Source organism: Gossypium raimondii, chromosome 2 (genome assembly GCF_025698545.1).
Source record: "Gossypium raimondii isolate GPD5lz chromosome 2, ASM2569854v1, whole genome shotgun sequence".
Taxonomy (NCBI): Eukaryota; Viridiplantae; Streptophyta; class Magnoliopsida; order Malvales; family Malvaceae; genus Gossypium; species Gossypium raimondii.
In genome coordinates this window covers 28,315,074-28,386,611 of record NC_068566.1, presented here as the reverse complement: position 1 = coordinate 28,386,611, position 71,538 = coordinate 28,315,074, and the positions used below count along the sequence as shown (strand labels likewise).

Here is a 71,538-nt window from a genome sequence, read left to right as displayed (position 1 = left end):
TATATTGACTTGAATCATGGAAGTACCACTGAGCGTTATCGCTCAGCGTACGGTTTGTCTATTCCGTGCACAAGTATAGGTGAACTTGAAGTTTTGAGAGGTTATTTCAGCATCCAATCCATGGTCCTTGACTTAGCAAGGCTTGTGTAGTCTATTTTTATTTAATATATGACATGTACTTAGTTTTGAGTCAGTTTAGCATAGTATGAGATTTTGTGATATGTAAAGCTAGAAATGGTAAATTTGATATGGCTAAATGGTTAGTTTTCATGTTCGGGAATGGTATATAACATAAATTGGATGAATAGATGTGACAATCATGGCATGTAGGTGAATTACTACCAAGTGACTAAATGGTTAGTATCATGAAATTTGTTTATGTGTTTGAATTGAAATGATGCAATTGATGTAATGCACATGTACATAACGTTTCAAGGTTTAGAAGTGAACCTATTAAAGATGTATCTTTGGCTGGAAAGGTGAATGGAAACATTGAATTGTTTTGAATGTAACTTTTAGACCATTAGGAATTATGGGTCACGTCGCGATGTCAGACCTTTAATGTCTTGAAGAGATGAAATAGTGAGTTGTAACGTGACACGGAACACCTAAAGTCGCGTCATCAACCCTGTATTTTGTAACTTTTACAATTTTATCCTAATTCAACCTCGAATTAACATAAAAGCTTTTGTGAGTATGAAACTTGGAAATGATTATGTAACATATTTTGAATATGTAATATATTTATCTGCATATGTAAATAGTTTGATTACATATAATTTATCGTAGTTGCTCCGACAATAGATGTGACATCACGTAGCTTGGACTCGGCGACAAGGTCGAGTATGGGCTGTTACAAATAATATTAGCAATTAGCATTCATCAAATTAACTCCAAAACATGAATTACATTACATCTTCATACTATATTTGAAAAAGTAGAAACAAAGTTAAACAAATTCATAATTAATACTAGATTTATTCTATTAAAATATAATGAAAAATTCAAACCTAATAATGTTAGCAATTAAATTTCATCAAATCAACCCTAAGACCTGAATTAAATACTAAAAAGTTAACATCATTACTTTTGAGTACTAAAATATATAATTTTGTCAAATATAGATACCAAATTAGACCAAAAAATAACATAAGTACTAGATTTGTCATAATTTGATACATCAAATTAGGCTCTGTAATACACTTGAAGAGTTTATTCTCAAGCAAATTAAGTGTATTTTCTATGAATTTTCTAAATTTTAGCTTTCACCATTAATAAATGTTTTTAGCTGAGTTTTTGTCCCTAATAAGACCCAAATTGGCAACATGGTGCCATGGGGGACCTAACAAGGTGTTTGGGTTGGTGTAGGAAGACAAAAATGGCCCAACCTCGAGGAAAACATCATTCAGAGTGGGTAACATGACATTAATGATATTGATGTCACGACATCGAACCCTTTTCACCTTGAGAATGCAAAACTTCAACACGAAATCAACATGGAGCCTACTATCGATTGGTGTCGTGACACCAAGGGTAGGATGTTGTGACACTGAGCCAACATCGCGATACTGAGCCTCCAAAGACGTGATATCCCTAGAGGTATTGAAGTGAATAAATTGGAGCCAACACCAGTGATGTTGTGACACCGATACCCCCACAACCACGAGTATGCTAATGTCTAAAGTGTCACGACACCTAGACCTAAGTGTTGTGACACTGCTACCTAACGAGGAAAAACTTGTTGCAAGGGTAGCCTTTTGTCCAACACCACCTCCAATCAAAACATAGGTTCTAGGGAAACTTTTGTCCAAAATTTGGGATTGTAATCAGCTGATAAAAACACCCTTTGGCTGAACACGAAAAATAACCAACTTTATTTTATTTCCTATCATCTTTTTAGCTAAGTAGTTAGTTTTTTTCATCTTTTAGGGTTTAGTTCTTATTTTTTTCTAGTTTTTAGTTGGTTTAGTTGGTAGTTTAGTTATTTTTACTGTAGCTCTTGTATTAATTGCACTTTAGTACTCAAAACTCTCTTTGTATTTTCATTCTTACCCCAAGCTTTTAATATATCTAAGTTCCATTTCCTTTTCAAAGAATAAAAATCTAAACTTTATTGGTATTTTTATCTCCATTGGTACTGTCATCATCTTTCTCAAGCAACCATCAAAGAAATTCATAAATATTTTCTTACCCTCACTCTTGTGCTTATTCTAATGAATGATTTGAATATGTGTTGGGTTGTGGCTTGTGTGAAAAAGATGTTTGGTAACTAAATCTATAGCAGTTGGTTGATGGAAATGTTTTTTCGCTGGTTTTTGGTATAGAGACTAAATCGTAAAAACTATACTAAATCGAATAAACCTTGAAAATTAGAATTAACGCCTCTAGGTGAACATTTAGATAGGTGAGACGGAGAGGAGATCCTATTGAACACCAAATTGATTGTCCCGAGTTAATTTGGTTAGGTCGAGAGATAAACAGGACTAAATTATCTAATTTGGTAAAGTGGTGATCAAGAGATAAAATTAAGCCAATTAGAAGTTTAAGCCTTTTAGATACCTAATCAAAACACTAATCAACAACATGGAAGTCAACTAGCCACTTGTGTGTGTATTGAATTCTTAATTGCATAATTTTGATTATTTTACAATTTGATCCTTTTTAATGTTAGGTAACCGATTAGTGTAATTTACCCTTTACTATGAATTGTTGTAATATGGTACTTAGCGAGTGGTTAGTTAAACCTCCTATTTACATGTTTTTCGCTTAGGAATCACTTTGTCCTTGAACTCTCTTGGGTTCGATCCTTAGAAAACTCAGGTGCTCTATTGTAACATTATAAATATTACAACTCAACTTGTCACACTTGTAGTATAATGCTAAATATTTATAGATAATTGTGTTAACTCATAGCCCGATGCACACACGCCAGGGCACAATTAATATCACACTAGAAAAAAAGATTAAACTCAGATACTAAAGGATATATTAAGCCTAATTCATATTATTAGTGTAACACCCTATACCCGACACGATTGTCGAGTCCGAGCTACAGTATGCCACATTCATTGTTGAAGCAACTACGATCAAAGTTAATACAAATTCACATCATCAAACATATAACCATAAGAATTATAAGCAAACAATACAATATATAATCATTCTTGGGTCTTATATGAGCTTACAAAAGCTTTAAAGTTAACCCCAGATTGAATTAGGACTAAATTGTAAAAAATTTAAAAATACAAGGTTGATGTCATGATGTCGTTGCTTTAATGTTGTGACGTCGCTAAACAATTTGTCACGTCATGTCATGATGTTAAACCAGTTGATGTCGCGACGTCACTTACTATATTGACCTCGTCTAGACGACGGAGTTCCTGTCTCGTTGTAACATTATGGGTCAATTCTTATCGCGACATAGTGCGTTTGACGTCGCAACATCGCGATGTCACATACTTTTTTTGGAATTCCTCATTGTTAATCAACCACCAACTTTGCAATTCAACTACCAATACAAACAATTCATTTTCAACCAACACATATAACATTTCCTAGCAATAGTACATACACCTCACTACCTTATACAACATTATACTATAACTTCATCAACAACAAGCTAACCAATTTGTGCCATTAATTTAAAACTCACACATTTCTACGTAGAACCACAACTCCCTAACATTACAACCATTTCCAACATTTAACCATATATGCAAAGGTTTCATAAACACATTATAACCATTTGGCCAAATATACACCATAAAGTACCAACTCCAAAAGATACATGAACTTAAAGGCAATCAAAATTTGACTCAACTAGGCACATGTCATGTAACACCCTTAACCCATCTCTGTCGCCGAATTAGGGTTATAGAGTATTATTATAAAATTTGAAACAATAAACATCATATAGAAACAATTATTGAATTTAAAATATTAACATTCAATTTCAATATTCATTCATAGCATAATTACCTTTATCGGCCTTAAACCGAGCCTACGAGCCTTAAAAATAGTTTGGGAACAATCAAGTACAAATTTGAGGCAAAACAAGAAATTTTAGAAAAAATTGAAAATTTTGAAAACAGGGGTCACACAGTCTTGTAGCCAGGCCGTGTGGCTCAGAAACATGGTCGTGTAGCTAACCGTGTACAATTTGAAGTATGGGTCAGACAGTCGTGTCCCAGCCCACCTACCTGCCCATGTGGGTATTCGAAATAGGGTTATACAACCGTGTCGCAGGCCGTGTACCAGACTGTGTGTGTATTCGAAGTAAGGTCACACGGTCGTGTCGCCAAGCCGTGTAACTCACTGTGACCTTGTGGACCAACCTGCACCAAAAATTAAAATAACACATAGTTGTGTCTTGTGACCGTGTGTGGCATATGACCATGTGGCATCCAATGTCCTAGGCTGTGTGCATCTAAAATGCCTTCTAAAACAAGCTAAAACAAAGCCCTTTTCGTAGATGCCAAACCAAATCAAATTCACTCAATATCAAACCTTCAAAAGACATTCAAACAAGTTATAAACGTGCCAAAATATTCAACCAAAGTGTCTAACCAATGTGCCCTCATTGACACCACAATTCATTTACCAAATTAAGCCAAATCAAACACCTATCACACACCAAGCTAACTTGTATTTAAATTCACACTGTACAAATATGGTCACATACTTAACTTATCATTAATTCATAGCATTCATGCCTACTTCCAACAATCACACAATTTCATCTCAAAACAACACCTTAAATATGTACTTAACACTACACAAATATTCCCTTTCATTCCATCTATTAAACAACATTTATATTTATCATCATAAAGCATCAACCAAAAGCATTTACGATCACACCATTAAACCAATGTACCAAAAATATATACATGACTACAAAGTATCACCAAGTCAAGTTCCAAACATAAATAACATGAACAAATTAACCAAAAAATCCTAGTACATGTCATTCATAACCAACATCAAAAAGACCCAAAACATTTACCAAGATGAGAGATGGATAGTGTGTATGCTCCGACTTGAACTCCCAATCAACTGGGATTTTCGTGATCTATAAGGAAAAACACAAATAACATAAGCACATAGTGCTTAGTAAGTCCGAACAAATGTAAGCATTACTTACCGAATAAAATTACTTTATATAAGGCATACATTATTTCAAATATCATTTACATATTCATTTATTCCTATTCACATGACAAACCTTGGATCAATAATATAATAACCATTCAATTTTGTGATCCTTTTCGATTATTTCATTGTTTAGAGGATGTTGTGGTATCTTTTAACCATGGTCTTACACAATCCCAAAGTAGTGCCATAGTATCTTTTAACTATGGTCTTTCTCATTTCGGATATAATGCCATGATATCTTTTAACCATGGTCTTTCTCATTTTCTCAAGTCAACCAAATTTATGGGTGTATATCAAATTATACCTAGCAACCAAATAAATTACTTTAATTAAATTACGAACTTACCTCAACAAAACCAGTTGCGATGACAAAGCCGACGATTAGTCCGATATTTTAGCTTTTCCACAATTTAAGTTCGGTTGGCCCATTTCTTGATCTAAACAATAATTTTCATTCAATTAAACCATTCAAATAGTTTACAAAATTAATTCAAACCTATAACCCTTACCATTATGAAATTTACAAATTTACCCTTACATTTTAACTTTTATGTAATTTAGTCCCTAAACCTGAAACTTACAAATTAACCACAATTAACTAAAATTCATGCTAGAAAAATTCCATAGGGTTCATAATCAGCCCATATTTATCATCATCTTAACCTATTTACATGAAGTTTTACTATTTTCACAAATAAATCCCTAACATTAAAATTACCAAAGATTACTTAACAAAATACTTTTATTTAACTATTAAACTCGAGTATTTAACAACTAAGTTCACAAAGACACCTAACTCATTCATGGTAGATCCCTAAACTTTTAACAGTTTCACAATTTAATCCTCAAGCTAGCTAGATTAAGCTAAATCGATCTCAAAAACATAAATATCATTAAAAACGGGATTAAAATCACTTACATGCAAGAAAGGTCATGAGCCGAATCTCCCAAGCTTATCTCTATGGTGCTTTTCTGTTGTAAAAGGGTGAATTGATCACTACTTTCATTTTTGTTTATGCTATTTTATTTACTTATTTACTATTCTACCCTTAAAATAAACCTTAAAAATTAGCCAAACAATAGCCATAATCGTCCATTAACTTTATATATGGTCTAATTATCATATAAACCTATCAAGTCAAGAATCTATAATCATTTAATACCTTTTAGCTAATAGAATTTAACTTTTATATTTTTTACGATTTAGTCATTTTTCCTAAATTAACTATTTAAACGTTAAAATTTCTTAACCAAATTTTAATATGAATTTAATAAATACTCGTAAATATAAATAAACAATATTTACCGACTCATTTGTCAGAATTGTGGTCCCAAAATCACTATTTTTGACACCACTGAAAATGGGTTGTTACATGCCAACTTAAAACAAAATAGAATATATAAACATTGTTGAGTCAGGAATCATCCTCTAGATGCTAGAAATCTACTTGCTGCTCACTAGAGAATCTACTAAACCTACAGATGGAAAACAAAACCGTACGCTGAGCAAATACACTTAGTAGTAAATCTATTATGTAAAAATAAAATAAAATAAATAACTTATGCAACATATATACATTCAATTCTTACCCTAATTCCATACAATTCTATATAAGACACTTCCATTTTCACAATGGCAATTGTACAACCAATTTCACTTACTAACTCTTTAAATTTGCCTACAAGTTTAACAATTTCTCAACAATTCCATAAATTATTTGATTCATTTCAATCATTATGTCTAGTTAAAATTATATTCATCATTTTTCATCCTTAACATATATATATTCATACTTCTCATTTTATACTATGTTTTATACCAATTTTAATCCTCTTCGCTCATTAATACACAATAGCCCACATGGCTCAGTTTTAATTCATTTTGTATATTATACTTCCATTTCATATCATTCTACATATTAACTAAGCAATTCAATTGTTTATAACTCATTAACCAACCTGCATCCCAATCCGGCACCGCAGTGCATCATCGGATAAGCTGAAGCAATTATATTGGCACACATAGTGCATCATTGGACAAGCCGAAACAATTATTGTAACATCCCTTACTAAGTCCAATTCTGAACCCGAGCTACAGGATGCTACAACAGTAAACAGAACCAAACACATACGACCTGGGTACACGACTGTATGACTCCAGCTTACATAGTCTAAGCACACAACCGCGTGACACTTTTTTTGTGATTTTTTCCTAATTGTTTAAAATTTTATAATTTATCCCTTATTTGTACTTGAGTCAACTTAAGAGATTTCGTAAGCTCGAGTAAGACTCAAATTTGTTTGAAATCCATGTTAAACATAAGACTTGACTTGTATTTATTGATTTGTTAAATGTTATTGATGAAAATGTATGTGTTTGGTTTTGTTTAACTGTTTTAGCATCCTGTAGCTCGGGTCTATTGGGTTGGGTAAGAGGTGTTACAATTATACTAGCACACGCAGTGCTTCATCAGATAAACCAAAGTATAACATGTACATTTAATTGAAATCCAATTTCAAATTTTATTATATGTTCAAATCACATCCTGTCAATCTCAATTCATAATCATTTCACTATTCTAGTACCGTCTATAACATATCTCAACCCAATTTCATATCAATTTCATATATCAGATAAGCCATGCAACTTCTTATTCTATTCAATTTAGTCTTCTATCTTGATATAGCATATCAAACATCTCATTTTAACTCGTATAGGCATTATATACTTACCTCACAACTAAATTATGTAATTAAACATGAACAAGCAATAATTAAATTGAATCGGATTATAGAAATACAAACCAAAAGCTCGTGTCACTCATCGTCGACTCTTGCCTTTCCTTTCCCTCTCTACGGTCCTGTGTCATCCTTAGCTATGAATAATAATTCAATCATGATTTAGTATCAAATTCCATATCAAAACACATTCAATTTCAAAATTATACATATTTTGTAATTTATTCAATTTAGTCCCTAAAAGTGGAACTAACCTAACTTTCAACTTAGAGCTCCAAATTGAAATCTGATTTCACTATTATTCATTAGGGACCTCTTATTTTCTTTTCCTATTTTAAAATTTAAAATTTATTCAATTTAGTCCTTATGAACAAAACTAACAATTAAACTTTATAATATAGTCCTTTTCTCACATCTAAGCTTAAAATCTATCAATTTAACACCTAAAACTTCCAATTCTCAACTATGGAAACTTTCAAAACCTTAATAGTTTCACAAATTGGTACATTGGCTAGCTAAATCAAGCTCTCATGACCTCAAAAACATAAAAATTACAAGAAAATGACTAGATTGCGCATACCAAATTAAGGTCAAAAGCTTTAAAAGTTTCTTAGGTTATTCTTTCTTTTGTTTCGGGTTGAAGATAAGGAAGATGATGAATAGCTTCTTAGTCATCCACTATCTCTAATATATATAATTAGTGGAGTTAATTAGGTAATTAGCCCTAAATTAACATATAATATTTAGTTTAATTAAATTAATGGTCACATGCTTAAACCGTCCACTAAGTATCATTATAATAGGGTTTAATGGCTATTTTGAATCTTTGGTTAATTTCAATTTTAGTCATTAATTCATTTTAATTAAAATCTATAGCGATTAGACTTTACAATTTAGTCCCTAAGCCCTAATTAAACTCAATTTCGGTTAAATTACTTATCTAAAATTCAATTTAGTTATATAGAAACTTCATAAATATCTAATAATAATATTTGCAAACTCGATTTACGGAATCAAGGTTCCAAAACCGTATTTTTCAACACCACTAACTTTCGAATCGTTACAATTAGGCTTGATTATGAATGGTGCTAGCCAAATAATCAACAATAGTTTCGGGTATAAATATATTGTTGTATGATCTAGTTACAACTATGCAAAATTAGAAATTAGCTTCATGGGTGGTGAAGCTGTGAGAGATATTATTGCTTTGAGATATTTGGGTTAGTGGGTTGTGGTGGTTGACAGTGTAGTGGTTAAAATAATTTAACATTTATTACTCGCAAATAAATCTCATCAAATGGCTCGGCCCAAAGGCTTCTCGAAAAGTAGGAGGGCTTGGGAAAAATTATAGACTCGAAAAATAAGTTTGGACAAAAAATAAGTCTCGTTTTCTAAACGAGTTAAGCCTCGAGTAGGATTTTTTTACTCGACCCCAGGCCGACCCAAATTAGTTGCTTTGTTGTTATTTCGTTATTGTTTTGTTGTCATTTCTCTATTAATTTATTGTTATTTCGCTGTTATATTGTTATTATTTGGATATTGTATAACTCTTGTTTTATTGTTAATTTTGCTATTATTTTAGAGGCTTTGTTTGATAAGTTGCAACTATATTAGTGTTATTTAAGTATAAAAACTTTTTTAATATATTTTCAATTTGTTGGGAAACATTTCTTTTAATGTTTTTAGTGTATTTGATGTATTATATTTTTTAAAATTTATTTTTATATAAAAAATAATCTAAAAAATTAATACAGGCGAGTCGGGTCAAGTTTAGCATTTTAAATCTGGACCGAACTTGGGAGGAATTTAGGCCCATTTCGGGTCGGGGTCGGGCCTAGACAATGGGCCTAAAATTTTACATCAGTCCAACCCATGATCAAGTCTACTCGCAAAACAAATACTACAAAATAACAACAATAAAATATCTAATACTTATATAGTTAAACACTTTATTGAATTAGTGTCATTCTCATTGAATCACCAGTTTAATTATGAAATTACAGAAATATTATTATTTTTAATTATTATTAAAATTATTATAATAGCGTTTTTTTATACTTTTGTTTATAATTAAGCATATGTTCAAATAATATTAAAATATAAATTTATTACTGATCCATTTAGATTAATTATAGAATGAATTTAAAAATAATAATAAAATGTTTAATTTTAACATAAAATATAAATATCTATTTTTCTTCTCTCTAATATAAGCTGCGGTTTTTTTTTTAAAGCTAAATTTATTCTTTATTTTCACACACACACGCACTTCTCTTACACATCTATTACCACCTAGTATCTTGCCACCTTGCAGCCAATTTGTGATCTTATCTCCATGCTTAGCCGACTTCAATGTCCTCAAGCTTTTCTGCAGTAAAATAGTTCTATATGTTTTTCTATTTTTCATTTGCTATCAAGTAAATATGCCTGCTTCAACTATGAAACATTACACTTTTTTTTTTTTGCAAAAGGTATAATAGTAATATAAACTGTAATTGGATCTTCTTGTCTATGAGATAATTTGTCTAAAATATTCTTCAATCAAATTGCTCAACTATGTATTCTACTTCACATGTTAAAAGAGTTACTATTTGTTATTTATTTGATAATCATGAAAATGTTGCAGAGTCGATATAAAATATATATTTAGACGTGCTTTTGTGATTATCCAGGTCTCAACCATAATCACTGTCTGGATTAAACCAATTTTATATTTTGAGAATATGTACAGAATAAACTACGATCCATCGACTTATCTCAAATTTTTTTTGTCATTTGCTATATCCAGATAATTGCTCGATGTAAACCTCTTTTAAGTAGCCTTTAAGGAATGTCGACTTCACGTCCATATAATAAATTTTTCATTTGTTTTATCCAACATATTTCTCCAAAATTTTTCTATTCAAATTTTTTTTAAAAATCACTTTGAACATAACTAATTTATTCTCTATTTATATTATATTCAATAATATTATCTAAAGAATAAATTTTAATATATTATAAACTGGAGTTGTAATTGATTAAGTGTTCAACTTTTCTAAAAGTAACTCAGATTCAAATTATTGTTGTAACAGAAAGATTGAATATAATATAAAATTATTATTACATTTTCAAGAATTATTTATCAATATTTGTTATATAATACTTAAAATTTTAAAACTATTAATTTAAATAATTAGATTTTAAGACTTAAAATCAAACTGCATTATATCTCTTTTATTATATGATAATTAAATAATTAAAATATATTAGATTTTATTTAAAAATAAATTATCCAAATTATAAATAACTTTGATGTTTCGATAAACTAGAGAATTAAAGTAATTAAAAATAAGTTTTGAATTTTTGTTAGTCAGAAAATTATTTGGTAAATTAGTAAAATTTAAGTATTAAATATAATTATTTTATTCGATAAAAATAAATCTTGATCTTTTAAAATTATTTATTTTTAAGTCCAGTCTTATTTATAAAATATTTATATTATTTTAATTAAAAGTTAAATATGGTAACCGGAATATCTCACATCTACATTTGTATAAAAAGAGATAACTGATTTCAAATATATACATGTTTTTTTAAAACTGAAATATGATAGTTGCTCATCTCATCCCTTATTTATATGGTTGAGAGTTGGATTACTTTGATATTTTAAATTATTATCCCATTATTTTATTTTATTCCTTTTTTTTATCTCAATTTCTCTTTTATTTTTTCCTCATGTTTCTTTTTTAATCTAAAAATCATCCAAATTTTAAATATCTTGAAACTGTACTAAATTTCAAGCTAGTCCTATTTATACAATAAAAAAATTCGGAATAGCAAAACTCGAAGCATGTCATGATTCTAGTTCTACTTTGAAACTGTGTGTACATCCCCCATAAAGCAGACAAATGGGTCGTTGTTGATAAGATGACAAAGATTGCCATTAGTTAGGTGTGTTGAAGGGGGTTAGGATCCTATTGTCCGCCATGGTTATTGTGAAGCTTGTTTGTTGTTGCGAGAAGCAATATAACATCCATTGGTTCTGTTACCTACGGTAACGATTATGGGCGAGGAAGTATGTTTTCCTTCAAGTCGAAGGACTAGTTCATGGTCCATGAGTTTTTCAAGCATCTCTTCGTCTTGAATTGGTGTGCTGCGAGTACGGATAGAGGCTGAAAGTTGTCGAAATTCAGGGCCAAAACCGTTGAGAATTTTGTCTGAATTCTTCCGAGGATATTGGTGAACCAGCAGTAGCAAGTTCATCGGAAATTGTTTTGATTTGATGAAGATAGTCAGCTGCACTTCTAAGAATAAATTAATAGGGAAGTGAAAACCAAAATACAAGTTTTAGATTATTGAATAAATAGTATTTTTATGCAGCAAATTGTCAACCAATTTTATGAATTTCCAACTATTTGTCAACCAGGCACTGCAACATCAAAATAGCACTGCCTTTGTCTCTTTTTGTCTTTCGTTGCCAAGTTTTGTTCTTATAAGTACCAAATTGAAAAATGTGATAAATTTCAGGGGTAAATTACACATTGATCATCTAAATTATGGTAACTCATTTATGGGGACAAGTTACACTTGGTTACAACAAAGGAAACAATGCTTCTTGCCTTTAAGAAGCAGAATTTCCTGAGCTTTTAAGCGATATGATCACTGGTTAGTCAACCACATCACTGCTAAAAAGCTTGAACTTGTTGGCATCAAGAACCAATTTCCTAATAGATGAAAATGAACCCATGATTCCCACACCTGTGAAGACAATAATGATGGACAAATTGATCCAGTAGGTGAGGGTTGACCTTGAAGGCTTATAAGTCATGTTATAAAGAAGCATAGGGAGGATGAAATCTAACGGGATGAAGCCGATGGCACCAACGACCCCACTAATGTCACCAAAGAAAGGGAGCATTGCTGCCATAAACCCGCAGAATATCACATACAGTGACCGAAGTATTAGCCTAGGGATAAGGTTCCTTTTGGAAAACATCCCTTGTTTCACATCAGCTGATTGTTTTTCCATGATCTCATACGCAACTTGTGAATAAACCTGTTTTGTAATCGGAGAAAGAAAGCTACCTCAACGCCATGGAAATGAAAAAAGAGAGCATATGAATGGCTTACCAAGCCAATAGCTAAGAGTTGGAGGAGAACGAAGACAACGGCGAGGCCGAGAACTATGGTTGGAGCCAAAGAAGGTCCTTCATCAGGCATCAAGCTTTTAAGAATGTTTGAGTTAGAGTTGTTGCCAAAAACCCAATATCCGGAGACTGCAGCTGAGTAGAATGTAAGGAAGGCCACGGTGTAACACATTAGCAGTCCTTTTACCATCTTTCCTGTAGCAGGTGGAGCCAAAGTAGCCTATAACAATGAGAATGTGTTTTCAGAATGTTTCCACTACTCATAACGTTCAAATCAAATTATTAGAGTTGAAATTACTTGTATTTCAGGAAGTATGCCATTCCCAAAAATTGCAGCTATTATGGAGATAGAAGTGAAAGCACTAAACACCCTTGATGAACCTGAAGGTTCCAAGGAATAGTCCCTAGGAGGAGCATTTTTGGAGAGACCTGCAGTAAAAAATTATTGAAGATTATTCAAATCCACCATGAAGCTGCATGGATGTGCGTGTCAACACTGATAATAAATGAAGAGAATTCTGCGCATAAACAATGGTGGAAACTATTACAGTCTTTAACACAAAAGACAGAAATTTAACCACTATAGTATTGAATAAATTTACATTGAATACTTTGTAAGTAACAGGCCATTAAAAGTGTGTTTATCCTCTGTTTAACATTGGTAGGGCCTGAATTAAGCTTGATGTTAAAAATGTGTCGGATTCGGAGACACCTTCAGCACAACATTGAATACTTCACATTCATGTCAGTATGAAATCAAAACTAGTCAAATTATCTGCTTTTCTGCTTCAAACAAGAAAAAGAGATGGCAGTCTGGACCAAGTATTGAATCCTGTTTATGTGTTGTTGTTTTTTCCCTACCAGGCTAACATAAGAACCTATAAACCAAGATTTGGAAGCAAGTCAATGGAGTCTATACCTGCATTAATACAAGCACCAACCATAAGGAAAGTGTACCCCAAGCAAAGAAGAAGGGAAGCAAAATTGATATGTCTGAGGGAATGGAAGGAAGGCAGTTGAGAGAGAACTATCATCACCACTGTCACCATTTCTATAAACTCATACAGCTTCAATGATCCATTTGGAGAAAGGTTTTCATACATGATCTTTCCAAAAACCAAAAACAGGCAAAATTAGAAAAACATAAAAGAAGAGCAATAAATGACCAAATTTTACCCCATATACAAGTCCCATCTTCAAACTAGAGCTAGCCATTGGACCATGCTAGAAGATGGAAATTTAATTTTCAAATGTATTTGATGAGATCGAAGTTGCTATTATATGCCATATTCATAGCTCATATAACTTCCGAATGGAATTAATAGATGGATTGGAGGACCATACCTTGAGGCATTCCCCTGCAAGCAAAATTGCGCCTATTCCAACCCCTGTATTGATAGCGGTTTGGATGAATATAACAAAATAAAACATCCAACCAGACCCTGCATGAAACATTGGCATCTCCTTTTAACATCTTTAACCACGGAACAAAACACTGGGTTCAGTTCTGTCCTAATTGCAGGAACTCTTTCAGAATCACCTACCCTAACCTATTAGCTAAAGACACGTATACAACTTGTATAATGTGAATTGCCAAAATCGAAATGGCAAAAAGTCAACCTTGTTTTTATTCTAGGAATGATATCATCGAACTTGGAATGTCACTATAAAACGGTAATCATTTTCCATTAGTTTATATGTGATCCAACTTTTACGCTTTCCAAAATCTAATAATTACTGAAAATGAATACTGAACCGCAAGCGAAAATGCAACCGGCCAACACGGAACGAATATTGCATGATCCGAAAAAAGGAAAACTTATTGTAGGTCGCTACCTAGAACGTCGGCGGCGAGTTCACGGAAGCGGATATGGCGGCGGCCGGCTTTTTCACAATGCTCAAGCACCTTGGACATGAGATAGTAAGAGTAGAAGGTGACGCATCCTAAAACCGTTAAACATAAGAAACCCAGGCCCCAACCTAGTCCCCTGAACGCGTATGGCAGTGTCAGAATTGTCGGCCCCACTATCGCCGTCGTCAGATGAAACCCCGCATGCCACCACTTCCCTATAAAGAAAAAAAAACGATTTGGTTATATCATGGCTTTATAATGTTGCTCTGATTCTGATTCTGATTCTGATTCTGATTCTGATTCTGATTCTGATTCTGATTCTTCACCTTTTGATTCAAGAACAAAGGTAGCTCCGGCATCGGAATCCAGGCGGAACTCCGGGAACGGGTCTCGTTCTGGAGGTTCCGCCATTAATGGTGCCTCTGAAAGATGAAGAAGAAGAAGAAGGGTTAAATTATTATGGGAAGTAACGTACGGTAGCAAGCACCACGTGGGGGAGGAGGAACCGATGAAGGAAGAGCTTAGCTTAGCCGCCCGAGGACGTAAAAGAATCCACTAAATTAGTGAACAAACATCATCATTCATTGTTGCTTGTGGTTCTGTATTTAATGGGATAAGAAAATTACCTGACTGCCTAGACAAGTGTGAATTAAAGATGGTGATAGGTAAGGGTTATTTGGTCTTTTTCTTTTCTTCTTTTTTCTCTAGTTTCCTACAGCCTACCGGGAGTTAGCCATACTAGTTGCATTTCATTGGAACTTGGATCCTAAAATTTAGCCCTTATAATTTAAATAAATCTCAACATCATTGGCAATGCGATTTAAATTAAATTAAAAGAAATCTCAAATTTTTTTATTTGGGAATCTTAAATTGTAGTTAGAAGTCGTATTGCAAGTGAAAGTTTCTTCAAACCAATTGAGTTTTTAGTTGTTTATTATTAACACCACGTTTGGTTCGCTGTAATGGAATAGATGTGTAATAGAATAGAGACGTAATAGCAATTCAATTGTTTGGTTGAATGTATTAGAATAGAGGCGTAATAGTATTCTTGTGTTTGGTTGAATGGAATAGAGGCGTAATAGCATAAGGAAAAAAACTAAAATGACTAAAATACCATTAACAGAATTTGTTTTAGGTAGATGATTTATTGTTATTATTATTAAATTTTAATAAGATTATTAATATAAATAATAAATAATTTAATAATAATTTAAAATAATTATTATTAAATATAATTTAATAAAAATATATAATTTAATAAAATTCTTAATATAATTATTCTTATATTAATTTACTAAAATCATAATATGTAATAATGTAAAAATATTTAATCTCATTTATTATTTTTAAACCGAAATACAAATTTAATGTGCTAAAATATCATTAGTGAATCAAATAATTTAATTATTCTACAAAAAAATTAAAAGTAATAAATAACTTGAAAATTATATTTTACATAAATATAATATTCAAATATTAACAAACATACCCTAAATTAAATTTCATGTATAATTTTAAAATTTACCCCAAAGATTTAGTATACTTCTTGACCTGAACTTGACAATTAAGTTTATTTTAGTACTTGTATATTTTTGTCCACTTTAATAATTGAACTTGACAATTAGATATATTTTAATCTTTGAACTTGAAATATATAAAATTTTATTGGCATAACACTTTAATAATTGAACTTGACAATTAGATATATTTTAATCTTTGAACTTGAAATATATAAAATTTTATTGACATAACACTTCAAGATTGTCTCACATCATTAAATTTGGACGGAATATAAATTCATAGTCAAAATAGACCTACTTGTAAAGTTAGATACTAAAGTAGACCCCAACAACATATAAGTATCAAAACGAAACTAGCTCACAAAGCGAAACTTCTTATGAAAGAAGATAAAAAAATTGTGCTACTTGAAGGGAACAACACTGGCACTGGAAAAACAGTCCGTGGTTGAGGACATAAAATCTCTTAAGCACTGCGTCCAGGTTATGAGCTACTCACAGCAACACAGATCACTGGGAAATAGTGTGCCAAATTACATTTTGTATCTCTTCTTGGAACCACATGGACAAGGAGCATTACGGCTCATTTCTCCACTCTTTACCATATTAAACTTGGCAAGATCCAATGGTGTTGAACCCATTAGCTTTTGCACCTGCAAAAGATAAAAAAATAAAACGAATGACATTTCCAATGGAGAAAGAGAGAGATGCATAAACTAATACTTGTCATTGATGTTTTAAACTGTGGGAGAAACATTCATCCGAACTCAAATGCGAATTTCAGCAACTGAAGATGAATGAAGGCAGACATCTCAGTCTTTTAAGCAATCTGGCATTGAACCAAAAAAGCATAACGCAGATCAGCGGACCAAACATCTGTAACTCTATGTTAGTTCGACTCTTTCTTTTCCTTTATGCATCCATGTTTGATGCAAGTCTGGGACCAGAATGAATATAAGAAGATAATCCTCTAAAAATCCTCCAAATACATTAAAAAACTTGGACAAAAAATAACATAACACACCCGTGTCAAACATATATATCAGACACTCAAACTAACTACCCTACATTAACTTAGAGAATTTAAGATCAGACAAATTGAGTAATAAGCATAAATACACTAGCTCATACATTTTAATCATTCAACATATGATCAGCAAAAACATAACTGAAAAAAACCAGTGGTGAACCTACCTCAGCAAAGTTCTTTGGCATCGGTTTGCCTTCCTCTTTCAGCTTAACCATCTTCTTATGAACTTCTTTAGCCCATGTGAACTTCGCAAGCGCATTCTCAACATCTAATAAGGTACATCTAATAAGTTAGATGTTATCCCTTTCTCACTCTTAAAGTCACACTATATGACAGCATGCTCATTTCTTGGGCATGGATATGACATTAATATATTCCAAAGATTCTCAAATACATAAAAGAACACACTTATGAAGCATACATACACATATCTTACAAAAACACCCGAGTCCAATTAACATTACCTCCAAATTTATGTAAAACTTAAATGAGAAAACTCGAACCCATATCCAACATTCATCAGCAGCAACATAGCCGAGGAAAACAAAAATAATTATTTATAGAGCTACTATCCAACGAGCTAAAACAGACAAACAGAGGTATATTTTAACAATGAAAATAATCGATTGCCTTAAACACCATATAGTGTTCCAATCAATCAAATTACAGCAGGCATTAAAACCTTTCCCTTTCTTTAATTCACAACTATTAGCTTCATTAATCAAATCCTATGTACAGTTGATCGATTGAAAGTGTAAAATTTCAAAGACGAAATTTAAACACAAAACTGGTTAACATTGAAATTACATGTAAATATAACCTAAAAAACCAAAAAATTAATCATATTTTCAGATTTCAGGCCGAAATGGAATGAAATGAAAGGCAAATCCATTTTTTCCCCAAAAAAAACAAAAATAAAGAAACAAAATTTCAAGAACAGATCATTAAATTCATGGTATATATAAAGAAATTTAATTGAAATCAAAGGAATAGAAGAAGGGAGAAGCGTACTTGGGAACCATTGCTGCTACTCTCTATTACTCTGTTACCTCATACGATTTGTAATTGAAGGCCTTGTTGAGGGTTGTTAGGGTTTGTTAAAGGGTTGGTCAGGATAGAAGCATGAAAAGGAGAGAGAAGGTTGGAAGGAAATGGGAAGAAAAATGAAAAAAAGAAAAGATGCTGCAACGGCTTGGGAGGGTAAAAGAGGACCGATTAGGTAATCCTTTCTTTTGGAAAGGATTACAAATCGGCGCTGCATAAGGGAAAATGAGGAATCCGTGCGTAGCGTAATAGGCTCGTATTAAGGTAATACAGCCAACCAAACAGGGTAATCGGTGGGGCCACGGATTAGGGGTGTATTGGCTAATCCAATACACCCAACCAAACATGCTCTAAGTTTATATATGATACCAATTGTTATAAAATATTATCTTTTTTATAAAACTAAATTGTTGTGATTTTCAAAATAAAATGTTTCCATAACATTTTGTAACAAATATTTTGATGCATTGTCTGTTTTACTAATAATAACTTTTACCAAATGATTTCAAGAAAATTTATCAAAAGATATCAATTTTTTCAAAAACCCAATTCATTTTTTAGAAATCATTTCCAATGAAACAAAGGTAGCCTTAGAGAATAATCAATTTTCTTTTTTTTGAGTTTTGGATGGGATTGATCTCGAGCTCAATCTAAATAGGTGTAGGGGGTTGATCATTGTAGAATCAAGCTTTCTTGAGCTTAGGTTTTTCTTTTTAGTTCCTATTTTTTCGAGCTTGGATTTTCTCGAGCTCATATTGGCTCGAGCTTGCTTTGTTAACGCTACTTTTATATAATTATTTTATTGTTATTAATTATAGATTATAGATTGTAAAGGTCAAATTTTGCGTCAGTTACAGGTTTAGTCCTTGTACTATAATTTGCCCAATTTTAATCCATGTAAAACAATAGCATTTAAATTTATTAGGACTATCTATGTATAACTCATCAATTTAGTTCCTCTTCTTCAATTTAATTGTTTTAGTTCTTATTCTTCTCAAATGTCATTCTTAACTCAATTGGTAGCCGTTTAGATCCTTTAACTACAATGATATGATTTTTGTATGTAAAAATAATAAGTCGACGTAATATTACATATATTATAATATGCATGTTGTATAAGATTTTGCAAATAGTAAAAGTTAATTATTTTTAAAATAAATATTAACTAAAAATTTTAATGTCTACCATTTGGATTTGGACTAATATTTAAAAACTCAAAAATACAAGGATTGAAATTAACAAATTAAAATATAAAAATTGAATCTATAAATTATATATAATATAAAAGAATAATAGTAAAATTTAATTTTTTTAATAAATATAGATGTTTACTATTTAACAAAATGCAATAGAAATACTTGTATTACCAAATTTAATTATTTATACATATCGACATGATTTAAAAGATATATATTTTGGCAGGGGTTTGGACAACAATGCCGAATCAAAAATAATATTTTTAATCAAATTGCTTTATCTATGCCGCCCTCAATAAAGCAAATTATTAATAACAACGATACACATATTAATATAAATTTATTGCTTTGGCAAATAAGAATCAGGAAAAGTAATAATAAAAAAAATATTCACAAAGAACTCTTACTTTTATGGAAAGTCACATTGTTTAATTTTTGTTGATACAATGATACAATAAGAAGATATAGAGGAGAATATGGTGATTGTTGTGGAGGTCAGTTCACCTAACTGGGGCGGAGAGTCGTAGATTATAAAATGTGAATATAAGGAGAATATGAAGGCTAGGGACTAAAGATGAGTTAGCAGAGTGTAGGTTTGGTATATTGGAGAGTTGATCCCTTCTTCCTCTTTCTTAGAGGTATTTATAAGGGAAGGTTTCATGTAAGGTGATGTTAACATGTTGGGTTTACCATTAAACCATCATTATAGAATGTGTGGGGTGGACGTCTCCGATGGGACGAGGATGTCTGTGATGGGATAAATATTGTCATTTATCCTGACTTGATGATATAGAGCAGTTGAACCCATATGGTATTTAGTAACCAACCACTTCACATTCCCGATGAAGACTCTAAGACCCAAACAACGAATGACCTGCATTTGTCCGAATGGTCATCTCGGAAGGGAAAACTCACAAGTGATAAACTTACTGTTTGGGCGTCTTTCTGGCTTGCCACATGTCTTGACGCGGATAAAGGTATAAAAATTGTCTCGACAGAACACGGCCAATACGACCACCACCCCTACCCTGGTTTTTCCAGACTATTCATCTCTCCTAGCCATTTTTTCCAACAAAAATGCAAAAATAGCTCTGGCAACGGCAAAGAAGAAGCACCACAAGAAAAATCAAAGCAAACAAACCTTTGAAATGTAGAAATCGTTACAGAAAACTAACATAAGCAAGAAAACGCCCAACAACAGATGTAGAAATTTCAAAAGAAAAGGAGGCAAAACAATTTCGAAGAAAAAAACCCAAAATATATAGATCTATTACCCAAATCGGATCGTTTCAAAAGGCAAGCAACATCTAATGACACTTCACCACCTATCCTAAAAAGTTGTTCATCATTATCACGACTCCCTAGATGTAACACATCTAACCCTTATCTGTCGTCGGAACAGGGTTACGGAGCATTACCGGACTTTTCATATCAAATACAAATATCTCATATCATTTAACATACATAACAGAAACTATTCATAATCATTCATATTATCCCTTGTATGAGCCCTCGAGACCCAAAATACGCGTTAGAAATAAATCGGGACTAAACTAGAGACTCAGGGAATTTTTTGCAAAATCTCAAAAAATCTCTTAAGTGCAGGGGACACACGCTCGTGTGGCCAGGCCATGTGGCTCACACGGCCAAGAAACACGCCCGTGTCTTGGGTCGTGTGGGCATTTGATATGAGGCACACGGTCGTGTCCCAGCCCGTGTCCATGCCCATGTAACTCTGTGAGTTGGGTCACACGGCCAAGCCATACGCTCATGTGCTAGGCCGTGTGAAATGAAATTAAAGTGCAGAGGTCACATAGCCAAGCCACATGCCCGTGTGCTAGGCCGTATGAAAATACCTGGGCATTTTGTTTCTCAATTTAAAGGATGCAGGGGACACACGGCCATACCACATGCCCATGTGCTAGGCCGTGTGTCACACACAGTCCAGACACATGCCCGTGCTTCTGTTCGTGTGAACGAAATTAGGCCATTTTAAGGTCATATTTCTCACTCATTCTTGATTTCAACCTAAACACCTCAAATTTCATACTTATAGACCATAACAAGGCCTTCAATACAACCAACTCTTAGCTCTAAAAATGTCATATTATCACATATAACCTAACATTCTAAACTACCACATTAATCAATTCTCACATTTGATTACCTATATCAACCATGTTTTACCAACTCATTCATCAACATGCCTAAAAATTATTCACCAATTAGCCACATCTATACATATATCAAGCATGATAAAACCAATATATATAAGTTGATTGGAAACATAAACAAAATGTAATTCTTAACATTTACACAAACCAATTCAACCCTATACATGCCATATAAACCATAGTATTCATTTCAAAAACTACCAGGATGAGCTAGATAGTGTTACTTATTGTATTGATCCGATCTCCCAACCTCACGAAAATCTAAAAAGACATTAAACAACACAAGTAAGCTTAATGAAGCTTAGTAAGTTCGTAAACATAAATCTTACCGGACCTACTATAGCACATCAATTAAATAAATGCATTCAATGTAATTTCTCCATCAACCACAACTTCAATCGATGAATACACTTATTTTAGATCAATACCAATAATAACCATGAGGCTTCCACTATTAATTTCATATGTCACGTACCAAGTCTTACCGAATCGGAGAATGGCTTACGGATATGAGTACATCGTTTTCAGAAGCCCGAAGGCTGAACAGAAGCTCATGAGAGCTAAACGGAAACCCGTAAGGGTTGAACAAAAGCTCGTAAGAGCTGAACGAAAACCCATAAGGGTTAAACAGAAGCTCAAAAGAGCTGAACGGAAACCCATAGGGTTAAACGGAAACTCATATGAGTTAAACAGAAACTTGTGAAAGCTAAACGGATAGTAAACACGAAAGTTCACAACAAATGCTGAACTTTGATTTACTTAGGTAATTTTCTGTCAATTCCTCCTTTGCTGTCTTTCGCCACACAACGATTGTACTCAATTCCGCGTTCCATTCATTTTGAGCATTCAATTCAAATTCATAATTTTAACAATATTTTACTTTCAACAATAGATATAAATAAATACATAATATCATTCATCAATTTAATATATAAACATTAAATTTTAACCATACAAACTTATCTGGGTTAAATTGTAAGATTTTTAAAAGTTTAGGGACTATTCTATTAATTTCCCTTTTTTCATAAGTATCTACTACCTCTTGATCTAAAATATAAAATTATTCATTCATTAGCATATATTTTAGTTCCAATTCACTTCACAATTAATACCCTCAAATTTTGAAATTACATAATTACCCCAACTTTTACAACTTTTACAATTTAGTCCCTTACTAATTAATCTATCAAATGAGCTAATTTTTCTCAATTGATAATTTATCTAAATATTCTAGGCTATTATACAGCTCGATATTTAGAATTTCAACACCAAACCCTAATATTTAACGTTTCCACAATTTGGTCCCAAAATCAATATCTATCAAAATCACTTTATAAAATCATCATGTAACAAAATTAAAGCTCTAAATCCATGTTAATTCATCAAAAAATCAGTATTCATCAATGGTAACTTTCAAAATTACCAATAAAATAAAAAAACTAATAAAATAGATAGTTGGACCTAATTGTAAAAGTCTTAAAAACATGAAAATTCCAATAAAAAGGCAAGAATTGAACTTACATGAAGCAAAATAGAAAAGTAGCTTCTTAAGAGCTCTTCAATGGTGTTTTTAGGCTGAATTTTAAAGATGAGATGTCTAGAAATCATTCTTAACCATTTGTTTTAATTTTTTTAATTCCCCAAATGACCATTTTACCCCTAAATCATATGATTTTTGTTTCTTTTCTATGCTTATGCCGCCTCAGCCATCTCCCTCGGCTAATTTACTCTTTAATTCCTCCTTATTTACGATTTAAGTCATTTAATCATTATTTCTTTAATTAGTAAGTTTTACACTTTTTTCAATTCAGTCCTTTTTAATTAATTAACTATCAAAATGTTAAAATTTTCCAACAAAAATTTAATACTACCTTAATGACACCCCGTAAATATTTATAAAAATATTTACAACTCGGTTTGAGGTCTCAATACCCCATTTTTTAATCTATTTAACCTAATAAATCTTTATAAAACACAAATCACTAATTCAAAAATCTTTCTAAAATCACATTTGACTCGTAAATATTAAATAATAAAATTTACGAGTTTAATCGTCGGATTTGGTGGCTTCAAACCACTATTTTTGACACCACTAAAAATCAAGTTGTTACACTAGAAATGTTGTCTTTATGGTACATTTATGGCAGGATTTCAAAGATTTTGAAATAGCATTTCACCATAAAACAAGGTCACCATCCGAAGCAACCTATAAAAAAGAAAGTTAACAAATCAGAGCATATAGAGGAATACCACTTTATAATCGTCTTTTCAACTCAAAAGAGGGGGAATATTGTTATACCCTCATCTGCGTAAAAACACGTGGCAAGCTAGAAAGGTGCCTAAACAATAAGCCTGTCACTTGTGAGTTTTCCCTTCTGAGATGGTCATCCGGACAAATGCAGACCATTCATTTTTCGAGTCCTGGAGTCTTCATCGGGAACTTGAAGTTTTTAGTCACTAAATACCACATGAATTCAACTACTCTATACCATAAAGTCAAAATAAATGACATGACCTGTTCCATCACAAACATCCTCGTCACATCGAAGATATCCACCCCACAAGTTCTATAATGATGGTTTAATGGCAAGTCCAACATGTAAACATCACTTTACGCGAAACACTCATCTATAAATACCTCCTGGAATGTGGAAGAAGGGATCAACTCTCCAAGATGCCAATCCTACACTCTACTAACTCATCTTTAACTCTTAGCCTTCATACTTTCCCTATCTTCACTCTTTAAGCTTTCTGCCCTGATTAGGTGAACCAACATCGACAGAAATAGTCGCATGTCACACGTGCATGTAAAAAAATAATTTTATAAATCAATCTTAATGGTGCAGTTCTGACTGCAAGCGGACAATGTCAGTTGTAATATTTTTAGTATCCGATGGAATACCAAAGTATTTCAAGGGGACGAATCCAAAGGAGTCGATGATTAAGTAATTCTTAAACCATAAACATGCAATTAAAGGAGTCTAGCTAACTACTCACTAGTTACTATATTACGACAGACCATTCATAAGTTTAATTACTCTAATTAATTACCTAAAAACAACAAAGGACTAAACTGTAAATGAAACAAAATATGAAACTAGCGAATTCGAACAAATATGATAACAGACAGTGGTTGGTTAATTTCTATGAGGTTGGTTGGTTGATTTCCATGAGGTTGGTTAACCTTCGAATTAGGGATCCAAATCGCTATTACTTCTAAATTGGTTCAATTTTACCTCTCGGCCTCAATTTTACCAGTTTCAGTAAATTAGTCCGGTTTATCTCTCGACCTCACCAAACTAACTCGAGACATTAGTCTCACTTATCTTAATTTTTCCTTAGGGTCGTTAATCCTAAGTTTTGAATTCTATTCAATTTAGTCTAATTTTTGCGATTTAGTCCCTGAACCCAAAAATCAATTACCCATCATTTCTATCAACTAATCCCTTAGTATATATCCACTCATACTTGTATTAAAATTGTTCGAATTAAGTGACACGAATCCTTATTTAAATCAAATACAGTGATAAAATAAAATAAAAGTAAAATCCCTATAGAATTATAATTCTTTTATTTTATTTTAGAATAAGGTTTTTTTTTTAAAACCTTATTAAACTCCATCTATTTGATATTGATTAGAATAAGGAGTTTCACTCCTATTAGAATAAGGTTTTACAAGCCTATAAATAGACATAGTCTATTTCTCTTGTAATGAATTCAAATTCGACATAGTGAATTTTCTTCTCCTCTGCCCGTGGTTTTTTCCCGAAAGGGTTTCCACGGAAAATCTCTGTGTTCTTTATTTTTCTATTTTTAATTTCTTTGCGATATATTGTCATCATCGATATTCTATTTTCACAAATTAGTATCAGAGCTTCCGGGTTGTTCATCTCAATCACGGTAATGACGTCTTTGAAGTATGAAATTCTACTGTTGGATCGTAATACCAGGTTTGCGCTGTGGCAGATAAAGATGCAGGCAGTTCTTGCACAGATGGACTTAGAGGAAGCCCTACTAGGGGTAGATAAGATGCATTCAACATTAACGGAGGAAGAGAAGAAGCGCAAGGATCGAAAGGCATTAACACAGTTACATCTGTATTTTTCCAACGAAATTTTACAGGATGTGATGAAGGAGAAGACTGCCGCTAGATTATGGAAAAGGTTGGAACAGATATGTATGTCAAAAACTGTAACTAGCAAGCTGCATATGAAGCAGCGTCTTTATGCTCATCGTTTGGTGGAATGTGCATTTGTGCATGAATACTTAACAGTGTTCAAAGAAATTCTCCCAAACTTGAAGGCCATGGAGGTTCAGTATGATAAGGAAGATCTAGGGTTGATTCTACTTTGTTCATTGCCCCCGTCTTATTCAACCTTTAGAGATACAATTTTATATAGCCGCGAGTCTCTCACAATTGATGAGGTTTATGATTCTTTAACCTCGTATGTTAAGATGAAGCATCTTGTGGTTAAAACCGACTCTCAGTGAGATGGTCTTACTATTAGTAGGAGACAAGATCAAAATGCTGATGATGATCGTGGAAGGACATAGGAACAGAATCCTCGTAGTAAATCTAAAGGTAGATCGAAGTCTTCAAACAGAAGTAAAACTTGTAACTTCTGCAAGAAGAAAAGGCACATTAAATCTGAGTGCTATAAGCTACAGAACAAGATAAAAAGGGAGGCTACGAATCAAAATGGAAAACAACTAGAAAATTTCGGTAAAGCTGATGTAGAAGACTACAGCGATGGTGAACTTCTAGTCGCTTCTGTCAACAATTCTAAAGCGAGCGAGGAGTGGATCTTTGATTTGGGTTGCACCTTCTACATGAGTCCCAATAGGGTTTGGTTTACAACTTGCGAAATAGTATCTGAAGGTGTTGTTTTGATGGGAAATAATGCTTCATGTAGAATTGTAGGTGTTGGAACAATTAAAGTTAAGATGTTTGATGGAGTTGTCAGAACACTTAGTGACGTACGACATGTTCCAAAATTGAAGAGAAATTTAATTTCATTGAGTACTATTGATTCAAAATGGTACAAATACACAACTGAAAGTGGTGTTTTAAAGATTTCTAAAGGTTCCCTCGTTGTGATGAAAGGGCAGAGAAAAACTGCCAAGTTATATGTTTTGCAGGGTTCTACTGTTATTGGTGATGCAGTTGTTGCATCCTCTTCCTTGTCAGATGATGATATTACTAAACTTTGGCATATGCACCTAGGGCATATGAGTGAGAATGGTATGGCAAAATTGAGCAAAAGAGGACTTCTTGATGGGTAAGGAATTTGCAAACTGAAGTTCTGTGAGCACTGCGTTTTTGGGAAGCAAAAGAAAGTTCGATTCACTAGAGGAATCCATAACACGAAGGGAACATTAGAATATATTCAATCTGATCTGTGGGGGCCATCCAGAGTACCTTCGAGAGGTGAAGCTAATTATATGCTAACTTTTATTGATGATTTTTCCAAAAAAGTGTAGGCGTTCTTCCTAAAGCAAAAAAGTAATGTGTTTTTCGTATTTAAGTCTTGGAAAACCATGATTGAAAAATATGCGGGAAAGAAAATAAAATATCTCCACACAGACAATGGCTTAGAGTTCTGTTCTGACGAGTTTAATAAACTGTGCAAGTCAGAAGGGATCATGAGAACTTGACAGTTCATCGTACTCCACAGCAAAACGGTGTTGCAGAACGAATGAATAGAACGATCATGAATAGAATGAATGAATAGAACGATCATGAAGAAGGTTCGATGTATGTTGTCAAATGCCAACTTATCAAAGTCATTTTGGGCCGAAGCAGCCTCTACTGCATGTTTTTTTATCAACCGATCTCCATCCATTGCCATTAAGAAAAAGACTCCACAAGAGGTATGGTAATCTTGCTGACTATTCTGATTTGAAGATTTTAGGTAGTTCTGCATATGCTCATGTTGATAATGGAAAATTGGAACCGAGATCCATTAAATGTGTTTTTCTTGGTTATAAAGCTGGTGTAAAAGGGTATAAGTTATGGTGTCCTGGAAATAGAAAAGTTGTGATTAGCAGAGATGTTGTTTTTGATGAAACTGCTATGCTACCTAACTTATCTCTTAAAGACTCTTTCAATAAAGAAAATCAAAAGCAGGTGGAGCATCAAATTAATACAGAATCTACAACAGAGTCGATTACTGAAGCCAGTACAAAAATTCAAAATAGAGTTGCTTCTTCACCACAATACTCTATCGCCAAAAACAGAACTAGAAGAGAAATTAAACTTCCAAAAAAGTATGCTGAGGCTGATCTAGTTGCTTATGCTTTAAATGTGGCTAAAGATATAGATCCAAACCAAGAGCCATCTAATTATTCTGAGACGGTTAGTTGTGAAGACTCAGAAAAGTGGATATTTGCTATGCAAGAATAGATGGAATCACTCCACAAAAATAAAACATATGATCTTGTGAAACTTCTTAAAGGTAAAAAGGTTGTTCGTTGTAAATAGGTGTTTAAAAAGAAAGAGGGGACTCTAGGAGTTAAAGAACTCAGATATAAAGCAAGGCTTGTTGCAAAATGTTACAGTCAAATTCCAAGAGTGGACTTCACAGATGTGTTCTCCTCAGTTGTGAAGCACATTTCAATTCGAGCTTTGCTTGGTATTGTGGCCATGCATAATTTGGAGCTTGAACAGTTAGATGTAAAAACTGTATTTTTGGATGGAGAACTTGAAGAGGATATTTACATGCAACAACCAGAGGGTTTTACAGTCTCAGAAAAAGAAGACTATATTTGATTGCTGAAAAAGTCCCTTTACGGTTTGAAACAGTCACCAAGACAGTGGTATAAAAGGTTTGATTCATTTATGACTTCTCATGATTTTAAAAGAAGTAGCTTTGACAGTTGTGTTTACTTTAAGAAAAATAGTGATAGTTCTTTTGTGTGTCTACTCCTTTACGTTGATAACATGTTGATAGCAGCGAAAGATAAATAAGAGATAAGAAAGGTCAAAGCCCAACTAAGTAAAGAATTTGAGATTAAAGATTTGGGACTACCAAAGAAGATACTTGGTATGGAAGTTCTCAAAGATAGAAAAGCAAGTAAATTGTACCTAAGTCAGAAGGGGTACATTGAGAAAGTTCTTTGCAGATTCAATATGTAGAATGTTAAGCCTGTTAGTACTCCTTTAGCATCCCATTTCAGACTTTCATCGGTTTTGTCTCTACAATCAGATGATGAGATTGAGTACATGTCACATGTTCTATACTCTAGTGCAGTGGGATCTCTCATGTATGCTATGGTTTGTTCACGTCTATTTATCATATGCAGTCAGTGCAGTTAGCAGATACATGGCGAATCCTGGTAAAGAACATTGGAAAGCAGTTCAGTGGATTTTAAGATACTTACGAGGTACTACTGATGTTTGCTTACAGTTTGAAAGAACTAGAGATAGAATCATTGGGTATGTTGATGCTGATTTTACTGAAGACCTTGATAGAAGAAGATCTCTCACAGGTTATGTCTTTACAATCGGAGGTTGTGCAATCAGTTGGAAAGCCACTTTGCAAACTACAGTTGCTTTGTCTACCACTAAAGCTGAGTACATGGCGATTACTGAGGCTTGTAAAGAAACTATTTGGTTGAAAGGACTCTTTGGTGAACTCAATGAAGACCATCAAATCAATATAGTATTTTGTGACAGTCAGAGTGCCATCTTCTTTAGAAAAGATCAAATGTTTCATGAGAGAACAAAACACATTGATGTTCGGTATCATTTTGTTCGTGATATTATTGCTCGTGGTGATATTGTTGTGAGCAAAATTAGTACTCATGAAAATCCTGCAAATATGATGACTAAGTCACTTCCTATAACCAAGTTTGAGCATTGCTTAGACTTGGTTGGTGTTCATTTTTGAAGTTAAACCCTTAAGGGATTTTATGGAAGAGGTGGAGAACTTGTTCGTTGAGAGTTCGAGATGAAGAACTTGTTCATTAAAAATTTGTGTCAAGGTGGAGATTGTTAGAATTAAGTGACCCGAATCCTTATTTAAATCAAATACAGTTGTAAAATAAAATAAAAGTAAAATCCCTATAGAATTATAGTTTTTTTATTTTATTTTAGAATAAGATTTTTTTTAAAACCTTATTAAACTCCATCTATTTGATATTGATTAGAATAAAGAGTTTCACTCCTATTAGAATAAGGTTTTACAAGCCTATAAATAGACATAGTCTATTTCTCTTGTAATGAATTCGAATTCGACATAGTGAATTTTCTTTTCCTCTGCCCGTGGTTTTTTCCCGAAAAGGTTTCCACGTAAAATCTCTGTGTTCTTTATTTTTCTATTCTAATTCTTTGCGATATATTGTCATTATCGATATTCTATTTTCACAAAAACCCATTGTCAATAAGAAATCAAATGAAAATAACATTAACTTAAACCCTAAGAAAATCAATAAAAACCCAAGCTTTCTTGCAAAGGCTTGGAAAGCATAACAATGACAGTAAGAAAAACTAAACAAGAACACCAAAGAAATTATTTTTAACAAAAGATTTCAAATAAAACAGATTGACATTAAACTAGGATTAAAATGTAACTACAAGAGAGTTTGAAGGTATAAAAAGTAAATAACTCCTAGCTACAGTAATAACTAACTTAACTACTATCTATGAAATTAAGAAACACCGAAAAATGAGCAAGAAATTAAACTTTAAACTATGAAAAGAAAACTAAACCCTAAAATATGAAGAGAACAATCTTGAAAAACCTAAAAATGTGAAATGTGTGTTTTTTCTCAAACAATTTGGCCTATTTTAGCAGAGTTCAAGTATAAAAATATTGACCAAATTGCCCCTAATCGTCTAATTTTGATTGGGGGACATGTTGGACAATGACTGCCCTTGTGGTCATTTTTTTGTCTTCTCACAACAGTGGTATTGCGATACTACTGTAGATGGTCTCAATTCTCCTCATTTCAAAATTTTCAAGGGTATCACGACTTTCATGCTTCGATATCGCGATACCCCCTTTTAGGTGATATTTTTGTTCACGTTCGGGCCACCGTCGACTCCCTACAACACTTAATCAATCGTTAGGGTCCTTATGGCGCATTTGGCCATTTTGGGTCTCAAAAGTAACATCAAACACACTATTTTACTTATTAAGACAAATAATAAAAACTAAGTAAAAATACAACAAAAACATATAAATTGCTCGGAAACAAGCTCTTTAAGCATACTAGGGAGCCTAATTTGACATATCAAATTACGGTAGATCAAGCAACCACCACACTCTCTCCTCTATCTCCTCCTTATTGTATCAGTGTATCAACAATTCATAAATGTAAAAGAAGCTTTAATTATTCATGGATTTTGTTTTTCTTTTTTCAGTTAAAGTGTTTTTTTATTTATGTTTTATTGTTGATGAAAACTAATCCTTTCAGATTTTATGATTCTCCCTTTCAAAAATGACATTTCTATAGATTTATCACTACACTCAAAACTTAATAATTTTATGTATTTATATTTGACATAATGTTGATATATAAATATGTACAAACAATAAATTAGACAAAAACATTTCGTTAATAAAATTTAAAAAATAAATATAGATATTTAAACCTTTTAACATATGGCTATTTGATTTTTTTTGTATGATAAAACAAGCAGCAAATGTAGTAGTTGTAAGGATGTTCATGTGTGAAGGTTAATCTCATTTGCGAAGCTGCATCTACTCGCATTTCCTCCATTATTAAGCTTTTGTTGTTGTCGCACTGTACAGATTGTAGGAGATAGAAAAGATTTTTAATGTCCTCGATCTGTGGTTGATGCTTCCAACTCCAATGCTCTTATTTCCTTGCAACAAGTTAAAATATTCTAAAGTCAAATAGAAGGATATGATTGTAAAGTTTTTGAGCTCATAATGTTATATGCAATCTAATTGGGAGATGGTTGGATAATATGGATATCACATATATAATAAGAATAATTACATGTTATTATTTACTATCATAAAAGGTTAGTCCAAATTAAAAGTAATCTAATTTGACTGAAGTTTATTGGGCTTTATTTATTAAATAATGTATGGGTCAAATATTTGTAGATACTCTAGTAACTAATTTATAATTGATGATGAGTTGATTAGAAATGAAGGTTAATGTGCAAAAGTTATATATTAAGGTTATGGTCCCCAAGTTATACATCGGTAACTTTTTTTACGCCTATTCTTCAGAAAAGATACAGTCACCTTCTCTAAAATACTTGTGTGTTAATTTAGATTATAAAAAACTACAGCAAATGAAGATTTCAAGATACCGATGGATTCAAGTACGTTTCCGTATCTAGTTTTGTTCTTGATGACCTAACATGATAAATCTTGGCTTACAATTCTAAGTTTATATAAGAGTTTTAAAATTCTAGCAGGAATATGGATAAAAGGTGGGGGAAATCAAGACGAAAGATTTAGAATCTAGCCCTCAAGAAGAAGATTAACCACCAATCAAGGATCGGAAATACTTAGGGTGTGTTTGGTTGGGTGAAAAAGTAGAGGGATGGGAGGAGGGAGTGGAAAAGTGAAAAGAAAATAAATTTTAAATGTGCTTGGTTAAGAAAAAAAGTGAGAAGAAATAAAATAAGAGAGATGATCATTTTCCATCATAATGCATAAAAATCAATCATTCCAAATTGAAATAATGAAATGGGAGAAAATAAAAACAGATGTGTATGTTAGTTCAAAGTTATGCATTTTTCAAATGTTTTATTATATTTACTTTAATTTTCAATTCTACCAAGCAATAGATAAAAAATGGAAAGAAAATATTTTTTTATTTTCCATCTTTTCTACCAAACACACTTATAAAAAGAAAATTTATATTTTCATCTTTCTAATTTTCTACCCTTTCAATTTTACATCATTCCAATTTTCTTTTCACTTTACCAATCAAAACCTAATAAAACACTCAAAATTTTTTTAAGTTGAAGTTATTTGCTGAATTCGAGAAAAAACAAATTTGAAGTTAGGAAAGGTACTAAAGCGTAGGTCACGCGTTGTAGCGGCATCTTTTTGTTAATATTAGAATACACTCGCTCAGCACTCTTTGTAAAATCAAATTAAAATTTTAATTAAGCAAATGTTTTTACATTAATGATACAATTTTTTAAAAATGAATTTGTAATTAAGGTTGAATTATTAGGAGAAAAACAATATAAACTATGGAATGAACTAAATTATGACGTAAAAATGGACTCTATATTCAATTTGTATAAATTTGTAATCATTTAAATAAGAACAAAATGCATCTATTATATATGTTTAAGATGTATAATTCAACTATAAATAAATTGTGTTGATTGTTATACTAATTGAGCTGAGACAACCTAAGCTGCTCCGGCAACATAATATGACATCTCACATTCGGATCAAGTGTGGGTGTCACCCAATACAAGTATTTGTACATTTTGATTACTGATTGATTTGCACCAACAGACTGAGTCAAACAATGACTCTTCTCTTGTTTTGAGTTATTTTGATTCCCGAAAACTCAAACTTGATTGAAAATTATTAGAATATGCATATTATGATATTATTTAAAAATAATAATTATCACTTCATTTTGACATAAATTAAACCTGTAAAATATTATATGAATTTGTAACATTTTACATAAAAAATATGAAAACGTAACACTTCATTTTAAAATTGAATTATTATAATAAATTATGTAAAATATATATTATGAACTAATAAACAAACTTTTAACTATTATCCATAACTATACAAAACCCAACATGAGAGAAAAAAATATAAATATGAGATACACATATTAATGTGAAATCCATAAAATAAGAAAATAATATTAAAAAAACCAAAACCATGGTCAGAAAAGAGGATATAACTCTTGAATCCAAATAAAAATTCTAAATTCAATACCCATAAATCACAATCTTTTCATTGCTGTAAAACCTAAGCCTTCTCAATTCCAAATTCAGCAAAGCACTTATGGGGGCATGGTTGTATGGAAAATGCAATAAATTGCATATAAGTACAAGTTTGCAGATTATTTATCTATACACTAATAGCAAATCTCCAATCATAGAGTTCTAGAATCAAGTTACAATTGCCAATCCAAGAAATGAATTACAGACAAGTATAGTTTATCTACTTTTCAATATGATGAAATAGCTTCAGGCTTGCCATTGTCAAAATTTCCGAGAAAAACCAACCTCCAAAAATTGCTCAGAACTTCTCTTTTTTTAATAATTTAACCCCTGACCACCATCTCCATAATCACATCATTCCAAAAGTCCATTGGTCCAGGTAAACACCAATGTAGACAGTCGTTTTGAACCACGGCTGTTTGGTTCTCTGCAAACGGCTGAAACTGCCGGTATGGACCCGGATGTCCGTCTGGTCTCATTAATAAGAGGTTTGTGAAGTCAAGAAGCTTAAGATTCACCCCATTGTCAGCGGCTTTTGCAGCTGCCTTCTCAAACTCTTCTAATTCAACGTTACGTAGAATTCGGCTCAAGTCCTTTATTTCAACTTCTCCTTCTTTAGCCGGGGTTGTCTTCGGACAACTCCCTCCATTATGCCATTCCCCGTTCTCAAAATGATCCGGCGTGGATGTCCTGAAAAAGATCAACCCCTTATGCTTTGAGTTTGCGATGAAGTCCATGACATAATGGAGGGTTTTGTTGTAAGCATAAACAAATCCTAATTCGGTCAGGTTCTTTCCTGGACATATATGGCAGCCAACTTCGGTGTCATTCTCATGGTAGATTGCAGCCTTGAGAAACCATTTCCCAGTCGAGATTATCATGTAATCTAGGCTTGGGTAGAGATCTGTCCATGTCTTATCAAGTTTGTCCAGATGAAGCTGAACTTCAGCTGTAGAAACACCGTCATTATCTTCGAAAACAGCAGCCTTTACAAGAAAAGGAGACCAAATGTTTGAAACGGTAAAATTGTATGATGCAAAATGCCATCTCTTTGATTTGTACTGCTCATCATGGTAAACTTCAACAGGCCGTTCAACCTGAATGTTTTACGAAAAAATAAACATAGTCAATAACCTGACAACAAACATTATAAAGAAGAGAGAGTTCTGCATACAACCATAGTCAAACATATAATAGCTTGAATGCCGGGTATGAATTGCAGCATAAATTGCTTATAATCAAAACCTCAGGTAAAAAAATAGAGCCAGGGCACAGTAGTAACAGAGAAAACGATCAATCATGGCCTTTGCCTTAATATGCTTATAGAACATGGAAAAGGAACTCAAGGGAAAAAGAGACGTGACAGGGCTATTAGGTACCAAGGACAGCACTAGTGAAGCTCATCCACTTTAACACAAGGAAACAAAATCGAGATAATGTAAGGCCTTCGATTAGTAACAGTATTTTTAGCAGATTACTAGGTGCTAGTGTCTTATGTATCAGCTATCTGAGCATACTATAATGCAATGCTGATGTGTATTAGGAGTGATTCAGTAATATCGGACGCAATCAACAACGAGCAAAGCACATAAGCATATGCAGAGCACACATTTTCATAGGGTCCCGATCTTTTTAACATCAAACAGTTTATACGTTACAATAAATTCCACCTCATCTAATTGAACTAGTACACAGTTCTTATGATAAAATGGAAAGTTGAGGCCAGGGACACCAAATACCGTTGCGAGCATGCACAACAATGACTGCACATGGTTACGAGATATGGAATCACCGATCAAAGCCCATGCTTTATTTCTCGTCAACTCCAGAAATCTCTCCGCATTAAAACGAGGTAACTGACAGTCATGCGGCTTCCATTTCCAGTGTAGATACCCGGAATCAGGACGGCCGTTCCTCATACAATTCTGATGACCTTCTATCAAGGGACAGCTCTCGTTGGTATAGGTCGGACCTGAGGGATTGGGAACCCAATCCCCTGTAAAGAGATCACATTTCTCTATAACAACATCTGGTCCAACGATAAATTTAAACAATTAAGCCACAACACTAAAAAATCCAAAAAAAAGAAAATGCAGTAGTAGATCCGATTAGCATGTAGTTTATCAGGAAATTATCAAGTTAAAACCACATACATCAATTTGTTAAAGAAAAAAACCATCAAAAATTTCAATCTTTGTAGTAAAAAAACACTATCAGAAACACTAGATCAGCAGATCTCAGAATACTAACTCTACTTACAGCAGATTATATATCAATGAAAATAAACACCACCACCCCCCAAAAAAAAAAGCAAGAGAAAAAGATAAAAAAATTAGTTACCTAGAGGCATTTGATCATCATTTTCAGGTATTTGAACAGGGACAGTAGGTTTCAAATCTGGTTTTTGAACATACTCTTTCTCTACCTCAGGGAATTCCAAATCAGCACCAAATCCTTTAGAACGAAAAACCAAGAGCTTACAAGCAAAACCCACTAAGAGAATGCCAATTGCAAGCTTCACAAGATGGTCCTTGTTCAGTGACCATGATTTCCAGTTAATTCTCATTTTTTTTTCTGACCCGATTTTTCTGCTTTGTTTCCTTGTCTGAAAACTGAAACAACTGACACTTTTTTCCGGTTGCTTGTCTGAATTTGGGTAGAGAACCAAAATCCAAATAGTTTAGTAAGAAATCCAGAAGACCGACATTGGACTCTGGATTTTGTTATCACAGGTTTTTATTTTATTAGGGTAAAGAGATGAGGAATATTACAGGTTTGTTTTTTTTTTTCAAATTATTAAGTAATTATTAACCTTTATTAACTGGTCATATATTTATGGATTTTTATAATGGTAGGTTTTATGGGGCTATAATAAAAGTGATTATGATTACTAAGTAGCAATTAAAGGTTAGTTTAGATTCAAATAATTTGAATGAAATGAAATATAAAAAAAAGTAGTGAAATTAATTATGACAGTGATAGATGTAATATAAGATAATAAAATATATTTTTTTCTAAAAAAAATTGTATTTATTTGTCAATATTTTATATATGCTTTTTACCAAATATGAGCAGTACTAAATTATCAAACTTGGTGGTAAAAATCTAATAGCTCCTCAATAACAAATCCAACGTTTTGGAAAAAAAAGCAGGTCTTCAGTTTACTTCCAATAAAAAAAGCAGTGGTTTCTGTCGGCAAAAACATTGGTAAAATTCCTATAGAGATACGTGTGCTAAAAATTAAATTATATTTCACTCCCTCTACTTAAAAATAGATAAATTAGTCTATGTATGTTAAAGTAAAGAGTAAATTAGTCATTCTGCTGAAAATTTCATCTATTCCTATTGTTAAAAACTGGTCTGATACATCAGTATAATGTACACGTGGCACGCCACATTTCACTGTCTGGATGTTCTGTCAATCATGCCAGTTTATAACAGTACAAACAAATGAAATTTTTAATAGAAATAACCAATTTACTCTTTCATCTAGCGTATAAGAATTAATTTGCCAAGTTTTTCAATAGAGGGGATAAAGCACAATCTGACTCTTAGTACAAGGGCCTCCATAATACTTTTACTATAATTCTATTCTCAGTCCTTATCCTCTTTACACACTTGAAATTTAGTCTCTCTACTTTTAATTTCAGGAATTTAATTTATTTATTATAATTGCTAGCAGCGACAAAAGAATTTCGAAATTATGTGTCATTTTTAAATTTAAAAAAAATTAGTTCACCTGACCAAATTAAAATTATTGTATTTCTCTGAAACAACCTTACAGCCCCAAATTGATCATGTGAGAAAATAATTTTTTTTTAAATTGTCATTTAATCCAATTTGATAGAAGTTATTAAATAAAGAAATTGAAGAAGAGTAGAATGAGATGTAGCATAATTAGACCCCTTTTTTATTATTATTAATTTGCCTACTTTTACATATAAAGACACCTTAACAGCTGAATATTGCACACATATTTTAATGGCCAAGCTTGTTCTTGGGTGGTAGTGAAATAAGTTGTGTTTGACATTGACATCTTTCCTTCCTGCCTTTTAAAAGAATCTCCCAAGGCAAGAAATAATATATGGTGCTTACTGCATTTCTTTCATTTTTTTTTTTTACAAATACAACATAATGTTGTGTTTGATTCTGACTTTACATTCAGCATTGAACATGGTTTTGTTTATTGGACCTGTTTCCAATAAGTTCATCGCAGCTCCATCTTTAATCACTCGACCGCACCGGGAACTCGCATGCCGAATCCACGTTTCTCTTTCTCGACTCTGTTATCCCATCACCAATAGTTTAGAAACAAGTTATAAAGCTTGGAACCTCAAATTAGTCTCTATAAAGGGTGTCAAACTATCAAATAATGACAGTGTAGGACTTACGTCGGGGCCAGTTTGCCAAGGGTGTATAATTCTACGCCCGTGTCTTCATCGAGAACTCGTCCGGAGAATTCGATAATATAGCTTTTATCACTTGCAGTTGGTAATCCTTTGCAAGCTAGTAGGTCCAGATCTTTCTGGTGCAGTTCTCTCCCATTTATAAAGACGCCTGTGTTTCCAGCAGCACAGTTTTTGGTCATGGGGTAATTGAATTCTTCGATGAACGGCTGCAAGGTAAAACCCGAGAAAGATCCATAACTTAGAGTGAACATGTTCAGTCAGCAATGAAAAGTAGAAGTATCAAATGATCTCACAGGAATTATGCCAGAGCATGGTTTGCCCATCACACCCCAGAATCCGGCTCGAGAATCGTACCTTTTAAAGCCAGATTAAAAGAAAAATCAGTACTAATTGTTTGTTTTTGAGTTGCAGACAGTTTAAATCATCTATGTTACTTGTTACATTTATTCTCAGAGTTCGATATCATTTAACCGAAGCATGCTTAGAAGGAACTGCATGAATTACCAGTAATTTCCGGGATGAACCTGCCCTGCTTGCTTTTCTGCCCTTCTAACTCCATTTTCAGATATTGGATGTCCATTCACCGAAACATTAGGCCTTTCATTCTTGATGTCATCATTAGATCTTGAGAAATCTCTAAAGCTTTTCTTTATAAGACCTAAAAATGATCTGCTCCCCTTGTGGAGTTTCAGTTGGTATTGTTCTTTGCTTCCTTCCAAAGAGTATCGACATGAACTTGAACTCCGACATCTATTGAAAGAAAATTCCGCCTCAGTTGCCCCCCGCAGTGAATTTTTTCCAGAAACAGCTTGAGAAGCACTTTTCACTAGGATAACCTTCTCTTGATGTTCTGGTTTAGTCCTATCCCGAAAAGGTAAACTTGAAACTGTTGTGGAAATATCGGAACTAAACGGAAGCTCGGAAGAGCCTGGTGAATCTCTCCAATCAATGACATTAGCAGGACTCTGATCTTCCTTTGAAATTTGTTGGATGGTGCCACCAGCATTAAAACATCCATTAGACGCTTCTTCGGCTTCAGTAGGTGTTTGCTTGAGATTTCCAGGGACAGAAATAATCAGTCCCTTCTTCCTCATTTCAAACACAATCACAGTGGAACAAGAACCACATTGTAATCTCTGCTCATTGTCCATCATTTTCCTGAATTTTCTAGGCAATTTTAACAGTTCCAAGCAATTATAGCATGTTATAAATGGAGCACCACTGGCTATAGGGTGACAAAGCCGATTCTTCCTTTCGGTTAGCACTACCTTTCTAATACATCTTCGACCAAAACCATCAATATCCGAACCGATGTCACTTGGCCATAAGTGCACCGGTGTATCTTCAAAGTTTGATTGAGGTCTAGGTAGATAGTGTTGCCCAACTCTGTTAGAACTCACATAATGATTCGAAGTAGAATTGCAAGGGTCTTTCAAAGAACCTCTGTTGCCAAAAGCAGCTGGTGTAACTCGCAAAGGGCCTTTCCGGTTTTTGTCATAGCAATATAAACATGAGCATGCAGTGAGGTGATACAAGGCTTCCTCTTGATTCATATATGATGCAAGAATATGTTCGTAGCCATAAGTCCTTTGCTGAGGGTGAGGACGAGCATGCTTCACTGAATGGTAGTTTCCATAGAAGTTCACCACATTTTCATCATTATTCATCGAATAATGATACTGTCCCGACCGAAGATGAGCCGAAGACATCCCAATAGAACTACCAAGATGGTCACTAGAGTCCATCTTGTTATCACTAGGAACCAGTTCCGTAGGTCTCTGGGGCATATCATGAGACCTACTCAGTTGATCCTTCAACTCATCCAGCTTCTTAAGCACCTCAGCTCGATCCCTCTGGAAATTTCGAACCCCATTAGGCACATCTAGACATTCAAATCTATTCACTGGTTTACAGTAGCCATAGGCTGAAGCAGACCTATAACTTGAAGGTCCCTCATCTATTGTTTCCAGGCTCCTTTTGTAAAACCCTCCAAACCCATCTCTGTCCACACCTTTCAACCTCAAGGACCTACTCGAGTTATCTAATCTGGGCGAGTAAACCCCAAATTTGCTCTCCCTACTTGAATTAACAGACCTAGACCTGTTAATGTTCAAATCATGATGATCATGCCTTTGATGAGCCCAATAATTCATTGGATTCTTTGATTGCGACATATAATCATCAACATATCCATCTCTTTTCTCGATTCTACCAGGATTAAGCCTATGTTCCCTCACATTACTCACCTGTTCTTTCTTCTTTGCTGTATTTTCAAAGAAAAGCAGCAAATTTCTCTCAGATACAGTCCATTTAATTGCAGAGAAACCAACATAATAAAAAGTTTAAAACTGTAAAAGGAGAACTCTAACCTTGAAGAACAGCACCACAAGAGCCACACTTGAAGAAAGAATACCGAGGAAGCTCCTTTATAAGACTATCACACCTCAGGCAACGAACTAACCGAGCTTTTGATTCTTCAGCCATTAAAAAACAAAACTAAAAGATCCCAAAAGAGAAAAACCAAGCTTTAGTTATCTTAATTTTGGCCTCAAAATTGTGTTTTTGAGAGACGACTAGTGTTTAAAAAGTCAAAGAATCTGTGTTTCATGGTAAAAGACTAAAGCAGAAGTTTGGAGGGAAAGAAAAAAATACAAAAAGTCACAATCTGTAGTTTCAGTGGTGGGTTTAGTCGTTAGAAGAAGGGGGCCCAAAACGATGACGTGTCGAAGTTTCTTTGGAAAAGGCTGCCATGGAAGAGCAAACCTGGCTTTCTTTGGTTCGAAGAAAGCAATTCAATGGGTCTGAGACTGACATGATTTGTTTTCGAAGAAGAAATCAACGTTTACCATACACAAATTTTGAAGTATACCCATTTTTTTTTTAATTTAGTACTTAAATATTTTTTTCCTCACTTTAATACCGAAAGTATGGGGTAATTTACCAATAAAAGCCATTTTTTTCAAAATTTATTGAAATGGGTCAACTATTTAATTATTTACCGGAATGGTCTATTTTCCGCGAAATCGCGTCCACGTCGGTATGATGTCGAGGTATGCGCCAGAAATCGCGTCCACGTCGGTAGCGACTTCTTGGCGTGGATGAAATCGCGCCCTAGAGGACGCGATTTCTTGACGTGGCATGAACGGTTTATGTTTTTAGCTTGAAAAACTTTGAAAGGCCATAACTTTTGGCTCGGTTGTCCGATTGAGACGATTTTTTATTTGAATAACTTTTCGAGATCTACGCTACGACAAACCGCTTAGAGATGAATAGAGACTAATTTGTAAAGTATAATTTGTTAATTACGAGTATAGGGACTAAAGTGTAATTATTTCAAAATTAGCATGAAATTTTGTATTTAAGAATATTTGAATGTTATGGAAGGATGAAATTGAATTTGAATTGAAAACGAAGCTTAAATTTGAAAATATGACTATTTAGGTTTTAGGGACTAAATTGAATAAAATGGAAAATTTTAGGAAACTTCTCAAAAGTGGAATGAGCTGACTTATACCTATAACAGGATGATATAAGACAATTCTGTAAAAAAAAAATCTGGTGTTTACTTCAAATAAATAAGTAAAATAATGATTTAAATGTTTCAAAATTCAATTTTAAACCGAAAAAATAGAAATTTAGGGGCAAAAAAGGATCTTTTTCGACGAAAACTGCGGCAGTTTGTCAGCGCGTAGATCTCGAAAAGTTATTCGAAATAAAAAAAATCGTCTCAATCGGACAACCGAGCGAAAAGTTATGGCCTTTCAAAGTTTTCCAAGCTTAAAAACATAAATTGTTCATCCACGTCAGCAAATCGCGTCCTCGTAGGCGCGATTTGTGTCCACGTAAGCAAATCGCGCTGATGTGGACGCGATGTCCTGACACGTACCCTGACATCGCGTTGACGTGGACGCGATTTCGCGGAAAATGGCCCATTCCGGTAAATAATAAAAAAATCGACCCATTTCGGTAAATTTTGAAAAAAAACGGCTTTTATTGGGGAATTACCCGAAAGTATGCCTCCTTTTTACTTATTTTTTAGTCCATTTTCTCATAGAAGTTCACAACCATTTGATACGCCACATGTTTACTTTATGTAAAAAATATATATTTTCTTTTATTAAATATATATACATTTAAAAATACAAAAATAGAAATAAATATATAAAATTTAGAAAAAATATAAATTATAGAAAATTTGTAATAAAATAAGATAACTGAAAAGGAATTAGTTGGAATTAATAATGTTATTACAAGAATTTTAAAAAAATTGTAAAAATAATTTTTTATAAAATTCTATTTAAATTTCAAGATTTCTTTGTAATTACTTGAAGTTTAAATATATTTTTAAATTTTATAACCATTTCAATTTTTATATATTATTTTGTATTATATATAAATTTTTTATTTTTTAATCAATATAATATATATAATATTAAAAAAAAGACATGTGACATATTCTAATAGTGACATGTGCTAGGCCAACGCTCGATCAACGTCGGTCAATGGTTGATCAAAGTTAACCGTGTTTTTTAATATTTAAATATTTAATATTGTATTTTTCTATTTCTTAATTTAAATTTAGTATTTTAATTTAAAAAAAATCTAATTACCACATGACATTTTTCATTGATCAAGAACAAGTTATGTGGCACTTTTCCATTGGCCAAAGTGGCCTAACGGTACTTACCAAATGGATTGAAAATAGAGGAAATTGGTACTTTTAAGTACCAAATTGTAACAAAAAAAATTGAAGTACTAAAGTGGCAAAATGGGTATACTTCAGGAGCTAAATCATGAATTTAGCCAAAACTTAAAACAGAAGTTGTATCACATTTAGTAATTGGTCAAATTTCTAGTCTTTAAGTTTTATTTTAGCCTATTTTAATCATTGTATTTTTCAAAATTTGAAATTTTAATCTTAACTCAAGAGATAATAGTTAAATAAATTAGGTTAAATCTTGCTACTAGTCCCACGTCAATTGTGTGGTTTAGTTCCTGTTCTTCAATATAATCTTTTTTAGCCCCTATACTTAATGAATTTCGGAATTTTAATCTTAAAAATAAACTTGGTTTTTTGTAAGAATCATATGAAAATTACACATGTGATAAATTAAGGTTGATGTTGGAGTCCGTGATTATCGTCCTAGGAAATTGGTGCTACTTTTATTTTTGGTGGGTGTGTTATTGAATTTAATTTTCTTGGAATTAAATGGAGTCAAACTTAAGCATCTTTCTTCTACTTTTTTTCCACAAGGTTATATACTCTTTTCCCTTTGCTTAGTTGCTTTTATTTATTAGTATATCAAATGAAAATAAAATAACTCTCTTCGCACAAACCTCTCCGTCTCATACCTTTTTCTTTATTACCTAAAATATCAAATACGTGTCAATTACATCCATCCTTGAATTTTCTTTTTGATTATAAGTTGCACCCAATTTACTTTTCACTCGCTAAGTCCTGACGTGACAGTATAATGTGAAAAAATAATCATGTGGTAATTATCTATCAATTTAGTTTTGAATATTATATTTAACGAAAATATCTAATTATATTACCAAAAAACTTACACCTCTAATCACTCCAACTTAAAATATTAAAAAATCTTACTAACTAAACCTAGCTTCAATCAATCATAAAAACCCCATTTTTAGTGAACTTCTAATTAATTTATGTAAGAATGGAGAAGTTTCTTTTTTTTTTTAAATATTTGATACGTCGTCCATACGTAAATTTTATATACCATTAATGAATAATAATATAGCACATCATCATTAAATTAAACAATAAATATAGAGGATTTGTAAATAAATACTAACAAATTTTTAAAACATAATTAAACATTAAACTAACTATTATAAATAATATTAATAACTCTTGAGTTTAAAGATTTAACATTTAATTATGATTTAATTATATTTAAATAAAATTATTAGTATTTATTTATAAATCCTCTATTTTTTTATTTAATAATGAGATTACATGTTATTAGTAACTGATTGTACATGAGATTTATGTACCGACTGTTGACACCATTTTTTGGATGAAAACGGGGTCAACTTGGGTTTTGACGAAAACAAAAAAAAACGGGAGTCGCCACCAATCCTTTTTTATGAGGTGTGATTGAATCACCTCGAAAAGGGGTTGTTTTTAATAAACGGTTTGATTTTATTAAAACAACAAGTTTGGTCCACGAAATTCAAAAAAGCGGGTTCGGAGTCGGTTACACGCATACGAGGAAGGATTAGCACCCTCGATACGCCCAAAATTGGTACCTAGTTGATTACTTAATGTCTTAATGTTGAAAATTGAGAACCTTGAAGAATTTTAAAAATACGATCCTTGTATTAAAACGTTGAAAATTTTCAGGAAAAAGGGGATATTTTACGTTATTCGAGAAAGAGAATCATATCCAGTAAGTTAGGACACAATGTCTCGAATTCCCGATACGCAGATGAAAAATGTTTATTTAAATGATATTTTATTATCTCGGGTTTAGAAATGAATCAGGCCCAGTAAGTTAGGGCACGATCTTTTCTTAACTCCCGAGATCGTTTAAAAACTTGAGTTTGAAAAGATTCGTGCATTTAGATTTATTATGAAAATCGAAACCCAGTAAGTTAGGGTATGATCCTTTCGAATCTAAACACGAAATATATTTTTTTTAAAACAAATTTTGTTATATCGAGTAAAATAAAACACGAAAATCGTAGTAAAAAAATGTGAAAGCAAATTACATTGTTGTTATCATGGTAAAATCATAATACACATAAAATAAAAATGACACGAGTAATAGCAACAATATAAAATAAATAAAAGTCATACCTACAATCATATAAAATAACAATATATATATAAACAAATAAATTAAAACATTCATTCAAAATAATAACAAAAATGAAATAAACAAGTAACAAATACAATTAAATATAAAAAGATATATATAGACATAAACTAAAATATGTATATATATATAAATTAACAAAATATATAAAGTATATTTAAATATATATAAAAGAAAAATAAATATGTATATATTTATGAAAATGAAAATATATATAGATATGTATATAAGTTAAAAAATATATAAAATATATAAGTATATATACATATATGTTACAAAAATAATGTATATATATCATAAAAATATATGCACATATATATACATATACCGAAATTTTAATAAAATAAATATAAATAAGTAGGTAATAATAATAATAATAATAATAATAATAGGACTGAATCAAAACTGAAACGAAATCTCAGGGCTGAAATCAAAAATAAAATAGGGTAAGGGATCAAAATGTGAGTCACGCGAAAAATAGAAGGGCCAATTAGGAAATTATTCCTATTAATCGAACGGCGCCGTTCTGCCAAGACCCAGGCACATGGTTCTTGGACCAAATTGAAAACCATCGCAAAAGAGGGAGGACTGCGTGCGCAAATTACCCATGCGCTAGAAAACACGCGGATCCTAGGCGGTTGGGTCGGGTCAACACGCGGATCCTCCCCACCAAAACGACGTCGTTTCATGTTTAGTATAAATAATAAGAAAAGCCAAAAAACAAATCAGTTTCATCATTTTAAAAAAAACAGAGAGAGAGAGCTCTCTCCTTCTCTCTCAGGCCCCAAGTCCGGCCATGGGCTCCGGCAATCTTCCGCCGTCGACGCCGTCGCGCCGACCACCGCACACGGTGGCCGGAAAAATCAAAAGGTATGCTTTTTTTTCTGCTTTTTTTTATATGTTATATATATAGTTTTAAAAAAAAGAAACAAAATCGAACACAAATAACTCGAAAAAGAAAAAAAAATAGAGAAAAAAATTAAAATTAGAAAAAGAAAATAAATATACCTAAAAGGGGTTGTTGACTCTATTTTTTTGTTTTTATTTCTCCAAATCGAGAGAAAAGGGGGGGGGGGAATCCCGTTTTACAATTTTTGCTATGGCTTTATAGCCATTTTTACAATATTTTATTTATTACTTGTCGTGTCTTTCTCTCGTTTTGCAGGCAAGTGGCGATGGGATATGCGGCGACAGAAGCGACGGTGGCAGGGCAAGTGGGCGACATGACCGTGGCAGTGGCGGCTGGTCAGCTGATGCGGCGCTAAGATTTCTTTTCTGAAACCCTAGTTTGACTTTGGGGGGATTGGGCCAGTTGGGTAGTTGGGCTAGGTTTGGGCTTCGGGTTAGGCTAGTTGGGTATTGGGTTGCTGATTTGGGCTTTGGTTTGTAATTGGGTAGTTGGGGTTTAATTGTTTTTGTTTAGTTTAGGGTTAATTGGGTTTTAGGCTAAAAATTGGGCTTGTACATCGACAATACATCAAATATTTACCCATTGTATAAACGTTATTTATCTATAAATGTCATTACAAATCATAGAAATATTATAATTACATTCATATTTATCTAACTTGGATAGTTTTTCATTTATAATTAATGATAAAAAAATATTTATATACTTGATATTTCTATTCTATACATTGACACAATGTGATACAACACCTTAAAATTTTTGAAAATTTTAATTAAATATCTCCCACGTGCAGTGTGAATGGTCAATAGTTGTGTTAAGCAGATTTGAAGATGCAGAGATGAGAGTGATGATTTGATGATTCAATGAACAACAGCAGGGGTGGGGGCAGCGAGCAGAGCCAAGGCCAAGCCAGCCAACACTGAACTACAGCTAGCTGTCGATGAGTTTAAAATTTTTCATGCTTCTCTTTTCATCGCTATAAAATCGAGAGGTTAAATTTTATTATTAATCTTTGTACTTAATTAAACTTTTGATTGTAATCAATATACTATAATTTGATCATATTTAGTTTTTATTACTCACTAGAAATTCAGTTAATAAATTAAAAAATATCATTTATTAAAACGGTAATTTCAAATATAGAATGATTGAACTAAATCCATAGCGACAAAACTAATAATTGGATTTAATTGATAATAAAATTTCAAACTTTAGAAAAATATAGAAATTAATATTAAGCCATTCGAAAAATACAAAAACTAAAATTTAACTGGAATGTGAGTTAAAAAATTATGAATAAAGATTGATTAAAAAACCCTGAAACATGTGGTAAGCTTTTAACTCATTCCCGTGTAGAGCTAAAATGTCTGCACCTTTTAACTCATTTACCAATGCTCCAGAAATTTCTGATAACTGCAGTTTTATTATCCTTACAAGCAACCAAGTTCTACGAGAACATGACTGAACATCACCCTGACAATTTGCTTTTATCAACAGCCCAACTTGTGGAATAAAAAGAAAAAAAACAAATGAAACAATGAAAAACAATCCATAAATGCAGAACCAAAATGAACATACTAATGTAATGAAAAATACGAGGGACTTACTCTAGGTTGCCCTCTGAACTCTGCCACTTTTCGAGAGTATTTCCTTCAGATCATCGCAGCGACTCCGGTGGTAATCTATCCACGTGCAAAGTTGCCTAATGGCCTCCCTCTTCTCCTCTCCTAAGCCTAATATACCTTCATCCTTCTCTTTTATTGCCCTCTCCAACAACTCAACTTTATTCTCCAGTTGCTTCACCGATTTCATCAGATTCTCCTTCTCGTTTGCTTCCTTGTTGGCCTTAATCTGTAGCTTCTCAACTTGTTCCCGTAACGTAGATTCTTTTTCCTTCTGATCTTTCAGTTGCTCGATCATGTTAGTCATTTCATTCATAAGCTGCTTCTTTTCGCTCTTTGTTTCTCCAACCCAATGTTTAGCAATCCTCAGCTCTTTTGATGTTTCTTCAACGCAGTGTTTGTATTTACTATAGCCTGCTTCGAATTTCTGATTGATAGCTTCAAATCCAGTCAAGGTATTACTCACGTTCCCCGAGAAATCAGTGATCATCCTGCGATATGCTTCATTGTTTTCAGACAATATTGTGATCCTTTCTTCAAGCATTCTTTGTTCTTCCATGAACTTGGCTTCTGCTTTTCTGAAACTCTCTTCTTTCTCAGTTAGTAACTGTTCCGTGACTCGGAGTTTTTGGTTTGACAAGCGGAGCTTAACTTCGATTGTGCGGACGTTCTCGACAAAAGTACTTATCTCATCTCCTTTCATTTCTAAGTCTCGTTTCAAGTCTTCAATAATTTGCTCCAAATCAGCTACTGTTTGACCCTTGGAGTGAACGATCTTATCGTGCTCTCCTGCCATTTCTTGCATCTTCCTTTCTGTAACTTCGATAAGTGCTTTGCAGTCCTGAAATGAAGTTTCAAGTTGCTTGTACTCCTCGCTTAGCTTGTTAAATGCATCTTCTTGTTCTTTAAGCATTCTCTGATGATCTGTAATCTGGTTCACTAAATCATTTTTCTCATCTCCTTTTGCTTCCAAATCTCTTTGAAGGTCCTCGACCATTTGCTTCAGCTCCGATTTCTGGTTCTCCATTTCATTCAATCTTTCGGATGACTCTTGTTTCTCTCTCTCAAGCTGCAATTCCAGTTCTGCCTTCTGGCTATGAAGGGATTCCAGCTGCTGCTGCAATGTGTTTACCTCATCCATTAAGCTCTGTACTTGATTTGATGATTCATCACCTTTAAATGCTAAATTTTCTTCCAACAGAGCCTTCTCAGCTTGCAACGACTCCATCTCCGATAGCAGATTATTTACCTGAGCAGTCAAGTTCTCCACTCCAGATAATGATTCTCTGTTATCATCCTCAAGTTTCTTCGTGAGAATAAAAATTTCTTCTTCTCTCTTTTCTAACATCATCTCGAGTTCTGAAATGCGGGATTGGAGTCCTATATTTTGTTCTCCCAGCTGTTCTGCTTCACTTGCTTTGTTCTCTAGCTGCTCCGCCATATCTCTGTTAGTTGTTTGCAATGATTCCAACTCAAGTTCCAAGCTTGTTACATGTGCCTCTAATTCTTTTATCTGAGCAGATGATTGATTCCCATGCATATCATGCAACTCTTTGAGTGTCAAAAGTTCCCTTTCTTTCTCAACTAGTTCCTCCTTTGACTGACTCAATTCAGCCATGAGCTGTTGTATTCTACCCTGTGCCTGCTGAAACTCATTTGAAACCTCAGAAAGTTTCGAGTTAAGGGATTTATTCTCTTCCACGGCAGCATTAAGACCTTCGCCCAATTCCATAACTTGGTGTTCTGCAGATTCCAATCTTTGATTCACCTCAGCTTCTACCTTTGCAGCAGCGTCCAGTTTATGCCTCAGCTCTTCATTTTCAACCAAAAGTTTTGATTTTTCACTCTCTGATCTTTCAGATTCAAGCTTCAGATTTTCTATGGTTTCCTCTGCTTCTTGAACCTTGCTTAAAGAGGCTAGATAATCTGAATTCAAAGCATCTTTTTCTTCACTTGTAGCTGTCAGCTTCCTTTTCAGGTCAGCAATTTCCAGATTTGCTTCCTCAAGTTCTTGTTTAATGCCGTCAGCTATTTTCTGAAATTCGCTTTCCAATTGTCCATTTTTACTGTTTCTGTCTTTCGAAGAATAGTCAGAGTCTGAATCTGAACTTGACGAGGACAAGGCATCTTTTTCTCGTTTTCCATGAACTTTTTTCCTCAGCTCCCCTGTGAGATGATCATATTGTTCATATAGACTTTGGTAGTGTTTGTGGAAATCCTCAATTAACTGGACAAGCGGTTCCTTCTTGGAGTCATTTTCTTCATCTTTGATGAGCTTCAATATTTTTGTCACCTTGTCATCAATTTCTGCAGTGAAGAGAATAAAACATAAACGGAAAATCCTGTTAAATTGAGAGCGGTAGCATTTCAGAACATCCAAAAAAAAGACATTAAAATGTAGAACAATTACCTATTTTACTTCCTTTAAGCTGTTCATCCTTTTCTGGATCAACATGATGCCCAAAGAAGGACTCCATAGACTCCCTAAAACGATGCTTTCTCATCTTAGTTAGATTACCCAACAAATTTTGCTCAGCAAGTGTGCGTTAAGACAAGGCAAATCTCCATCTTGAGCATAAAATCTGACAAGCAGGATAAAGGTTAATGACGCTCTAAGTTTTCTCATGCCATATCCATTTACTTACACTCAGATACGAATGTTGAACACAATGTTTCAAGAAAAACAAATAGTCAAAACAACAATTCTCAAGATTTAAACAGTAGACCCTCCTTTAATACTCAAAGAGTCTCGAGTCAGTCCGTCTTATTCTATACAGCATGTTCTTTAATAAACAGGGTTAAAATTACTAAATCCCAAAGTATTGCATTGTAAACAGGGTTAATTCCGAACAATCCTGAAAGATCAACAACAAAATCCACCAATATTTTGTTTCCATGATCTCAAATCATTAATGCCTACCTTTTCCATCTTTTTCACCTACTAAGCAAGTGAGCATTAAGTTTTCAATAAATGCTAATTCACAAACCTCTCCTACAAAGTTATAGAATGTAAGGTATAATGGTCCAAGAACCAGTACCATACATGGGCCGAAAATGGTTTACTACTGTTGAATTGTCCTGTCCTCATGTTTAATCGTGTGATACTTGACATATGAATTTGATAGTCGATAATTTATATAATACAAATTTCGAAATTGTCTGCTTGAATGAAATTTATATAGAATTAATATTTGATGCAACGGTATATAATTTTATGTATTGTCAATGAATCACATATTTGCACATCATCTAAAATTTTTAAAAATAAATCCACTTATATTCATTTTTAGATGATGTGTCACTGCATCAAATATAAATCCATTATGTCTTGTTTAATTTAATTTATTTATATTGCGTAATCCTATCATGTCTATCACTATAATCGTTACTCCCTTACCACAGACACAACCAATGAAATCAACTATCCTAACACAAAAAAACTTCCAAGCAGAAAGAAACAATTGAAATATCAAATCCAAGCTCTTTTTGTTTGGGGTAATCCAGCTCAAAATGACAATCTAAAACCAACAAAAAAGAATTTTCTAATTTTTAAGCATGCTAATAAACAAGACTAATGATTTTAATTATATTATTACAAGAAACAAAAACGTCGTCGTCGTAACCGAATGGATATCTTATCATCAGTATCACCCATTCGAAATTTTGATAAATTGATTTGGAAAAAGAAAAGGTCAGCTGTTCTTTTTTTTTTTTCGAAACATACGGCAACGCCCAGTCAATTTATCACTCAATTACTCAAAACCTTTTATAGTATAATATGAAAAAGAGGAAATACTTGCTAAAATTTAAAAAGGTAATAAACTATAACTGTAACAAAAGAAAAAAAAAAACTCGTTAAAAAATAAACAGTATTATTCACCTGATTCTTCCTCTTCACCTTGTTTTCTCAGTCTTGCTTATGAAGCTTTAATAAGTTTCTACAGAAGCAAATAGATATTTTTAGTTCAAATCTAAAGAGAATGAATTTAACATTAATAATCGAATCTAAGATGATGTAAGCAAAAAGTTCAAAAAGCAGGAAAATCTGGAAGATTTTTGAAAAAGGCAAAAAGAAAAAAGTGAGGAAGAAGAAGAACTTCATTTACTTGAATTCAAATTCATGATCTTTGGGAATCTATATACAATAATACAAGAAAATTTTCAACGAGGAAAAGAGAATCCTAAGTTAGATTTATGTTTAAGAAAACGAATGGATGAAAGCTTAATTTATTTTACAAAAATCATGAAAAAAAAAACACAGATAACTAAAATTGAACTACTAAAGATCAAAGATTTCGATAAAAACTAGAGTTTATGTAATCGGAACAGAATCATTTGATAATCAAAGATTACCTCTGAAGCAGAGCTATAAGGCTTGATTACGAAGAAGAACCAGAAAAAAATCTGAGAAAAGAGAGGCTGTGGGTTGTTTTTTTTTTTTCCCTTTGAATTGAGAAAAAAAATTAGCAGTGAAAAGGAATAAATGGAGAAAATGAATTTGTTTGTATTAGATTTAGAGAGCGCACTTTCCTGAGCCAGTTTGTAGCTTTAGATTGAATCTTTGGAAATTCTTTTAATAATAATTAATTAACTTACCCTTCCATTTATTATTTATTGCAGTTATACCCTTCCATTCCCTTCAATTTCTCGTCAGAAGAAAACGCGAGATGATTTGATTCCTTTTATTCGGAAAGAAATAATTAAAATTTTCCTGTGCTTTTTGGTGTTTTCAATTTTCGCATTTATTTGAATGTCGTTGACTGATAGTTACGGCAAAAATAAGGATTTTATTAATTATATTACTTAATAGTAATAATTTCTTTTGACCCAGAAGCATTTATGATAATTAATACCATAATTTATAATTTTATTAACTATTTTTAAAGAAAATTCACCAATAAAATAAGAAGAATATAGAATATAATAAAAATTAAAATTGAATATATAAAAATATATTCCAATTTTGATGGCCGCAGACCATGGATAAAATAATTACCATATTTTTAATACATTATTTAAATTACATTAGTGTTTTTTCTTTTGGTGAATAAAATAAGAAATTTTACAATAAGTTAAAAGGAAAAGTTACCTATAACTGTTAACTTTTCTTCTTGTCAAACACCACCCTAAAAATTTTCAATTGACCAAATATAAAAATCGATGAATAAGAATAAAACTAGTTAAGAATGTAAGAATTTTCTTCTTTTTTTTTTACAAAATTAATGAATAAAGTAAATAGACTTATTAGATGGAAACAATGTACTGGTGACAGTTCAGACAGTGTTACTTTCCTCTAAAAAAGAATGAATTTAAACATTTGAAAAGAAGAAGAAAAAATCTTAAATTTTAAAAAGTTCATATCTTTTTCTTGATTCTAACAGTCAACTTTGAGACCAATTCCTTGAGATAATCACAGTTGGTACGATGATAATCAATCAACAAACAAAGCTGCCTTATGGCTTCCCTCTTTTCTTCTTCTCGACTCAACAATGTCGCATCTTTTTCTTTATTAATCTTCTCCAATTCTCCCACTTTTTTCTCAAGCACACTCACAGCTTTCAATAGCTTCAACTTTTGTCCTTCTGAATTCGATACCTTGTCATTTTCCCTTTTCTTTTCTGCATTATCTATCAGCTTCGTCAACTCAGTTTCACAAGTAACAAGCTTTTGTTTCAGTTCTTTGTTTTCTTGCTCTAAACTTTCTTTTATGTTCTTGTAATTCTCTTTGTTTTCGTAATGTGTTTTTTCAGCAACCGCGATCCTTAAGCACAGAAGACGGATGTTATCATTGAGTTTCTGGTAGAATTCTTGTGCTAAATTCCCCATCTTTCTTTCTATGTAATTTAACTTGTTTCCTGCAGATAATTGTTTGATAAGCTTTGGGTTACGTTCCATGGTTTTCCTAGTATGTTCTTCTATTTCTTTCATCATTCTCTGTTGGTCTGCAATCTGTAACTCCACTTGGTTTTTCTCCGTCACATGATCCAACTTAACCTCTGTACTCATCTGAGTTGTTTGTTTTTCCCTTTTAGTTTGGCAGTCCTCAAGTCTCCTCTCTCTAAATAGTGCTTCCAGTCCTAGAATTCTTGAATTCAGGTGAGCATTTTCCTCTTTCAATCGATTGATTTCATGAACATTACTCCTCAATTCATCTTTGGATGTAATTTTCTGTTTGCGTAGAGCATCAACCTCCGATTCCAAGTCGATCACCTGCACCTGTAAGCCTTGGTTTTCCTCTTTCAGAGTTTTCACTTGAACCTCTAATTCCGGCTTCATTACATTTCCTCTGGCTTCACATTGTTGAGCACGTAAATAGTCCACTTCCTTTTTCAGATTGCAGACCTGTGCCATTGAATTGTTGATTCTAGATGTTAGGTTCTTTTCATTTTCTTTGAGTTGCTTCATGAGTTTAGTTACTTCATCTCCTTCCTCCCAAACCGGCACATACATTGCGGTATTTGTCTCTCCTTGCTGTTTAGTTTCAGCTGTCTTACCATCAATCCCAACTTCAGAATCTCTTTTAGGCTCATCTTTGTTGATGGTTTCTATTTCTTCTGTTTTACTTGAAGCAGACAGACGACCTGAAGCTAAAGCTTCGCTCTCTTCGGTCTTAGAGGCCAATTGGTGCTTCAAGTCAGCATCTTCTTCATATGCACGATTAAGTTCTTCCTTGATGTTATCTGCCATCCATCTATGGAATCTTCTATCATTATCAAATGTTGTGTCAGTGTCATTTTCTCTATCCGTAGGGGAGTAATATTCTGAGTCCGAGCCGGATGAATAATAGGGATGACTTTCGTTTCCTTTTCCTTTTCCTTTGAGAACTTTCTCTACGGACTCTCGTTTAAGATGTTCATATTGCGCAGAGAGTGACTGGTACTGTCTGTAAAACTCCTCAACATGCCCAATAAGTTCTGGCTCCCTTTTCCTGCTTTTCCTCTTGATGAGCTTCAAGATTCTTTCTACTCTCTTTTCAACATCTGTGAAAAACAGGGAAATTCTGAATCTGATACATCAACATCAAATGAAATATGTATGGAAGAAAATGTTAAAACTCTTACATTATCTTAGTCAAAAGCACCTGAGATCTTACAGCACGGAATCAATACAACAACGAACGCAAATCAGGAGACTTGACAAAAGCAATTGACATTAAACAATGACAAAGAATTACTAATAAGCTGACAGTCATAACTCGTACGATACTAGAAACAGGATAATACTACAAGGCACTGTCAAGTTTTTCTCTAGAGGGCAAAGTAAGGTTATAAGCAGATTCCCAAACCTCGCTTTTGAGGAAACATAAAAATGGTGAATGCAACACTACAGTTTCAATACAACTACTTGAGGATGACAAAGGGATTTTAACTTTTCACTGACTAGTGCCTAATCTTTAGCCAAAAATGCACATAACTTTGCAGACATGCATCCATTAAGATTTACATTGAGGAACAAAAAGAAAATGTGCCTATAATGGCATGAAATGGATATAGAAGTCTCGACTGCTGAATCCTTATCTCATGTTATCTTTGAATCTACAAAAATAATGTAAGAGGATGATAAAAGGAAGGTAACACGGGGGTATATTACCGAGGGTGCAAAATTTGGTTTTTCAGCCAAACAATGTGTGCATATTTTCAGGTTTTCATCAGCTTTTACAAACCTGGTTTAATCACTTCCACTTGCTCCATTGTTCTGAACTTTTGTGTATCAGGATAACAACCCTTAGAGGTCGTTGTCTGGCTTTATTGCTTCTTCTCCAATATGAAATTTGCTGCGAACTTAAAGAATGGATCCCCAAGCCAAAAAATGCATGCTCCATCTCAAACACATCAAGCTAAATATCTGAAAATAAAGGTGACATAGCATTAGTAAATTATTTTTCACATTGACACATTCAAACATAACAAAGTCCTAAATCAAGCATATCCTCAAAAACAGCTTGTGCATTCACTATTTTTTTAGATGGTTTACACTTTATCCTTAGTTTTATTCCTCCCTAGCCAATACCAAAAATGTGCATTTCATCATAAGCAAAGTCATAAAAGAAGTAAGCTAATTCATCTTTTACACAAGAACGGTTCACCAGGCATTTAACCAAACTCTTTAAAATTCAAAGTCTGGCAAAATTTTGACCTTGGAAACAAGCAATAAGACATGCCTGTCAAATCCTTCCATGTGCATTCTTGACATATCTGCATTATGAATTCATTAATTAGAACACAACCTAGTCAAAATTCCTAATAGGAGATTGTTATGGGCCAGAAATATCGTTGATTTTGATACATAATCAGATCAAATAGTGCAACAAAAAGCTAAAAAGACAAACCCTTGATTGCCTTCAACACGGTACCGCACATTATATTTGTATCCGACACTCATTATCGGATAATGAGTAACATGTAACGATTATTATACATAATAGTTGATTTTGACAATAAGACCCACCAAAAAAGAATGGTGGTCCATTGATAAATCAGGATTTCCAAAGATTGGGTAATGGATAAATGGTGGCCAAGGTTTGATACGTCATCTTCAAAGGCAACAACAACCCCCACCCGTTTCTTCACCAATTCAGTTCTGAAATTCAAACACATTGTCTTACTACAAGGAGAAAATATACGAGCTAACATCCAGTTCATTGCCACCCATGGCCTTCAAATAGGTTTTTTAATCACAATATTTAAAATTTAATTATGGGATTAAGCGTTAACACGTCGGTTATGTTCGATAAGGAATGACATTCGCTGAAAGCTACGTAAAATCCAATTCAAAATTCAAAATTCAATCTAACCATTATTTATCTTAGATGAATCGAAAGATCAGAAAATTCAAATTTGACGTATTTAGTTTTTTATTTCTGAATTAAACATGAAATTATTAATTTGAATGATTTTCTTCGTTTTATATTCCATCTTCGTTGACAATCAAACGAAGAAAAAAAAAAAGAAATTGAATTGAAAGCAAATATTACCTGAAAATCGACGGCGGATTTTCTCTCAGCGGATCAAAATGGAATGCGAATTGATAAAATGATGGAAAATTAGGAAACATTTTCAGGTGAAAAGAAAAAAGGAAAAATAGTCAAAAAAGTGAAATTATAAAATAGGCTTTCGGTGTTTGTGATGTTTCCGGTCCATGAGAACGGAATTTTGGCGGTTTCTTTTTTATGATACAAATAGCCCTAAAATTTCGATTTCTATATTTCGATGGAATCTCATTTTATCGGCTTGCAAAAATACGCGATAATTTCATTTCATCCTAAACAATAAAAAATAAGTGGCTAAAATTTCAAAACGTAAATGCTACGTGGGTGATGTCCCGCGCTTTGTCTTGTCCTAAATTTTTAATTAATTTTTATATTTTTAATTAAATTACTCTATGGTATATTTGAAACAGTGAAGCATTAACCTTTAGGTTTTTTTACTCTATTATGATAAATTTAATATTTATTAGGATAAATTAAACCAACAGTCACTTAATTTTAAGGTAGTTGATAAAACAGTCAATTAGGTTTTAATTTACTCACTCAATTTTTAAAAAACAACAAATTAGTCCTTTTAACCATTTTTCGTTACAGACGTAACGAAAAAGTGACATGGCGGTTGACGGATTCCTTGTTGTCATTAACAGTCCAACTGGCCGATTAGCACCAATTTAAATAGCCCATTTTAGCACCAGTTTAGGGTTTAGACAGGTAGAAGAAGAAGAAGAAGAAGAAGAAGAAGAAGAAGAAGAAGAAGAAGAAATAGAGATTCTGACCATGATTTCGGTGTGCTATTATGGAAACCTAGCCAAATTAAACACGTCTTGGTCCAATGACAACCCAAGTAGGAGGTTTTTTGGGTGTAAGAAGTTTGGTAGTGGGTTTCGAAAACTATGTCATTTTTTTTCTTAGTTTGATCCACCATTAACTCCTCGTTCACAAATTGTGTTGTTGGGTCTTCTAAAAAAGCGAGGACATTGGAGGATGCAATGAGGAGGGAGAGAAAAACTTGGGTTTTGGTGCTTTTATTTGAAATATTGTTGTTGTTTTTTAAACCCTAAACTAACTTATGTGATAGTTGGTGTTGTTGTTGTCATTAGCAATGAAAACCAACTTATGTGGTTACTAGTATTGGGAGAGTATTCATTCATGGTGAGTGGAAGCTAGGGATCCTAAATGTAATGGTCTATAAAGGGTAGAAGTTTGCTTACAAACTTGAAAGTTGAAAGACTAATTGTAATGAGAGACTATTCTCACACATTTGTATTTCATTTCATTTCATTTCATTTTCTGAATGTTTAATATTCTTTTAAGACTTGAAAGGATATTTGGTTATTATTTTTATTTTCTTACATTGCATGGATCAATGCTTAGAATAGTAGAAAAGATAAAATAGATGAAAAAAAAACACATTAATCAGCATTAAACTTCTTTCATAAATTAAGGCCAAACTATTTACAAAAGGAAAGGCAAATTACTGCCAAATTTACCTACAATTCAATACAATTGAATATTTTTGAATTGTAAGTAAATTTACAAAAAATTTCAGTGACCATATGCCTAAGTTTAGATAACAGTGGCAATCATAGGCAAATATACAAAAAATAATCTTTCTAAGTTAAGAAATCAATAGAAATTATAGGTAAATTTACACAAGTTTAAAAGGTTAACAAAACAAACGTCCTGTTCACAATGTCATCATTGGTCTGTCACATATGACTCTTGAGTAGAAGGCATCCATCTAACAGTGGTTGGTTTCCTCTTGAATGGAAGCTTTTCTCTTAGGGCAACATCTTATTGGTGAGTTGGGGTAGTTTGTTGAAGATTTGGGGTAGTCTCTTGTTGAGTTGGGTTAGCCTGTTGCTGAGTTGGAACAACCACTTGGTTATGGACACCAACTTAGCGTCTTTTGACCTACATGAACAAGTGAAATCCATCAAACAAATTACATTTATAAGTAATCTAATGAAGCAAAGGCAGATGACTTGTTGGAACATTTTGGCCAACTTTCCTTCTACAACTCCTCTTATTGTGGCCTAATTTCTTACATTTATTGCACCTCATTTCCACCCCTCTCTTCGTCAACCTTTCTGTTGTTTCTGGTTCATCAGGTTTTTTTCCTTCTCACCTTAGTAGGTTTGCTAGGTCGCCTTCTTAGTGTAGTAGGAGTATTGACTGCATGTTTGGCATAGACCTCCATTGATTAGGACCCCTTATTGGCTTTATGAAGTTGGAGTAAATGGTAAGCTGGGTTTGCTTGGTGTACCAAGTTTGTACATAAGTTTTTGGGTATTCATCTTTTAGATGAATGACAGACATTGCATGCATGTAAGGGATGCTAGTGAGATCCCAATTCCTGTAGGAGCAGGAATTCTCAACTAGGTCCACCACATGCTGACTGCCTGAACCACACCTAACCTGATATTTTTCCCCACCAACATCTGATCGGCCTCACCAACAATCATGCACAAGGCATAAATATATTAAAAAAATGGCAGAATAAAGACATACATAAATTAAAAACATGTGATCAGTCCCATCATCAATCATACACAAGGTAGAATAAAGGCATCAATATATTAAAAAATTATCTATTTACCTCAGTAAATCTTTCATATTGACATCCAACTTTTTCTTGATCTTTGGACACAAGATTCCTTTAACTTTTTCAACTTCTTTTTCTTTTTGACAATCAGCAACATAATTTTAGTCCTAGTTGTTTCCATCATGGTCAGAATAGGTTTCCCTCTTGCTTCCAATATCACCTACCAGTAAGCAACATAAAGGATTAGTGAGACAAATTCCTTAATGAACTGCATGTCCTTAATGATTAGTAAGTAACATAAATAATAGAGGTTTACCTTGTTAAAGCATTCAAAAAGATTATTCACCATGTCAGACTGACTCCTAATTGAGAAGTGGGACCTTAACCAATGTCTAAGGTTCTTTTCCTTCAACCAATCATAAGCATGCTGATTTGTATTCTTCAGTTTAGCCACGACATCCTCAAAATCCCTTGAAGTGCTTGCTCTAGCAGCTTTCCAAAGCAAATATTTCAACTCCTTTATTCAGAATCCAGCTTTCTTAAATTTGGCATGTAGGTGTTTAACACAGTGTCTTGTTTCTACATTAGGAAACAACATAGATATTGCTTCTAAAAGTCCCTGCAAATAGAACAAAAACAATTTAAAACTTTGACATACCAGAAACCCTAAATAGAAACAACATAAAACAAAGTAGACAAAAGGAGTTTTACTTTTTGTTTGTCAGGCATGAAAGATATCTAGTATGAGCTCACAATTTCCAAGTCTAATGCAAGCAGCTCCAAGAACCAGAGCCATGATGCTTGGTTTTCACTTTTGACATCAACATATACAATAGGATAGATGTCATTATTTGCATATATCTCAACAACTGCTAGTAGGTAGCCACCAAAATAGCACTTTAAGAAACATCCATCTAAACCTATTATCCTCCTACAACCAACCCTATACCCATCTTTGCATGCCTGCAAACAAACATACATCCTTTGAAACAACCTGTTATCCATATAATAGATTGTTATTGTTCCCTTATTTTGGGTCCTAACCTCCAACAAATACTCATAAATCTTCTCATGTTAATCCTTATGAGCTCCTTCAAGTAATTCCAATGCCATAAGTTTATCCCTCCTACATTTGGTTAGTGAGACAAGGCAAAGGAAATCTCTTTTGACATATTATTACAATGATGTCAAATAATAATTGGGATCAGTAATGAACTTTTCTTTATAATGTTGATTTATCCAAGCTGAGGTTACATTATGATTTTTATAGATTTTAGAGCAAGTATGGTTAGGGATTGAACTCTTAATTTGCCAAGTCTGGTTAGTAGGGTTGTTAAACTAAGCTTTATTTGATAAAAGATTTTGATATAACAAATTAAAAGTGTTTTTGAATATAAGTTAAAATTTACAAAATAATTTTTAAATTTAAAGTCTAAGAGATAAAACTTTGAAACAATTTTAAAATCAAGTGCAAATGATTTTAACCAAGTTAAAATGATTTTCAAACAAGTCAAATTTGCTCCAGGACAAAAGGTATCGATACCTTATGGACAGGTATTGATAATTTTGGAAATATCAATACCTTAGAAAAATAGAGACCAAAAAGGCATTTTTTTAAAGAAACCCTAAAAATGGTATCGATAATTTTTGAAAACAATCGATACCTTTCTTAAAAATGATACAAAAATAGCATTTTGTTTTTCATAAACCCTACGAAGTATCGGTCTGGTATCGATACCTATTTTAGGAAGTATCGATAAAATATTTTTTAAGTATAGATTATTTCATTCTAATAGTCACTGAATTAGCATTTATGACAAAAAAATATCGATACCCTTTTTGGAGGTATCAATACTTGCAGTTGCAAGTGAAATAAATGCTCTGGTTTTACATCCCCAATAGCCATATTAAACAACCTTAGAGATTAAATTTCATATTTTTCTTACATACACTTGTGAGTTTTATCTCTATTCTGTTGCTCAAGTGTATCTCATTGTATTTGTGCTTCAATTTGCAAACAATTTTATCTTGTAAGGATTGTTTCTTTGTTTTCTCATTTATGTCTCTTTGAGGGGGTTTGAAACTTAAGATTTAGGCTAATCTTAAGGAGTTGTAAGATTAAACCTTGTCCTCAAAGGTTGAACAAATTAGTGAATTTAGGAAAATTCTTAGTGGTGGAAAGCTAAGGTAGTAGAGTAGGCAATTGAGGCTGAACCACTCTAAATTCTTTGTGTTCATTATTTCATTCTTGCCTTTACTTTCACCAATTTCTTTAAAGGCCAATTCACTTCCCTCTTGGCATTTTCAGTTTGCTTCATCGAGCTAACAATTGGTATCAAAGCTAGAACTCTAAATACAATTTTATCACCAAGAAAGAAGATTCTCAAGGTATTCAAGATAAAAGCTACAAGTCAAGAAATTTCTTTCATGGCATCGGAGTAAAATTAAACTATATTGGGAGAATGATATTCCACCATGAGGCCTCTACTATTCAATGGCACCAACTACTCATATTGGAGAATAGGAATGAAGCTATTCATCTAAGCCAATGACTAGGAAGTTTAGAGGATAGTTTCTAATGGGCCATCTATTCCAATAAAGAGGGTCGAACGTGTTATTATCCCAAAGGAAGAGAGTGAATGGGATGAAATTGATATCAAGAAGGTGCAATTAAATGCTAAGGTTATGCACACTCTATTTTATGCTCTTGGTCCAAATGAGTACAATAAAGTCTCCTTGTGTGACAATGCAAAATAAATATGGGATAAGATTGAAGTCACCCATGAAGGGATAAGTAGAGTTAAGGAGTCCAACATAAGTCTTCTCACCATTGATTATGAATTGTTTAAAGCAAAACTGGAAGAATGAATCAAGGAGATGTCTGATCGCTTCACTCATATCATCAATGGTCTCAAAGCTTTTAGGAAGACATATCCCAACAAGGAGATGGTAAAGAAGATGTTGAATAGTCTCCTAACATCTTGGGAACCTAAAGTGACGACAATAGAATAGTCAAAGGATCTCAACTTACTCTTCCTTGATGAGCTCATTGGTTCCTTGTTGACGTATGAAATAAAGATTAACTACAATGCAAAGGAAATCAAACAAGTTCCAAAGAAAGTGGGAGTTCATTCAAATCAACAACTTGTGAGAAGGATGAAGACTCTAGCAATAATGATGATGATGAAGAGATGCCAATGTTTTCAAAAAGATTCAAGAGGTTCATAAGGTCCAACAAAGGAAGACAATTCCAAAAGAAGGAAGGACTCAAGAATGAATCTACTAAAGAGAAAGACTCCATCATATGCTATGAATGCAAGAAGTCGGGACACATCAAGTTTGAGTGTCCTCAATGGAAGAAAAGAGGGTCAAGCAAACAAAAGCTTAAGGCCCATGTTGCTACTTGGAGTGACGAGGATTCATCGGACAATGAAGATCAAGAAGTAGCCAATCTTTACCTTATGGTCATCGATGATATTAAGGTAACTTCTAACCCATCTACTTTAAATCATTATTTTTTTGATGAGTTACAAGATGCCTATGATGAATTAGGTTTGGAATTTGAAGTCATGATGTTAAAACACAAGAAAAATGTTTCAAAATTGAGAAATAAAAATGATTTACTTTTCAAAACCAATCATGAACTTGAAGAGAAAATAGATAAAATGCAAGAAATTATTAATGACTTTGAAAAGAAAAAAATTATACTTGCATAATTTACTTTCAAAAGCTCATGAGGATCATCAAAAGCAACTTGAGTTGCTTAAGAGTGAAAAAGCTCACTCTAACAATTTTTAGAAAAAGGAGAAAATTCAAAATAAAACTTTGTTAAAAATAGCTTTAATTTCTATAAACATAGAGATCCCAAAAATTTTTACAAGAGAAAAATCATTAAAAGTGTATAGGTCCCTAAAGGACTCATAATTTCTCAAGATAGGAGCTTGATTTCAAAATGAATACCCAAAGGGACTAAATTATAGGAACTAATGTTTATGGACCCAAAAGAATTTGGGCACCAAAAATGAAATCTTAATTCTATGTTTGTAGGAAAAGGAGCATTGGTTTGAGGTGAGTTATTCAAAGAAAAACTTATGGCACCTTGATAGTGGATGCTCAAGATACATGATCAATAACTAGAGTCACTTTATCAATTTGAAGCTAAAAAGTGGAAGAGAAGTTACATTTGGTGACAACTCTACAAAACAAATTGAAGGAATAGACTCTATTAGTAAAAACTCTTCTATCTTTATTGAAAATTCTTGTATGTCAACGATCTTAAGTATAATCTTCTAAGAATTAGTCAACTATGTGATAAAGGTTTCAAAGTCATATTTGAGTCTAAATGTTGTAAAGTTATCGACATTGCTTCTAATAAGATTATACTTGTAGGACATAGGATAGAATATATATATATATATATATGTATATATATATGGTGCATTTAGATGATATGCATAACTCTAGCTTATGCCTCATTGCTAAAAATAAGAATAGCTCTTTGTTATGGCATAGAAAACTAGGACATGCTAGCATGAGCATATTGCATAAATTAGTTAAAAATGACTTAGTAAGAAGATTACCTAAAATTGACTTTGATGTGAATAATGTTTTTGATGCATGTTTTAAGGGTAAACATAAAAGAGTTTCTTTTAAACCTATTAATGATGTATCAACTAGTATAATTCTTCAACTAATTCACATAGACATTGTCGAAACCATTTTTATTTTGAAAAACGGGGTCGACTTTTAAAACGAAAATTGAGTCGCCACCAATCCTTTTTATTTAGGTGTGACCAGATCACCTCATAATTTAATCATTTTAATAAAAATTTAAATTTACTAAAACGATAATTTTTTGTCTACACAATCTAGAAAAAACGGGTTCGGGAGTCGGTTACGTATGAGGAAGGATTAGCACCCTCGTAACGCCCAAAATTGGTACCTAATTGATTAATTAATGTCTTATTGTCGAAAATTTGAAAATTCGAAAAAGATTAAAAAAATACGATCCCTTTTGTTAAAATCACTTAAAAATAAAAAAGTAGTTTACGTCAACCGAGAAAAAGAATTATATCCTGTTAGTTAGGATATAATCTTGAATCCCGAAACGGGAATATTCACCTAAAATTTTATTTTTTTTGAAATTTTTATTATCTCAGTTTTAGAAAAGAAATCATATTCCGTAAGTTGGAGCACAATCCTTTTTAAATTTTCGGGATAATTTTAAAAATATATTCTTTTGAAAAGTGGTTCGCATATTTGGATTTATCGAAAAAATCAGAACCCCGTAAGTTAGGGAACGACTTCTCGAATTCTAAAAATACAAAATATTATCCTCGATTTTAAATTTTTATTTTTTACAAATTTGGGTAAAAATGCAATATTCGAAAGACCACATGAATAAAATGTTACATAATAAATATGATAACATCAATTTACGAAAATCATATAATGCACTATTTTAACATTAATAAAAAAAGGGTAATAAGATCAAAGCATGCACATAAAATAACTATATCAACTAAAAACAAAACAAATAAATAAATAAATAAAATAAAATTCATAAATAATGAAAGGGAAAATAGTTTGTGAACATATTAAAAGTAGAGAATCAAATTAGTACACAACAAAATTTAAATACACAATTTGGCATAAAATATGTAAACAAATAAAATAATGAAAACTATAAAATAATAATAATAATAACAATAATAATAATAATAGTAATAATAATATTAACGAAGTTCAAGAATAAAAAAATAAAAATAAAAATAAAAACAAGATCCAACATAAAAATCATGGTGAAATAATAAAATAAAAGAGTAAATAAAAACATAAAACACAACCCATAACAAGACAATATTAAATTTAAAAGTACAAGAGAATAAATAAATAAATATACAAATGAGTGTTGAGGAAAATAATTTATAAAATTAATTAAGTCAGCATAAGAATAAACTAATTAAAAGACTATATTCAAATTAGAATAAAATTTGAGGCAAAATTCGTAATAAATTTAAAAATAAAATCGAAATAGGATTGAAATGAAAAGCGCGTGAAGAAAAGGGGGCCTAATAGGAAATAAACCCATTTCCTGGACACTTGTCACTTCCTCAGGGGATTAGCGCTCCAGGGACTAAATTGAAAATTGGAAAAATGTGAGGTCCAATTTAAAAATAAAAGAAAAAGTACGAAAATGACTAAATTGAAACAGACCGAAAATGCGGAAGACCCAGAAGCGTAAATATACCCTTTATTGAAAACACGCGGATCTTCCGGATCGGGTCGGGTCAACGCGAGGGTCAAGGGTGAAACGACGTCGTTTTAAGCATCAGAAGCCAAGCCTAAAACGACGTCGTTTTGGAGTGTTTATATAAGTAAAAAAAACTTAAAAAAACATTTGTAACCTCATTTAAAAAAATTTCTCTTATCTCTCAACTCTTTCTCAGCCTTCCCCATCCGGCCGAAGCTCCAGCGCCGGACCACCGTGGCTGTCGCCGGTCATCGGCGACGGTGCCGTCGTCCACGGTGGCCAGAAAAATTAAAAACTCATTTTTTTGTTTTTTGACTGCCGAACCCAGAAACACCAATTTTCATCAGAATCTGCACTTTCTCCTTAAAAAAGGTACGATTTTTATCCTTTTGCTTTCGATTTCTTTAAAAACAAAATAAATAAATAAATAAATAAACCGAAAAAATACCTTTGAGAAAGACCGGTATTTGACTTGATTTTTCCTGTTTTCTTTTTATTTCTTCGTAAAAAATAATACATAGAATCGGGTCCTTTTATAGCCCGAAATTTTCCTATTTTCTCTACTTTTACACTGTGTTGGTGTTGGTATTGGACTCTCCTAGTCCATTTTGCAGGCAGATGTGGCGGAGGAGGGCTGGTTCAGAATCGTGCGGCGGCTGGATGCTGTTAGATTTTGTTTGCTGTTGGGTTTAGGTTATTTTGGGCTAGGGTTTGCAATAAGTGTTGGGCTAATGACATTTGGGCCATTTTTTTATTAGGTTATAATTCTGGGCTTTATTTATTTGGTTTTTATATTTTTTGTATTTGGTTTATTATTTTCTTTGTGTATGCGAGTCCGAGCTAATTGGGCCATTTACAGCTGCCCCTCTTTGCTCGTTGTCATGTAACGAGAACGGAGCAAAGACTAAAGCCCAATTGTGTCTGGTCTTACCGAGCCTCGACTTCTTCAGTGCTTCTCTTCTTTAAGTAGCCTCGTTCTAACCCACTGCATCTTCAGGGATATAGAAACTGGTGTTTTGATCCACTCCACTGTGACGATAGGATTTCTTTCTTCTGTCTGCTCCACTGCAACTTCAGGGGTATAAGATCTGCTTGCTTAGTTTGCTCTGCTACAACTTTAGGGAGATAAGACTAGATGCGATTTGCTCTCTGCAACTTCAGAGAGATAAGATCTGTCACTTTAATCTGCTCCGCTACAACTTCAGGGAAATATGATTATTGGCTTTAATCTGATCCACTGCAACTTCAGGAAGCTAAGATTCGCTTGCTTTAATCTGCCCCACTGTAACTTCAGCGGGATAAGATTCGTTTATTCAGTTTGCTCCGCTACAACTTCAGGGAGATAGGATTATTGGCTTTAATCTACTCCACTGCAACTTCAGGGAGATAAGATTTGCTTACTCAGTCTACTCTGCTGCAACATCAGGGAGATAAGACTTGCTATCTTTAATCTGCTCCACTGCAACTTCAGGGAGATAGGATTTGCTATCTTCAGTCTGCTCCGCTGCAACTTCAGAGAGATAAGACTTACTATATTCAATCTGCTCCACTGAAACTTCAGGGAGATAGGATTTGTATCTTCAGCCAGCCCCACTACAACTTCAGGTGGATAAGGTTTGCTATCTTCAGTCTGCTCCACTGCAACCTTAGGGAGATAAGACTTGCTATCCTCAATCCGCTCCACTGCAACTTTAAAGAGATAGGATTTGTGGTTTCACCGATCTGTTCTCTGGGGAACATGACTTGTATAATTCATTTTATGAACCTAATTATGCCTAATGATTAGGATGTCACGATCAGAATGAATCAAATGCTCCTAACTAGATATGCATGAATGATATTTGCATGAATGCAGAATGTCATTTTTCGAGAATGATCCTTCTCTATCGCTTAGATTGTCATTGCTTGAAGTTTATTAAGGTTTGTCATTGACGTGCTACAACGCTTTCTTACTCGGCTAGCGTCTCCAAAGAAATACTTAGTCTGATTGCCCCTATTGAAAACCTCAAAGTTCCATCCACTGGGATGCAAAATTTGTACCATCTTTTTCCCACTGTAACCCAAGGGTAGAAAAATCTAGCCTTTTCTCAAACCTCCCCTATCGCAGTCCAAGGATAAAGAATGTGAAGTTTTTTGGTCCTTTTCATCATTTGAATGCTTATGCACAAATGAAGAATTCTCTTCTCCAAGAGTAACCTCCTCCTATTATTCGGTGATTATTGCTTACTTGTTCATTTAAACTTTGTCACCAACACGACATCTTGTCATTTTGTTCAATCAATATCTTGACAACAAAATTCGAAGGGATAATCTTAATTTAGACTTTTCCTTCTTAGATTTCCAACCTTTGAACTTGGTGCATTCTAAACAATAGTCTTGTTTCAGATTACTGTATTATTTAGAAACTTCTAGAGTAATATGCAAAACCTCCTTTGTGAAAGTTTTATTAGTCTATTAATCATTATTCTAATGCAACATGCTTGCAAAAAATTGAATAAGAAATGAATTGATTTGGGCATAGCTCGAAATGATTAAATTATCGAAGATGATAAAAAAATAGAAAAGGAATTGATTGAGAACAAGTATGTTGAAACGAAAAAAGTATTCGAAGAACGGCAAAGAATAAAGTATTCCAAGAACAACAAGTAATATGAAGACCAGCTGCCCCAGATATCGCAGCTTGAACTTCTCTTTACAATCTTCTAAGAACCGTTTTGAGTTTGACATGTGTTTAGGAGATCTACAGAACTTTGTCGATGCCCCAAGATGTCGCCTACTCTTTCCTGTTGATTCAGGTATGCAAGATCACCACATGCCCTATTCTGATCAAAATTTGAGCTGCCCTTTTCGGGTTTTCAACTCAAATCCCCTTTGGTCTCAAGGCGCCCTTTGCGGGCGGGTTTTTACCTTGGCCTCTCCTTTTTATTTATTTATTTGTTTATTTTTTTAGACTCAAAGCACCCTTTGCGGCTTTTCACCTTAGTTTCTTTTTAGGATTCAAAGCGCCCTTTTTGGGTTTTCACCTTGATCTCTCATCCTTTTAGGCAAAGTACCTCTTGACTGCATCTGAGTTTACAGGGTTTGGCAAGTTTTTACCATCCATCTCACTCAAGAGTAAAGCTCCTCCAGAAAAGGCATTCTTTACAACATATGGGCCTTCCCAATTTGACATTCATTTTCCTCTAAAATCCTTTTGTATAGGAAAGATCTTTTTCAACACTAGGTCCCCATCGTAGAATTCTCTTGGATGAACCTTTTTGTTGTAGGCCCGCATCAATCGCCTTTGATACATCTGACCATGCTGAATAGCTTTTATCCTTTTTACCTCTATTAAATTCAACTAATTGTATCGAGATTGGACCCATTCTGCTTCATCCAACTTTAACTCTGCCAATACCCAGAGATAAGGGATTTCAACCTCAATAGGTAAAATTGCTTCCATTCCATAAACTAGAGAGAAAGGTGTTACCCCGATCGAAGTCCTGATAGACGTCCTATAAGCAAAGAGAGCAAATGGTAATTTCTCATGTCAGTCTTTGTAAGTCTCAGTCATTTTCCCCATAATTTTCTTGATATTTTTATTAGTTGCTTCTACCGCGCCATTCATCTTTGGGTGATATGGCGATGAGTTATGATGTCTAATCTTGAATTAACTGCAGACCTCCGCTATTGTGCTATTGTTCAAATTTAGTGCATTATCGGATATAATCCTCTCGGGCATTCCATATCGGCATATGATCTCTTTTTTCAAGAATCTGCTAACTGCTAACTTTGTGACATTTGCATATGAAGTAGCTTCCGCCATTTGGTAAAGTAGTCAATAGCCACAAAGATGAAACGATCCCATTAAAAGCTTTCGGTAATATTGGCCCAATGACGTCCATACCCCATATAGAGAAAGGCCATGGAGAAGTCACAACATGAAGAGGTGAAGTAGGTGCATGTATCTTATCCCCATAAATTTGGCATTTATGGCACTTCTTAGCATAATTGATGCAATCTCTTTCCATAGTGGACCAGTAGTACCCGAATCTCATGATCTGCTTGGCCACTGCGTCCACACATCTTAACAGTACCTAATCCTTCCCTTTTTTGTATAGGATTTCCCCGTCTAGGACATAGTCAATGGCTATTCTTCTCAATGCTCTCTTATCATTCTCTGTCGCCTGATCTGGATACTCACGATTTTTCACATATTGCAATATATTCAGGTACCAAGGATGATCATCTTTTTCCTCTTCCTCAATACTATAGCAATGAGCCGGGGTTTCAGAAATGCTCATTTGAATAAGCTTCATGTCCTCTAACTTGTTCACTTGAATCATAGACGCTAGGGTGGCCAACGTATCAGCCATTTGGTTTTCATCTCGTGGGAGGTAACAGAAAGTGATGTCATCAAACTCGTCCATTAATTCAAGAACCATCTTTCGATAACTGATCAGTTTAGGGTCTCTTGCTTCCCATTCTCCTTTGAGTCGATAAATCACCAATGCGGAATCTCCATACACTTTTAGCACTTTGATTTTACGTTCAATAGTTGCATGAATGCCCATAATGCATGCTTCATATTCTACCATATTGTTCGTGCAATCAAAATCCAATTTGCTAGCAATAGGATAATGATCTCCGCTTGGAGATACCAAGATTGCCCTAATTCCGTTACCCACAGCATTTGAGGCTCCATCAAAGTTTAGCTTCCACCGATGATCTATTTGGGAATTTCCTTCAGTGGTTGCCACATACATCAAGTCCCTGTTTGGAAAATCAAAGTTCAAAGGCTCATAATCCTCTAAGGCTCTGCTAGCTAGAAAGTCAGCTATTGCACTTCCTTTCACGACCTTTTGACTCACTTACACTATGTCAAATTCAGAAAGCAAAATCTGCCATCTAGCTATTCTCCCGTTCAAAGCAGTCGACTCCATCCTATACTTTAAATGATTTAAATTTGAAATTAACCAAGTTGTGTGATACAACATGTATTGTCGTAATCTCCGTGTTGTCCAAACTAAAGCACAACATAATTTCTCAATAAACGAGTACCTCATTTCACAATTAGTGAATTTCTTGCTGAAATAGTATATTACCCTTTCTTTCCTTCCTACTTCATCATGTTGGCCTAACACGCACCCCATGGAATTGTCCAACACCGTTAAATACAGTATTGATGGCCTATCTTGACTAGGTGGTGATAGCACTGGAGTATTGGACAAGTACTGTTTGATTTTGTCAAAAGCCCTCTGACATTTCTCATCCCATACACCCGGATTATGTTTCTTCAGAAGACAAAATATGGGGTCACATTTCTCAGTTAGTTGTGAAATGAACCGAGCAATGTAATTCAGCCTTCCTAGAAAACCTCGAACTTCCTTTTGAGTGTGTGGTGGAGGAAAATCTCGTATTACCTTGACTTTGTCTCGGTCGACCTCAATTCCTTTTTCACTGGCTATGAAACCTAGCAATTTCTCTGATCTGGCTCCAAAAGTGCATTTTGTTGGATTTTGCAATCATATCATCGACATAAACCTCAATTTTCTCAGAACTTGAACATGCTCCTCTTCAGTTTTGGATTTTGCAATCATATCATCGACATAAACCTCAATTTTCTTGTGCATCATGTTATGAAACAAGGTCACCATGGCTCTTTGATAAGTTTCTCCCGTATTCTTTAATCCAAAGGGCATCACTTTATAACAAAACGTTCCCCACAAAGTGATGAATGTGGTCTTTCCCATATCTTCCGGATGCATCCTTCTTTGATTGTATGTAGAAAAGTCATCCATGAAAGAAAATAGTGAATAACCTACTGTATTATCCACCAGAGTTTCAATATGAGGCAACGGGAAATTGTCTTTTAGACTGGCCTTGTTCAAGTCCCTATAATCCACACACATTCGCACCTTCCCATCTTTTTTAGGGACAGGGACAATGTTGGCTACCCATTTCGAATATTTGACCTCTTGCAAGAACCCAGCATCGAATTACTTTTTGACTTCTTCTTTTATCTTTAACACAATATCGAGCCTCATTCTCCTGAGCTTTTGTTGAACTGGCTTACGATATTCTTTTATAGGAAGACGGTGAACCACAATATCAGTGCTTAACCCGGGCATATCCTGGTATGACCATACGAAGACATCTTTGAATTCATGAAGTAATTCACTGAGGTCTTGTTTCGTCTTTGCGGTAATGTCAGTTCTGATCTTTACCTCATTTCCCTCCTCTAGG

At 33.3% G+C, this 71,538-nt stretch overlaps 5 protein-coding genes and 2 long non-coding RNA genes across 12 annotated transcripts; 1 reads left to right on the top strand and 6 right to left on the bottom strand.

The window, feature by feature from the left end:
• Positions 1–11,742: 11,742 nt before the first annotated feature.
• Positions 11,743–15,468, bottom strand: LOC105788232 (probable GABA transporter 2). Of its 3 annotated transcripts, none has more exons than XM_052626884.1 (7): positions 15,201–15,468; positions 14,859–15,089; positions 14,367–14,464; positions 13,942–14,128; positions 13,321–13,451; positions 13,006–13,242; positions 11,743–12,171 (listed from the first exon to the last, which is right to left on the bottom strand). In XM_052626884.1, exons 1-7 carry the CDS (start codon positions 15,283–15,285, stop codon positions 11,866–11,868), a joined length of 1,275 nt encoding a protein of 424 aa, XP_052482844.1. In that variant the 5' UTR covers positions 15,286–15,468; the 3' UTR covers positions 11,743–11,865. The 3 variants fall into 3 exon arrangements, with proteins under 3 accessions (XP_052482844.1, XP_012470465.1, XP_052482846.1); XM_012615011.2 differs by lacking the exon at positions 11,743–12,171 and adding an exon at positions 12,417–12,931 and having other exon boundaries at positions 15,201–15,466; XM_052626886.1 differs by lacking the exon at positions 11,743–12,171 and adding an exon at positions 12,417–12,931 and having other exon boundaries at positions 15,350–15,457.
• Positions 15,469–16,648: 1,180 nt separating this feature from the next.
• Positions 16,649–18,612, bottom strand: LOC105788233 (uncharacterized). 2 transcript variants are annotated; one of them, XR_008190817.1, is made up of 3 exons: positions 18,433–18,612; positions 17,586–17,689; positions 16,649–17,044 (listed from the first exon to the last, which is right to left on the bottom strand). It is a non-coding gene; the product is annotated as an uncharacterized LOC105788233 (long non-coding RNA). The 2 variants fall into 2 exon arrangements; XR_008190816.1 differs by lacking the exon at positions 18,433–18,612 and having other exon boundaries at positions 17,586–17,735.
• Positions 18,613–33,730: 15,118 nt separating this feature from the next.
• LOC105788236 (protein trichome birefringence-like 23) lies at positions 33,731–36,529 on the bottom strand. The gene is made up of 3 exons (XM_012615021.2): positions 36,087–36,529; positions 35,486–35,775; positions 33,731–34,843 (listed from the first exon to the last, which is right to left on the bottom strand). The coding sequence occupies exons 1-3, from the start codon at positions 36,310–36,312 to the stop codon at positions 34,070–34,072; spliced, it is 1,290 nt and encodes a 429-aa protein (XP_012470475.1). The 5' UTR covers positions 36,313–36,529; the 3' UTR covers positions 33,731–34,069.
• Positions 36,530–37,824: 1,295 nt separating this feature from the next.
• LOC105788235 (uncharacterized) lies at positions 37,825–40,953 on the bottom strand. The gene is made up of 5 exons (XM_012615019.2): positions 40,525–40,953; positions 38,660–40,418; positions 38,449–38,509; positions 38,138–38,361; positions 37,825–38,029 (listed from the first exon to the last, which is right to left on the bottom strand). Exons 1-5 carry the CDS (start codon positions 40,637–40,639, stop codon positions 37,975–37,977), a joined length of 2,214 nt encoding a protein of 737 aa, XP_012470473.1. The 5' UTR covers positions 40,640–40,953; the 3' UTR covers positions 37,825–37,974.
• A 4,770-nt stretch (positions 40,954–45,723) lies between these two features.
• LOC128036077 (uncharacterized) lies at positions 45,724–46,547 on the top strand. Its single transcript, XR_008192936.1, has 2 exons — positions 45,724–45,867; positions 46,163–46,547. It is a non-coding gene; the product is annotated as an uncharacterized LOC128036077 (long non-coding RNA).
• A 763-nt stretch (positions 46,548–47,310) lies between these two features.
• LOC105788234 (COP1-interactive protein 1) lies at positions 47,311–52,049 on the bottom strand. Of its 3 annotated transcripts, XM_012615018.2 has the most exons (5): positions 51,883–52,049; positions 51,410–51,467; positions 49,940–50,111; positions 47,515–49,836; positions 47,311–47,409 (listed from the first exon to the last, which is right to left on the bottom strand). In XM_012615018.2, the coding sequence occupies exons 3-4, from the start codon at positions 50,031–50,033 to the stop codon at positions 47,516–47,518; spliced, it is 2,415 nt and encodes an 804-aa protein (XP_012470472.1). In that variant the 5' UTR covers positions 50,034–50,111; positions 51,410–51,467; positions 51,883–52,049; the 3' UTR covers positions 47,311–47,409; position 47,515. The 3 variants fall into 3 exon arrangements, with proteins under 3 accessions (XP_012470472.1, XP_052482832.1, XP_012470469.1); XM_052626872.1 differs by having other exon boundaries at positions 47,311–49,836; positions 49,940–50,013; XM_012615015.2 differs by having other exon boundaries at positions 47,311–49,836; positions 51,883–52,048.
• Positions 52,050–52,752: 703 nt separating this feature from the next.
• On the bottom strand, positions 52,753–56,653 carry LOC105788237 (COP1-interactive protein 1). The gene is made up of 4 exons (XM_012615023.2): positions 56,504–56,653; positions 55,666–55,724; positions 55,193–55,374; positions 52,753–54,509 (listed from the first exon to the last, which is right to left on the bottom strand). The coding sequence occupies exons 3-4, from the start codon at positions 55,218–55,220 to the stop codon at positions 52,885–52,887; spliced, it is 1,653 nt and encodes a 550-aa protein (XP_012470477.1). The 5' UTR covers positions 55,221–55,374; positions 55,666–55,724; positions 56,504–56,653; the 3' UTR covers positions 52,753–52,884.
• Positions 56,654–71,538: the final 14,885 nt, after the last annotated feature.

Excerpts from the sequence above, each read along its gene's own strand:
- LOC105788235 (XM_012615019.2), bottom strand. The coding sequence starts at position 40,639 with ATGGCTGAAGAATCAAAAGCTCGGTTAGTTCGTTGCCTGAGGTGTGAT. Across the intron at positions 40,419-40,524 it reads TTGTGGTGCTGTTCTTCAAG|CAAAGAAGAAAGAACAGGTG; the intron begins GTTAGAGTTCTC and ends TTGAAAATACAG. Across the intron at positions 38,030-38,137 it reads CTTGGCAAACTGGCCCCGAC|AGTCGAGAAAGAGAAACGTG; the intron begins GTAAGTCCTACA and ends ATGGGATAACAG.
- LOC105788236 (XM_012615021.2), bottom strand. The coding sequence starts at position 36,312 with ATGAGAATTAACTGGAAATCATGGTCACTGAACAAGGACCATCTTGTG. Across the intron at positions 35,776-36,086 it reads TGATGATCAAATGCCTCTAG|ATGTTGTTATAGAGAAATGT; the intron begins GTAACTAATTTT and ends TCGTTGGACCAG. Across the intron at positions 34,844-35,485 it reads TGTTGTGCATGCTCGCAACG|GTTGAACGGCCTGTTGAAGT; the intron begins GTATTTGGTGTC and ends TAAAACATTCAG.
- LOC105788232 (XM_012615011.2), bottom strand. The coding sequence starts at position 15,285 with ATGGCGGAACCTCCAGAACGAGACCCGTTCCCGGAGTTCCGCCTGGAT. Across the intron at positions 14,465-14,858 it reads ACTCGCCGCCGACGTTCTAG|GGTCTGGTTGGATGTTTTAT; the intron begins GTAGCGACCTAC and ends TGTTTCATGCAG. Across the intron at positions 14,129-14,366 it reads TTGCAGGGGAATGCCTCAAG|ATCATGTATGAAAACCTTTC; the intron begins GTATGGTCCTCC and ends GTTTTTGGAAAG.
- LOC105788234 (XM_012615018.2), bottom strand. The coding sequence starts at position 50,033 with ATGAGAAAGCATCGTTTTAGGGAGTCTATGGAGTCCTTCTTTGGGCAT. Across the intron at positions 49,837-49,939 it reads GCTTAAAGGAAGTAAAATAG|AAATTGATGACAAGGTGACA; the intron begins GTAATTGTTCTA and ends TCTTCACTGCAG.
- LOC105788237 (XM_012615023.2), bottom strand. The coding sequence starts at position 55,220 with ATGGAGCAAGTGGAAGTGATTAAACCAG. Across the intron at positions 54,510-55,192 it reads AGTGGAAGTGATTAAACCAG|ATGTTGAAAAGAGAGTAGAA; the intron begins GTTTGTAAAAGC and ends TGTTTTTCACAG.